The following is a 72,089-nucleotide window of genomic DNA, read 5'->3' as shown; positions in this document are numbered from 1 at the left end:
TAGAGTCCCAATTTATAGTCGCCCAAAAGTTTTTCTCAATCCATTTAATTTAATTTCATCTCAATCCGAAAGTCCCTTGACTGTTGAGCATTCCGCATCAACGCGGAGGCCTATTAGGATAGGGTCCCAAGCTCGATGTGCTTATCATCATACATGTGTTAATCTTCTTAATCCTATCTATCCGTACATGGCCCTTCAACATACTGTGTTGACGCGGAACAAGTTAAGGCATGATCCCAATTAACATGAGCTAATGCTTTCACAGTCAATCATTAATTAAATGAACAAAACGACATGAACATCTTTATTTACTCGTTTATCTACCAGATCGTAAACCTTTCTTCACACTTCGACTCGTTGACCTCTGCAGTTTTGAAAACGAAAAGATGCAAGTTTCTCAAGCATGCCCCCCTTACCTTGCTTAACAACGCGCTCCAATCCCTTGCTACCCTAAAATGGGACTTTGTCCTAAACTATCCCGCGCCAACGCGGGAGCAATTAGAGCAGTGTCCAAGTGGTTTTTGTTACATTTGTAAATAGCAAGAGCGACGTCCATCTGATGGGTGGACCTTGCTTTGGAGACATGCTTTGGAAAATTCTATGCTTTGTGCATAGTTGAACAACGAGAAGCAACGATGGCTAGGGTTGAAAAACATTAAAAACGCAGCTCTTTTGAGACTATATGAAAATAAGATAGATGTAGCTTGAGACATCGAAGAGGTTTTAATGATAAAAACTTGAGCGAACACATATAAGGAGGAAAATGGAGCATAAAGGTGTAGTTCATTAACGTTATGGAGGAGTATGAAACGTCGAGAATAAGTTGAGAGAGGTGTAGTAGATTGAAGTTCTGCAAAAAAAAAAAAAACACTTAACATCTTGAAAAAAATTCCCTAGGTTTTGGCATTTTTAGACTTAGAATCTAAAAGCATGTGGCACGGGTTAAAAAAACCGTTGGTTTGTCTTTTCCAAGAGATTGTGGTCTGCAAAAGGTGGTCTTGTTTTGCTCTAGGACAACAGTTGTTCAACATGTGCTAGCGGTCGCCATATCACTATAATGGTTATGATAAGCCTGAATTTTGACGATTTATAGCAGATAAGGAAAATGCAAATTGGATTGCAATTCATATTGTCTACTTTGGTGGAGCCAAGAAAAAGATGTTGAACGAAGAGATATCATGTGTTTTTTAAGCACACTAAAAATTGTATACCCTCCTCTTTTGAAGAGAAGCATAAATATTGTGTTGAAAATGGTTACATGCACCATCAGAACATGCAGTACAAGTGTGCAAGGACGAACTCAAACAGTTCTAGAGAATGGGATATGCTATTTTGGATAAGATTCCAGCATCGAAAGCTTGGTTGTCATGGTGAGATGTTAGAGTGCCACACTGAGGAGATAGATTTGTTGCTCAAGATGAGTCAGGTGCTTTTGTCCCAAGAACAAATTTTTTTAAGGCTAAACATGCAAGTATGCATGCTTCTGTTGGTTATAAAAAAAATCATTGGTCTTTATGGAGTCACTTGTGTAGATATGTCACTAGCAGTTCTTCGAAGTGTTTGTTACAACACCTACTTGAAGGGCAAGCAATCATCCATAGGACCAATGTGGTAGACTTGAGAACTAGATTTATGAGCAATCAGTCAGTGTTTGCAACAAGTAGAATACTGGTTGATGCAGCTCAATCAACAGTTCTAGAAATGCAAATACCAAGTCCGAAAATGAATAGAGATAAAATATGAGATTTAAGAGTGTGCAAAAATCGTTGTCAGTCTTTCTTGACCTTGATGAAACTCTTGAAGAAGACTTCCATAGATCAAAGTTTGTTACTACCACTACACCAGTTTACACCATACCACAAGCAAGCAAAATGCTTCCACCGCTCCTAGTCTCTGATTGGAGAAGAAGGTGCCTTAGACAGTTTGGGAAAATAGGCGCAGAGAGCCTGGCAGAAAAATGACGTGTTTTGGTGTTCTTCTCGGAGAGAAAGTACGTTGTGGTAGGTCCATAAACAAAAATTTAGATAATGTGAACAATGGTGAATATTCATGTCCCTTGCTTTTGGGGGGGGAGAAAATATTGTGATGTCGGTGTCAAACCAAGAGGAATTGTGGAGGGGTTCATATGGTTTTGGAACGAGAGTAACACTCATGCATGGAATATTGATGAGATGATTATTGGACCTCTTCGGCCAGCCCCGAGGATGTGGGTCGTGGAAGAAGGAACCTATCTGCTTTCATGGGAGGTTGAGATGCTGCAAAAAAATGGATTTGTGCTACAAGGCAGCAATGCATCAACACAACACAACCTCTGCCCAGTGGGCAATGCGAAACCCAGCCTATTTCTTTTCATGCTAGATTCAAAGATGGAAAGCATCTCAGATGGAGGTCAAAATTAACCAAAGACTTTAGTGAGAGGATAGCATTGGGTTGCAGCATGCAAGCACTACTAGTGAGAGAGGGTAATATATATTGGTACCTAATGTGTGTCATGTTTTTCATGACCTAGCACTCTTGGCTTGCTTCAACAGGGGGTTACTTATGCTATGACCATTGCAAACTTCCCTGGATATACTTGTGAGGATTTCCAGAAAAGAGACAGCAAGTGCCTCACGTACATGCATCGTAAACACATCTACTTTGTGTATTTTTGAGTCCTTGCGTTGGATTCTATAGCTCACGAGTTTGTGCTTCAGGCAACACTGACAAATGTAGAGTTGTTTCGGGATTGTTTGGGATGCCAGAGTTTCAACATAACATTGACCTTTGGAGCTAAAGTTTATGGTCCTCTATGGATTGGCCAATTTTTTGGATTCACTGCAATTGCAATTGCCATTGCAAGATGGGTGCCTATTAATTATACTTGCATTGTTTTGATAGCTTATGTTACTTAGTCAATTAGGAATTTATATTGTCATAATGATCACCTTCTATTGATTGACCATTTTTTTGGATGCTTGCACTTGACACTATGACAGGGATTAATACAAAAAGCTTTTTATGCTACAATTCTCTTTATTTTTTGCTCGGAGAAATGCCACGCTCGGTTTTTCCCGCTCGGTGTATGGATTTCCTCGATTTCTGATTAGGGCTCATTTCGGCCTCCATTTCCACTACAGGTAGTACTGCACAAACTTTTTTGTCATTTTGTGTAGAATTTTTGTCAATGTCGTTTTCTACATAACATGTCCCTTACAGTCTTCTACGGTTTGTGCTATATAGCACGTGTTGTTCCTGCTTTGTTTCTCCTCTTTTTGGGCAGTTTTCACATCAGGTGCAGACATTCGCCATGGCCAACAACAACACAGATGTGTTCAAGATGTTTGCTGCTGAGGATAGTGGATGGGGGCAATTACCCTATGTGGGCTTACATGATGCAACATGTTCTTGTGTCAAAGGGTGTCTGGAATATTGTGTAAGGCATTGATGTACGTCCTGGTTCTGAGGATGTAGGCGATCTTGAGGATGTTGCAAGTCTTGTTGCAAGGATTTCTGCTATTAGAGTTGTTTTGCCTACGGCAGAACAAGCTTGTTGTTGGGATGTAAAAGATACGCAGGCTCATGCATTGAATGCATTGTTTGTGAAGTGCACTATTACTCCTCACATTCGTTCAATGAAATCTGTAAAATAGGCTTGAGATAATCTAGCTGGTCTTTATGCAAGTCGCAATGAGGCAAAAATTGCATTGTTGTGTAAAGAGCTGGAGTCGAAGATTATGCATGAGAAAGATGATATAGACACTTTCCTTACCGGTGTCAAGGATATCAATGAGCAACTTATTTCTATAGGTGAAGTCATTTCAGACAGTTCCCTTGTGCAGACTGTTCTTGATGCCTTGCCAGGTTCTTACCAGACCTTTGCTAGTACTTGGAGACTCATGACCCAAGGAAATCCTGAAGTCGTCAAGTTTGATGCATTATGCACATTGCTGTTTTGCAAGAGTCGCTTTCCAAAAAAAACAGGACTAGACATCGTGCAATTGAACATGCCTTTATTGTTGCTCAAAGAAAAGGTGGTAAGAATAATGCAGCCACTTCTCATGGTTCTTCTGCGAGTGGAAAATTGTTACCATATACATGTGGTAGTGATGTGTGTGAACACACTAGGACCGCCGGGGAATTTTTTCCCTCTTTAGGAGGTTTTTTCCCCCGTGCATTGTATATACGCCCATCACGCTAGGGTTATCTATCTTTCCATTGCACACTAAGTAACACACTCCTTATTGTGTGCCTTGAGCTTCCTTCGTCTTCTCCAAGTTGTGTGCGTTTCTCTGCAACCCTAATTCCAAAAATTGGTATCAGAGCAAAAATTGGTCGCCAGCTGCTCTAGCACACGTCTGCTCACTTTCTCCGATTTCAGTGAGCTTTGGCGAGCGATTGTTTCCACTACAGGCAATACTGCACAGGCTATTTCGTCATTTTGTGCAGAATTTTTGTCAGTGCCGTTTTCTGCATAGCAGGTGCCTTATAGTCTTCTACGGTTTGTGCTATATAGCACAGGTTGTTCCCGCTCCGTTTCTCCTATTTTTGGGCAGTTTTCACATCAGGTGCAGCATTTCCCATGGCTGACAACAACAACACAGATGTGTTCAAGATGTTTGCTGTTGAGGATAGGTTGGATGGGGACAACTACCCTATGTGGGCTTATATGATGCAACATGTTATTGTGTCAAAGGGTGTCTGGAACATTGTGCAGGGCATTGATGTACATCCTGGTTCTGAGGATGTACGCGATGTTGAGGATGTTGCAGGTCTTGCTGCAAGGATTGCAGCTGTTAGAGTTGTTTTGCCTACGGCAGAACAAGCTCGTTGGGATGTTAAGGATGCGCAGGCTCATGCATTGATTGCGTTGTCTGTGAAGCGCACCATTGTTCCTCACATCCGTTCAGCAAAATCTGCAAAACAGGCTTGGGATATTTTAGCAGGTCTTTATGCAAGCCACAATGAGGCTAAAATTGCTTTGCTGCGTAAAGAGCTGGAGTCGAAGATTATGCATGAGGAAGATGATATGGACACTTTCCTTGCTAGTGTCAAGGATATCAATGAGCAGCTTATTTCTACACGTGAAGTCATTTTAGACAGTTCCCTTGTGCAGACTGTTCTTGATGCCTTACCAGATTCCTACCAGACTTTTGCTAGTACTTGGAGACTTATGACCCAAGGAAATCCTGAAGTTGTCAAGTTTGATGCATTATGCACATTGATGTTGCAATAGTCACTTTCTAGAAAAAACAGGACTAGGCAGCGTGCAGTTGAACAGGCTTTTATTGCTTCTCAAAGAAAGGGTGGTAACAGTAATGCAGCCACTTCTTATGGTTCTGCTGCGAGTGGCAAAAATTCTGTTCCTAATGCTTCTGCTGGCAGTACTTCGTCTGGCAATTCTGGTGATAAGGGCAAAAAGAAGATGCGTTGCCATTATTGTAAAGCCAATGATCACTTGATCAAGTCGTGTCCTAAGTTGAAGGCCAAAGAGGCTAAGAAGAAAGAGGGTGGTTCCACTGCAAATGCTGGTTCCACTACAAATGCAACCATTGTTGAGTCTTCTCTGAAAGGAGACTGTGTTGCTGATGTTGATGCAGAATGGGCATTTAGCGCAGAGTGCACTTACAATCCTGCTGTCCATGAAGCATGCTTGTCAGTTGCTCAAGATTCACGTGTGTGGTATTTCGACAGTGGTGCTATAAAGCACATTACCTCACATCGTGAATTGTTTACCTCTCTCGAGTCAGTCCCTCATGGGAATTCAGTCACTTGTGCCAACAACGCCTCTTATCCAGTTCAGCGAGTTGGAAAGATTGTGCTCACTGCTGCTAATGGCAGTTCCTTCACACTTGTTGATGCACTTTATGTACCTGGGATCAAGAATAATCTCTTGTCTGTATCCGCACTTGCTAGACTTGGACTTGTAGTCAAATTTGTGGATGATAGATGTTTAGTTCACGATCTCAGTTTTGGTGATGAAATTGTTGCATCTGGCCTTTTGTGCCGTGGGCTGTATAAGCTCACTTTGTATGACAAGTGTGGACAAAATTTTGCAAATGTTGTTGCAGATTCAAGGGCTATTTCAGATGAAAAACTTTGGCATGCACGTTTTGGTCATCTGAATTTTGCTAGTTTGCTAGCAGCGTTTGCAGAAATCTGATATGGTTGCTTCTTTGCCACCTCTTGAAGCACCTGTCCAACATGTTTGTGAAGGCTGTATTTTGGGTAAGATGCAGCGTTCTAAGTTTCCAAAGGATGGTTCAGTTCGGGCCACATGCAGGTTGCAGCTTGTGCATAGTGATGTTTGTGGGCCCATGCAAACTCCTTCCTTGGGCTGGTTGTTTTGACACGCGAGTGTCCACAAGTGGTTTTTGTTTCATGCTTGGCAGTTCATGTATATCATGGCTGAGCAAGAAGCAACCTACTGTGGCCACTTCGAGTTGTGAGGCTGAGTACAGGGCAGTCTTCACAGCTACGGTTGAGTGTGTATGGCTCAGACGCCTTATGGCTGACTTGGGTGTTGGATAGGACACTGCCAACACTATCTACACTGACAGTCAGAGCGCATTGGCAGTTGCGAGGAACCCAGTTTTTCATGCTCGCACAAAGCACATTGAGGTGCATTACCACTATGTCAGGGAGAGGCTCTCAGCAGGAGAGATCAGCTTGGCTTATGTGCCAACACAGGACAACCTTGCAGATCTTTTCACAAAGGCATTGTCTCGTGAGAAGCTTGAAGCTTTTGGCAAAGCTTTGGGCTTACTCCCCTTTGTGGACTGATCCTGTCCTCAGGGCATGGCACTTCCCTTTACTCATGTGCCAGCTCTCGTTCACCGCATCACTCCAGGGGGGATTTGTTACCATATACATGTGGTAGTGATGTGTGTGAACACACTAGGACCGCCGGGGCATTTTTTCCTCTTTAGGAGGTTTTTCCCCCCGTGCATTGTATATACGCCCATTACTCTAGGGTTATCTATCTTTCCATTTCACACTAAGTAACACACTCTCTATTGTGTGCCTTGAGCTTCCTTCGTCTTCTCCAAGTTGTGTGCGTTTCTCTGCAACCCTAATTCCAACAAAAATCACATGTTCCTAATGCTTCTACTAACAACAATTTGTCTGGAAGTTCCGGTGATAAGGGCAAAAAGAAGATGTGTTGCCATTATTGTAAAGCTAACAATCACTTGATCAAGCAGTCCTAAGTTGAAGGCCAAAGAGGCTAAGAAGAAAGAGGCTGGTTCCACTACAAATGCAGCTATTTTTGAGTCTTCTGTGAAAGGAGACCGTGATGCTGATGTTGATGCAGAATGGACTTTTAGTGCTGAGTGCACTTATAATCCTGTTGTCCATGATGCATGCATGTCAGTTGCTGCAGATTTACATATGTGGTATTTTGACAGTGATGCTACAAAATATATTACCTCACATCGTGATTTGTTCACCCCTCTTGAGTCTGTCTCTCATGGGAATTAAGTAACTTGTTCCAACAATGCCTCTTATCCAGTTCAGGGAGTTGGAAAGATTGTGCTTACTGTTGCAAATGGAAGTTCTTTCACACTTGTTGATGCACTTTATGTACCTGGGATCAAGAAGAATCTTTTGTCTATATCTGCACTTGCTAGACTTGGTCTTGTAGTCAAATTTGTGAATGACAGATGTACAGTACATGAATTTAGTTTTGGTGATGAAATTGTTGCATTTTTCTTTTTATGTCGTGGGTTGTATAATCTCACTTTGTATGACAAGTGTGGGCATAATTTTGCAAATGCAATTGTGGATTCAAAGGTTATTTCAGATGCAAAACTTTGGCATGCATGTTTTGGTCATCTGAATTTTGCGAGTTTGCAGATATGATAAGGTTGCTTCTTTGCCGCCTCTTGAAGCACCTGTCAAACATGTCTGTGATGGCTGTATTTTGGGTAAGATTCAGTGTTCTAAGTTTCCAAAGGATGGTTCAGTTAGGGCCACATGTAGGTTGCAACTTGTGCATAGTGATGTTTGCAGAAATATGATAAGGTTTCTTCTTTGCCACCTCTTGAAGCACCTGTCAAACATGTCTATGATGGTTGTATTTTGGGTAAGATGCAGCGTTCTAAGTTTCCAAAGGACGGTTCAGTTAGGGCCACATGCACGTTGCAACTTGTGCATAGTGATGTTTGTGGGTCCATGCAAACTCCGTCCTTGGGCAATTATCTTTACTTCGTGAATTTCATTGATGATTACTATAGGCATGCATAGGTGTATCCACTTAAAACGAAGTTCGAAGTTTTAATGTGCTTCAAATTTTTTTTGGCTATGGCTGAAAATGTATCGAAATGTACTATGAGCACCCTCCGTTCGATCGAGGGGGGGAGTATATGTCTCATGAATTTAATGCATTTATGGCTAGTCGTGGGATAAAAAACCAATGTACAGTGCCTTATACGCCTCAGCAAAATGGTGTTGCTTAGAGGAAAAATAGGTCACTTACGGAAATGGAATGATGTATAGTAAAAGTCAAGCTTTGCCGCATTCGTTTTGGCTTGAGGCCATCATGTGTGTCACTTATGTACTTAATAAGTGTCCTACGAAAGCTTTGCAGTCTATGACCCCAAATGAAGCATGGCATGATAGAAAGCCTTCTATTGAGTACATGCATGTTTTTGGTTTTTTGGCATATGGTTTGGTGCCACAAACACAGTGCAGAAAATTGGATGATAAGGCTGTCAAATGTATTTTTGTTGGTTATATTGCTGAAAACAAAGGTTATAGGTTGTATCATCCACAAACAAAGCGTATTCTGGTTTCACGAGATATTGTGTTTGTGGAAGATTCTATTCAACCCTTTCTGTTGTGTACTAGAGACAGTAATGTAAGCTCACATGACATTTATAACACTTTGTTGCCTCTTTTCAGTGGTGGAAGTTCGAATGTAAATTCCAATGAGGAAAATGTACATCCTATGGGGGTTTCTAAAAATGTTACATGTCAGCTTATTAATGATGCAGATGTACATGATGTACTTGATGAGGAAATGGCTAAAAATGAGCAGGCTAGAGGTATGCCAAAATGGATGTTGCATACATTGCGTGACAATAAATTGGATGCACCTTTGTCTAGTCGCACTTGTTCAGGCTCTCACCATGCATCTTATGCATCACATAGTTATGCTTTGGCTGTGTCTAGCTTACATGATGTTGAGGAACCTCTGTCTTTTGATGAAGCACATAATTCAAAAAATTGGATGGCTGCCATGCAATTAGAATATGATGTACTTGTAGAAAATGACACATGGACTTTATGTAATTTTCCTCCTGCTAAAAAGGCCATTGGTACAAAGTGGGTTGACAAGTTGAAACGCAATCTGGATGGTGAAATTGATTACTATAAGGCTCGACTTGTTGCAAAGGGTTATGCACAACAAAAAGGTATAGATTGTGAAGAGACTTTTGCTCCCGCTTGTCGTAAGAATATTGTGCGTTTTCTATGTGCATTGGTAGCTCATTTTGGTTGGGATGTACATCAATCATACATTGGTACTGATTTCTTGAATGGTGACATATTTGAGGAAGTTTATGTAATGCAGCCTCGCGGTTTTGTCAAGAAAGGACAAGAGGATAAAGTGCACAAATGTAACAAAGATTTGTATGGGTTGAAGCAATCTCCTTGTGCTGGGTATGAGAAGGCTGACACTCATTTGGTCAAACGAAGATTTTGTAACAGTCCAACAGAAAGCACATTGTATGTAAAGCGTGAGAGTGATGTACTTCTCTTTGTGGTTCTCTATGTGGATGATTTGCTGATCACTGGACCAAATGAGAGACATATTGTTGAATTTAAGGCTGATTTGAATGCTACTTTCAAGATGAAATATTTGGGGTTGCTGCATCATTACTTGGGTATACAGTTTAAGCAGTGTGATGGTGGTATTGCCTTGTGTCAGAAAAGTTACATAAAGACATTGCTATGTAAGATTGGACTTGAGGATTGCAAACCTATTGCCACTCCCATGGAAACAGGTCTGAAATTTAGTCTTCACGATGCTGGTGATCCTACAGATGTCACTCTTTACCAAACTGTTGTTGGATGTCTCATTTATGTATAATACCATATTAGAGAGTTTGAAACTTTAGAGCCAATTTTTAAATCACCAATGTTTTGAAGATTTGTGCATATAGACAAATCTCAAACTGTTTTTTAAGACCAAATCCTTCCACAAGATAGGACTTGAAAAGATCTTTCAAGCCATGCTCTCAAAACTCTGGCTAAGATTTGACCATGTGGTCAAATCTTAAGCTTTTTTTAAAAGCGGGAATTGGGACATTCCCAAATTTACTAATATGGTATTGTATGCAACACAAGGCCAGATATTCAGTTTGCAGTCTCACAAGTTAGCAGATTCATGCATAGCCCAGGGTCTAAGCATTGATAGTCTGTCAGACTATCAAGAGGATTTTTTGCTACTTGAGTGGCACTTTTTCATCTTGGCTTGTTTTATCCCAAGGGGGGATCATTGCCACCAGATTTGCTTACTTTTTCAGACTCAGGTTGGGCTGGTTGTTTTGACACACAAGTGTCCACAAGTGGTTTTTGTTTCATGCTTGGTAGCTCATGCATATCATGGTTGAACAAGAAGCAACCTACTATGGAGACTTCCAGTTGTGAGGCTAAGTACATGCCACTCTTCATAGGTACGATTGAGTGTGTATGGCTCAGATGCCTTATAGATGATTTGGGTGTTAAAACAGGACACTGCCAACACTATCTTCACTGACAGTCAGAGCCATTGGCAGTTGCAAGGAACCTAGCTTTTCATGCTCGCACAAACCACATTGAGGTGCATTACCACTATGTCAGGGAGAGGCTCTCAGCATGAGAGATCAGCTTGGCTTATGTGCCAAGATAGGACAACCTTGTAGATCTTTTCACAAAGGCATTGTCTTGTGAGAAGTTCAAAGCTTTCCGCAAAGCTTTGGGCTTACTCCCCTTTGTGGACTGATGATGTCCTCAGGGCATGGCACTTCCCTTTACTCTATGTGCTAGCTCACGTTCACCGCATCACTCTTGGGGGGATTGTTACCATATACATGTGGTACTGATGTGTGTGAACACACTTAGGACCGTCGGGGCATTTTTCCCTCACTAGAAGGTTTTTTTCCCCCGTGCATTGTATATACGCCCATCACTCTAGGGCCAACTTATCTTTCCATTGCACACTAAGTAATACACTCTCTATTGTGTGCCTTGAGCTTCCTTTGTCTTCTCTAAGCTGTGTGTATTTTCTTGCAACCCTAATTCCAACAATACGCACGTGTGTGTGTGTGTGTGTGTGTGAAAGAGAGAGAGAGAGAGAGAGAGAGAGAGAGAGAGAGAGAGAGAGAGAGAGAGAGAGAGAGAGAGAGAGAGAGAGAGAGAGAATGTACCACTTGGATATTGGTGTAGTAGACACTAGGTCTAGGTATTATAGTTGAGCCACTACGGGAATTTTGATGTCTCGAATTCACCCTATAAGAAATGGTAGAGAGAGAAAATACTTTTCATTTTTTAAAATATAAACAAGAAATTTTAAAACCCAAAATTGGGGGGGGGGGGGGGGGGGGGGAACTTTATATTTTGAATAGGTGAATGGGATGTCACTTTTTGGGGCCCCATATGTAGTGTCGTTTTCAAATATCTTGGGAATGTGTACATTTCTAAAAAATTCTCCCTCCTAATGCACCATTTTTCTCTTTTGCTTGAAATTTTAAATTTTTCTCTACTCATTTTGTCCTTTCTCTACACCTTTCTTTGCATCTTTCTTTGCACCATATTCAGCTTATCATCTTCCCTATATCATCTCCATCAATCCTGCTAAGAGAGGTATCTATATTCATCTCCATGCTAAGTTGGAAGATGAATATTTCCCTCTCTAAAAAAATAATAGACTTTGTGAAACTCCTCCTTCTGTCATAGAAGCATTGAGATTAGAACAAAAGCACATTGGCCTATGCACAGATGGTAGATTGTACCCCATAGACCTTATCACCAAATGTAACCCACCATTTTTCAACTATTCTTCATTTATGAGATTTGGAGGAGATGGTATGAGAGGGCTATTAGGCTATACACAAAACCTTGCAAACAAACAGGGGCATTCTTAAGCTGGAAAACCATTTGCTAGTACAGTTGAAGGATTCTCTAAATCATCAGCTTCAAGAAAGCAAGGAGAAAGTAAAGAACCTCCAACATTGTTGTAACCGAATATGGCTATAACATTGATTGTAGTAGAATTAAAGCAACATTAATGAGCATTTCCTTAAGAGAATTCTTAAAGAGCATAAGGAGAGTACTTGATTAAAGGTAGCAAAATGAACATTATACTTGAACAATATTTGACAGTGTCCAAACGCCCTTTGACACAAGGACATGTTGCATCATGTAAGCCCACATAGGGTAATTGTCCCCATCCAACCTATCCTCGGCATCAAACATCTTGAACACATCTGTGTTGTTGTCACCCATGGTTAATGTTGCACCTTATGTGAAAACTGCTTGAAAAGAGGAGAAACACAGTGGGATCAACACGTTGTCGTGCAACTCCGCTTCCATGATGGGAAAAAGATAAGAAGGATGCACATTGTCCTTGATTGAAGTCTCCATGATTGTTGACCAGTGGTCAGGGCTTGATAACAGGCTAATTTTATGCTAAATGTATGCCAAATGCGGCTTTAAAGGGCCAAAACCTATGTTTTTATGCTAAAAATGGAATATCTGAAGTGATAAAAAATGGGATTTTATGAATTAGAATTGCAATGCTCAAGGTGCTTTACAAGCCTCTCTTTACGGCTCGTCAATTGGAGCTACGGTTAAGAAGTTATGGCAGCTTGAAGCTGGGATTGATTGCAGATCTGTACCAGATTGCGGGGGCTGCTGATGAAGGATCAGAGTTGGTATGAATGCATGGGTCTGAAGTGCTCACTTTGTGGAGAGCATCAGTCTTTTTAGCTCGACAATTGGAGCTCTGGCTGCCAAGATAATAGCAATTTGAGTTTCACTGGGGGCCAGTTCTGTACTACTTTGGTCACCTCGGTCAATATTCCAATTGGGAGTTTTGGGCCTCAACCAAGGAATGCGGGAAAAGGATGTTGTTCTTGCGGTGTCTTAACCCATAAGTATGTCAAATGTAGTGCCCGTACGGAAGCACATGAAGTTTTTGATGAGCTTTGAGTTCGACGATGTCGTCTCTTGGAGCGCAGTGTAAGATTATGCCCATTATGACTATGGCTCAAGCAGATACAAATTGAAGGCCTTTCTCAAAAAGCAATCACCTCTACTTGCATCTTGTCGGCTTGTGGCGGTATCCAAAACAATGACATGGGCAACAAAACTCATGATGATATTGTCAGTTGAGGCGGCTACTGTGAAAGGATGTCGTGCAAAGCAATGCCTTGGCCACCCAAGGCAAATGGCCGCCCAAAGGCAACCAAGGCAAATGGCCACCCATAGAGTCAAAAAGAGGGGGAAAGTGTGAAAAATGGAGAAGAAAAGAAAGGGCATGATGGGCAGATGGTGAGTAGAGGCGCATGGAGAGGAAGAGAGGCTCGCACCCAGCTGTGGGGTGCTCTGACGAGTGCGGGTAAGAAGCGAGAAACGTTCAGCTCTCCGTGGCGATCCTGTTCGGCACCAGCAGCACTGAATTTCATGCACCTCCATCGTGACCCTGTCATGTCATCAGGCGGCTTGTCACGCTGGCATGACAAGCAATAGAAGGGTTTTTTTTAATGCCTAAAAATAGAAGAGCAAGGGAGAGAGCTTTTGAGGCATAAAACGAGCAGGAGAGGAACAGAGGGGGAGAGTTGTTGCATGAACAAAGGGGAGAAGGGGGAAGACATGGATTACTCTCTCGTTCTCGTCTCTCTCTCTCTCTCTCTCTCTCTCTCTCTCTCTCTCTCTCTCTCTCTCTCTCTCTCTCCCCAGGCTCGGAGTTCGAAGCTCTTGATCTCTTCTCTCTCTCTCTCTCTCTCTCTCTCTCTCTCTCTCTCTCTCTCTCTCTCTCTCTCTCCCCAGGCTCGGAGTTCGAAGCTCTTGATCTCTGCTCTCTCTCTCTCTCTCTCTCTCTCTCTCTCTCTCTCTCTCTCTCTCAGTGCAGCCGTTTTTTGACCTAGTAGACAGCAGTCCACTCTTTTGATCATAACTTCTTCATCCGAACTCCGAATTGGGTGATCTATAGCCTCAATCGAAGAGCACGAAGTCCTCTATGCATTGATGTAAAGACAGAAATTTTCAGAGTTATGGAAGGCATTTCTGTAGCAGCATTTCCGAAGTGAACAGGTTCAACAAAATTGATTCTCATCTCTTATTTTACATACAATGTCTTCCGGCACTCGCAAGGGTTCTTCTTCTTCAACAAGATCCACAACCATTGTGGAAAGTGATCCAAAATCTCCTAAGTGTGGAGATAGCAACACAACCACCCAACCAACGACATCGGAAACCATGATCATGGCGTACTTGGTATCATTGCAAGAGACCGTAAACAAACAAGGCGAAGACTTACGAGCACTTGCAATGGAGAATGGCACACTAAGGGTACTTGTGGTTGAGAATGAAAATCTCAAGAGGACACTTGAGATGCAAACAACACGTTTGATGCAACTTGAAGAGGAAGTCAAGGAATGTAAACGCTCTCTTGTGGACTTGAATGCTTTGAAGGAGCGGATGAGCAAAGTAGAGCATGACCATGTATTGAAAGAGGAGAAATTTGACACTATGAGCCGGGATGTATGCGACATGAAAAATGTATGTACAAACAAGTCTTGGGCTAATGTATGTGGTAGCAATGTGGTTTCTAATTCCCCACTCATTCAAGCTATGGTTCAAACAAAGAATGTTGAGAATGTGGATGTGGAGGAGTTGAAGGAACGGGAGCGACGTTCCAAGAACATTGTTATTCGTGGAATTCCCGAAGAGAAGTTAGAGACACCTCCTTCTCTTGCCATTGTTATTGAAGATTTCTTCAAAACCCACTTTGGCATGTCCGGAGTTATGGTCTATGGAGCACATAGAGTGGGGAAGCAAGGAGCTCCTCGCTCGGGAGAACGGCCAATTGTATGCACCATGCCGGATGAGACCAAGCGAAAGATTATCCTTGATAATAGTTGGATCTATTTGAGGGATACAAAATGTTTTGTATGTGAAGATCGCACTATTAAGCAACAAAATATGCGTCGCAAGGCATATGAGGAAAAGAATAATAAAAACAAGGAGATCTCTCATGAAGAAAATGTGCCCAAGGAGGAGGCAAGTCTCTCAAGCAAATAGGGATGCGTGACCTATGAGACCGAGTTACGATTGAAAATATGCTTTTGGAATTGTAATGGATACCCATGGAATGCGGGGGTTGGCATTGATGAACTAACAAGCAAAGCCGATGTTGTACTTCTTGTTGAAACTTGGGAGCATGATACACAAAGGATTGACGGCTTGGAGGATTACAATGTACATTCATTGATGTGGTCAAAGAATCTCAAGCAACGAAGAGGACAAGGAGGGTTAGCATGTATGGTTAAGAAAGGATTGGAAGATTTTGTATCAATTGTGAAAGATGACAAGTACAAACGTTATGTATGGCTGAAAATTATGACACCAAAAAGAGCACCCATTTTTGTAGCCGGTTGCTACATTCCTCATCATGATTCTCCCTTTTATGCTTGCATGGATAGAGATCAACCATTTTCTGATTTGGAAGAGGACATTGCTTATTTCAAAGGTGAAGGTGATGTTATTGTATTTGGGGATATGAATGCTCGCACAAAAACATTGCAACATGATACTCAACAATTTGATATGCCATACATTTCAAGGGAGTTGGAGGAAGTTCACTTGTATGATCGTACTTCAATGGATGAGAAAGAGCCGGATCACTATGGAAAGTTACTTTTACACATGTGTAATAGCACGGGTATGCTCATTGCCAATGGTGTATCTTTGTGGAGTGGAACCAATGGATTTACATGTAGAAGACATAATGGGGATAGTGTGATTGACTATATGCTACTCTCTGAAGCCATCATGTATCGCATAAAGAGTTTTATGTTTGGTCAATGGACCTCGGAATCCGACCATCGCACCTTATGTATTGACCTTTCATGTGGAGAAGCAACTAAGCATGATAATCTCAGCCAAAGGAAAGAGAAGTTATCACTATGTATGGATTTCAAACGGGCACCAATGTACATTGAAATGGTTGAGCAAAAATTATGGATGACAAAGCTTCAATGTGATGCACCATTGGAAACTAAATGGGAAGCTTTCAAAAAAGCTATTTGTTCTTGTGCGGAAGAATGCTTTGCCATAAAGCATCTCCATGGTATCAACAAAGATAGATCACGCAAAAGGTGGTTTGATAAAGAATGTCAAGATGCTCGAAAGTCCTTGATAAAGCTTGATGCAACTATGGACAAAGACAACTATCAAAGTCATTTGCATACATACAAGGCATTGATTAGAAAATACTGAAAAAATGCCATTTTATGGTTCACTCCCATGTATGCCGTCTTTTTTTACTATTGAGGATGTATGCGGTGGGCTTGAAAAGTTGGCCACTCGCAAAGCGGGAGATCTTTCAGGTATCAAGCCGGAGATGATCAAATGGACGGGAGATTTTACCCATGAGTGGATGTGTGATATGTTCCACCTTGCACTTCAACATGGTATGCCTTATGATTGGAGTACTAATTGGGTTAAGCCTTTGCATAAAGGAGGGGATGTAAATAATGTAAGCAACTACCGGACTATAATGATTGGGTCTCTTATGGCAAAGTTGTTTGGGTGCATAATGGAAATGAAATTGAGTGATTGGGCTGAAGAGAATGACAAGCGTGCAAAGGGACAAGCGGGTTTTCGTCAATGCCATAGCACCATTGATCATCTTGTGACTCTTCGTGTTCTCATGGAGGAAAGTCGGTTGAAAGGCAAGCGATTGTATTGTTGTTTTGTGGACTTTAAGAAAGCCTTTGATATGATTCCACGTAACAATTTGTGGAGAAGGATGGAAGAACTCCAAGTGCCAAGTGAGTTTATGCTTGCGGTTTCTCGAATCTATGAGAAGGTGATTTGTCAATTGCGCATGGGAAGAGAAATTTCAAAAATTTTTGTAAGCACTATTGGGGTTAAACAAGGATGTCCATTGTCACCAACTCTCTTTGGTCTATGCATCGATCAATTGGAACAAATGGTACTTGACTTTATGCAAGAAGAAGGCATTGAAGAGGTCACTATCTGCAATGCGGTAATCATGCTTTTGTTGTATGCGGATGATGTAGTGATTCTAGCACACACTTTAGAAGATGCACAAAAGCTTATGGTTGTCCTTGAGAACTTTTGCTCGCATAGTGGGCTGATTGTAAATGAATCCAAAACAAAGGTTATGCTTGTGAAAACCAACCATAAGGAGAAGCCATGCATTGTGTACAACAACGAGACACTTGAAGTTGTTGAGAGCTTTAAGTACCTTGGCCTTGAGGTTCCATCCAATCACAAGTGGCATGAATGTGCTATGCATCGTTTGGAAGCGGGAAAGAGAGCATATTATGCATTTGAGAACATGTGTAATGCGGGAAACATCAAGTGTTGGGTTCTCAAGAAGTATCTTTTTGATGCATTGGTGACACCGGTTCTTCTTTATGGAGTTGAAGTGTGGGGCGGGAGCATCTCAAAGTCTACTTGGAAAGAGTTTGAGAATGTCCAAAAGCATTTTCTTACAAACTTTCTCCAAGTTAAGACACAAACACCATATATGCTCCTACTTCTTGAGTCGGGTTCGCTTCCAATTGAGGTTATGGGCATGGAAAGGGTTGTGGAGTACATGATAAAGATGCGTCAAAACCCCTCACATCGACTTCCTACAATTGCATGGGAAGCAAGCAAAAAAGTTCAAAAGACGCATAAAAGCAAGATCTTGAGCACGGGATGGATGCAAGACATAAAGAAGTGGTTTGGGAGATGGGATGCATTACACTTGCTACATGATGCTTCAATTGACTCTCAAGTGAATGAAGCTTTTCTACAACGCCAATGTATTACGGCTTGGGAGAAATCCGGTGGGTCACGCTTCATACATTACACCACCTATATTGCTCCCAACTACAAAACCATGTTCTTCGCTGAGAGAGGAAACCGTACTCACACTTACATGCTTGAGCCTATTCCCTTGTCCGCGATACGCACTATCGCAACAATTCGGCTTAGCTCCCATTTCCTTCGATGCGAGATAGGGCGTTGGGGCAATGGAGAAGAGTCAAATCGATTGTGCACATTATGCTCACTACAAGTTCGAGAGTCTGAGTACCACACACTACTAGAGTGCTCAGCTTTTGATCACATCCGAACTTGCTTCTCTCACATTTTCAGCCATAACTTAGACCTACACACTTTCCTCTCCCAGCCAAAGTGTGGGCTCTCCATTGCGACTCTCATCACTACAATTTTGGAGCATCGAGAGTCACTCATCAGCCATACACATACTACATCACATGTAACTTTGGTCCCATAGGTCATATTTGACCTCCAAGGACGATAATAAAATCTATCTATCTCTCTCTCTCTCTCTCTCTCTCTCTCTCTCTCTCTCTCTCTCTCTCTCTCTCTATGAGCAAGAAGGAGTCTCGAGGGCATGAAGCCAAGGAATGTGAAGGGCAAGTAGATGAAGGCAAGAAGGAAGGAGTGAAGGGAAGGACCGAGCGAGCAGAAATCGGCTAATCACTCTCTTGTTCTCTCTCTCTCTCAACCTCGACCTCAGTGAGCAAGGAGGAGGCTCAAGGGCATGAAGAAAGGAAGCAAGTAAGGAGGAACTTTGCAGATAAAGGAAGCTTGGGTGAAGCTTCACCGTTTTTTTAATCTTCAAAATCATTCAAAACATTTCAATTATCAATACACAGTATCGACAAACGCACAAACTAAGGGCATGCTAAATTAATTTGGTCTAGCTTTTGTAAAAGGAGCTTAAAGTCCTTAACCTCAATTAATTGAGTTTACGGTGCAAAGCGAACCCCGAACCCCCGACGGCCTCTAAAACACCGGGGACCGAATGGCGCGCCTCGAGCCTGTCATGGTAAAGCAAACAGGGGGCACCACCTAGCTTCAGCGGCTAGGACGCAAACAACACACCACCATAACAAAGTTTTCATCCAAGAGAGATGGATGCTTGGGAGTAATGATGAAGAGGAAAGGGAATGAGATCAAGTGAGAGAGAGAGAGAGAGAGAGAGAGAGAGAGAGAGTGAGGGAGGGGGTATAGCGGCTTAGTACTTAGGCACCACAAAAGGATGGCGAATCCGCACACCCTTCACACATACACAAGCTCACTCCAAAACACAAGACTAGGTGGCGATTCCGCACACCTCACATGGGCAAAACACTGCAAGAAAACATACTCACAAAACCTCAAGCTTTATTTAGAGAATTAGGCGATGAAATGGGGAGCATAGGGTAGGGGAATGAGAAGGGAGAGAGTGGTAGAGCACATGGCGGATAGGTGGGAGTTGATGGCGAAGACTCGCACGAGGATTAACAGCAGTCTCATGAGAGAGAGACTAAGAGAGAGAGATGGGTTGATGAAAAAAAGTGATAGGTGACATGGAGAATAAAGTAATTACAAGAGGGGAGAGAGGGGAGTGTGTTCAGAGGTGAATCTGTGTGCAGATGTGTGTGAACACAAGAAAAATCAGGTAACCACCGGGTGGGGATGGGTCTGTGGGCACCTTTTTCAGTGAAACTGAGTGTGTGTGAGTGTGGGGGAGGTTATTTAGCTACAAGACAAGAGACATGGCGCCCTTTAGAGAGAGAGGGGGGTATTTGGGTCATGGGATATGATAGGAGAGAGAAAGAGGAGGTGGGGTATACTATTTTGGAAGATAGGGTAAGTTGCATGTGAGTTAGGGTGCATTATTGGTGAGTTATAATGCATTATTGGTGAGAGGTGGGGTAGCTTGAGGGGAGAGAGAAAGGAGAAAGGACAAGGGGAAGAGAGAGGGGGTTGACCTTTTGAGTGGAGGAGAGGAAAAGGGACACCCGGCGGGGCAACAGTGAAGAAAAAGGAGGCAAGGTGGGGATGGGCTACCCCACAGGCATGAGGTGGCCTATTTTACCTTTCTTATATATTTACATAATCATACTTTATTTTTTTCTTACTTTTTTCCAATGCCTTTTATCACTCCCTCCATAAGAGGGGGTTTTCATGGGTGGAGACGAGAGAAGAGGGGTATGGGAGCTTGGCTTGTGAAAAGCCCCCATCATTAGCCCTCCCCTTTTGGCTAGAGGCATTCATGTCTCTAGCTCATCTGTTTGATCATTATCGTCGGAGGTGGTGGCTGATGGTGTGTCCTCATCTGGAATGTCAATTGGTGGAGCCTGGTAAAATCGAAGAAAATAAGGTTTAAGTCGCCAACCATTTACCCTGGTTTTATGAAGTTTTCCATCAGCCTCCATAAGCTGGTAGCTTCCATTGGCATACTTTTTCCTGATGATGAAAGGGCCTTCCCATCGGAGCAGGAGTTTCTTATCCTTGCGCGTGTCGAAGCGATTGTCGTAGCGGAGCACCAACATTCCTTTCTTCAATTCTTTTTCCGGAGATGCTCGTTAAAGCTAAGCCGTTTATGCTCTGCTTGTGCTGCATAATAATTTATTGCTTCTTCTCTGTCCAGCTGCAGTCTTTCCAAGTTGATGATGTGATCTCTCAAATGCATGTTGGGTTGTTGAAGTTGGCTTGCCATTACTCTGAGACTTTGTAGTTGCACTTCAATGGGCAAGATTGCTTCCTTACCAAATACTAGATGATACGGTGTGAATCCCAAGGATGTACGAAATGAAGTTCTGTAGGCCCATAAAGCTGGTAGTAGATACTTATCCCAGTCTCCAGGATGATTGTTTACCTGCTTGGTAATAATTTTAGAAACCATTCCATTTACCTTTTCAACTAGGCCATTACATTGAGGGTAATATGGTGAAGAGTGCCTCCTTGTAATGCCCAGTTTCTGCATTAATTCTCCTACCAAGTCTGCTCTGAAACCTGGCCCTCTATCAGAGATGATCTCTAAAGGTGTGCCAAACCTACAGCATATGTGCTCGTAGATAAATTTAGCTACCTCTACCGCTGTGATTCTAGTGGTGGCTGTAGCCTCTGCCCATCTAGTCATGTAGTCGACCCCCATGATAATGTAGAATTTTCCTGAGTTGGCCCTAGGTAATGGCCCAATGGCACCCCATTTTTCAAATGGGCCATATGAGAGAATAGGTGTCTGTGGTTCAGGCATAAGTGACCTAGTGCCGGCCTTTTGACACAACTTACATGTTTTGCACCAGTGGTGTACATCACGGTTGAGGCTAGGCCATATGAAGCCTGCCTGCAAGATTTTCCTACTTGTTATGTCTAGGGCAAAGTGACCACCACAAACCCCATCGTGACAACTAGCAATTACTCCCGTGATTTCCTGAGAGAGAGGGACCTTCCTGAGTATTTGGTCCTTATCCTTACAGTACAAACCATCATTGATGAGTCGATACCTTGTGGCCTTCCGCGTCAGCCATTGCTTCTGTCCCTTTGTTAAATCTGATGGGCATTCTCCTGTTTCCAAAAAATGCATGATGTCAGGCAAGGCATCACTGCCTTGAAATAGAGGGAGCTTTAGCTTTATTGCTCCAACCACCACTTCCTGTAGTCTTTCACTTGCTAGGGCATCTGCTTCTTGGTTTTGAGCCCTTGGGATATGGTGTATTTGAACTTCTTCAAACTTACCCAACAAGGTTTTTACACCACTTAAGTGAGTCCTTAAACTAGGATTCTTGCATGTCCATGCTCCATTTACTTGCCTTAGCAGAAGTAGAGCATCCCCAAATACATTAAGGCGTTGTACACCTTGCGAGACGCACCATTGTAGACCCTTGGTTAGTGCTGCATACTCAGCTTCATTGTTAGAATGTGAATCTAACCACCAGTGAGTCCTTAAACTAGGATTCTTGCATGTCCATGCTCCATTTACTTGCCTTAGCAGAAGTAGAGCATCCCCAAATACATTAAGGTGTTGTACACCTTGCGAGACGCACCATTGTAGACCCTTGGTTAGTGCTGCATACTCAGCTTCATTGTTAGAATGTGAATCTAACAATTGGCCCAACGAAAATACCTTTGTCCCTTTGTCATCAAAGACCACTATGCCTGCAGCTGCTTTGTCGGACGCTCGCTTGTAGGCTCCATCAAAGTAGAGAGAGTATGCTTCTTCTACCATCGGTGGTACTGGAGGTAATCGGACTTCTCCTTCCTTAGATTGCTTCTCCTTCCTTTCAAAGACTTGGTAGGTCATGAGTCCCCCCAAACTTGCCCTTGTCGTGCTTTCTACCTGTACCGTGTAGTCAAACTCTTGCAGACGAACTAGCCATTTAGTAATTCTAGCAGACACATCCATGTGTTGTACAACATAGGGAAATATTTCATCCGTGGTTAGAATCACAAATTGCTTAGGCAGCAAATATGACCTAAACTTTGTAGTTGCAAATCTAAGAGCTAGGACTAAGTGTTCCACATGGGTGAAACCTTTCTCTCCTACTGTCATCACTCGACTAGAGAAGTAGATTGGCCTCATGAAAGATGTCGTCCTATCCTTTTGGAGTAGCACAGCCCCCAATGAGTCATCACCAACACTTGAGGTGACATAGAATTTTTCATCCCACTTAGGTGGTGAGATAGTTGGCAGAGTGGCTAAGACCTCCTTTACCTTGTTGTAGTGATGTTCGCTTTCCTCGTCCCAAGTGAAAGTTGATCTTTGAGTGAGTTGTTGCAGTGGTAGAACAAGTTGTGATAGTAGATGTATGAATCTACTTAAGTACCTCACCTTCTGTAGAAAAGAGACCAGTTGACGTGCGGTCGTTGGTGAAGGTAGGGCTATGAGTGCGGACACCTTACTTGGGTCGGCGTTGATACCTTTTGCTGAAATTTCATGGCCTAGTAGAATGACTTTACTCTCCCCAATGTGGCATTTATCCACATTTAATTGCCCACCTAGGCTCTGCAACCTGGCCAAACCTTCAGTTACCTTTTCTAAATGTGAAATACGGGAGCTATATATACAAAAAATCATCAATGAACACTCTTATGGATGTTCCAAAGAACGGTTGAAAAACATATGTGACATATCTTTGGAATGTGGTAGGTGCATTTGTGAGACCAAATGGCATAACCCTGTATGCAAAACAACCCCATGGCGTGATAAAAGTGGTTTTTAGCTGATCTTCCAAGGCTATGCATATTTGAAAGTATCCTGAATAACCATCACAGACGGTATAGCATTCAAAACCCGCTACTTCATTCAGAATTTCATCCAAGAAAGGGAGAGGAAAGTGGTCTCTCTTTGTAGCTGCATTTAGTGGTTTGTAGTCAACACAGACCCTCCACTTACCATTCTTTTTAGGTGTCACCACTACGGGTGACACCCATTTTGAGTTTTCTACAGGATAGATGAATCCTGCCTTCAGCAGTTTCCTTACCTCGGCCAAGAGTGCCTTTTCTTGTATGACCCCCAGTCGTCGTAGCTTTTGCACAACTGGTTTTACCCCTTCCTTCAGCTTAATATGATGTTCCACCACTGTAATGCCTGTGATTCTTTCATAGTTGTCAATGAACAGGTTAGGAAATCCCATCAACATTTGCAAAAAACTATCTTTCTCCTCAAGTGTTAATTCCGTAGACAACATACCCTTCAACCTACTTCCTCCTAGGCCAGGTGATTTGCTCTCCTCTTCATTGGGTTTCCCTTTTGGTGATGGATCACCAGTTGTGCTTACCCTTTGTGGATCCTTCATAATGATACCCATCACATCAATGGAACTGTCACTTTCGTCGGTGGATGTGGTCTCCTCCTCAGAACTGGAAGATTCGCTAGTGGTTTCATCTGCCGATGTTTCCAGATTCATTTGCTTCTGCTTGCCAATCCTCATGTCGTAGTAGATTGTCTCCCCTTTCTTACCGGTCATGCGTAGAAGGCCAGTACCCCAGTCCTGTTTTGCCTTCATGGCCATCAACCATGGCCTTCCCAAAATTAGTGGATAGCCCTCCCCCTTAGTAGGCATTACAAAAACATCTACCTCTACCTCAGTGTTGAAAGCTTTGATTTTCACGACACTTACCACACCCACACACTTTACTTTTGCGTTGTTTGCCATCTTTGCCTTGCATGGAGAAGGCCTATCAACCTCGAGCCCTAATCGAAGCATCATAGCTTCGCTCATTACACAGATTTGTGCACCTCCATCAATGTAGGTGTTTCCAACCCTCTTTCCTTTTATGTTTACGTCGACAATTGGAAGGATGTCATCCATGTTGCATCCCAAAATTGCTCCGGCTACCTTTGTTTTGGAGCGTCTTGTACTTACCATTTTAGACCATTGTCACCTTACTTTTGGTGCAAGATGTAGCAGTTGTGGCCATGTAATCTTCGGTCCTTGCTCTTCCACATCCAATGTTAGATCATAAGGCTTAGAACTTTCCCCTAGTTGGAAGTCGGTGATGCCCAATTTCCGTCGTGGCCTGGATGGCCTCTTGCTAGTTTCTCCTCTCATGCTTCTCTCATCATCTGATTGTGTAGCTTTCTCCCTCCTAGCTCTTTTCACAGTCATGGCTTCAAGTGGTTCTAAAAAGGTTACCTTCTCCTTACCCTTGTCCCTCTCCTTTGCTCTGGGTGGATCCACTACTACGGCTTTTCCTTTCTCTTCTAGCCTTATGATGTTTACAGGGCGATCAGGTGGTGGGGCTGGTGGAAGAGGTGGGATGGATGCTTGTAGTGGTGTCTGGGGTGGACGTAGAATTTGTGTTGGTGGGGGTGGTGCTCGTGGTGGAGGTGTTCTTTCTCTAGGGGGTGACAATTGGTTCCTCCTACCTCCTCTATTATAGTTTTGTCGTGGTTTGGGACAGTAGTACATACCGTGACCGTCTTCTCCGCAGTTGTAGCAATGATACTCCCTGTTTTGTCGTCGTGCTCTTCTAGGGTCTTGATCTCTTTCTTGACTCCTCCCTTGCTGTATTAAGTGGACAGACAAATTCTGCAGTTGGTCAGTAATATGGGCCAACATATCTTGTTGGTCATCTCTTACCCCAAGAGCCGGTGGTGGTGGTATGGTGGTTGTCGTAGTTGCTGGTCGACGCGATGTTCCTGCTTCTGTTGACTCCGTTTCTTTGGCTTTCATTCGCAGCTTCTTGTCCTTAAGGCGAGCAATCTCAACGGCTAACTCGTACGTAGCCGGGAATCTACCTTTCACCTTCTCCTTGAGAAGCGACCATAAGCCATGCGTGAACCGATCTTTTTTTAGGAAATCGGGTGCAGCTTCCCCCCTTGCCAGTGACTCAACCCACCGTTCCCACAAATCCACAAATTTGGACTCATAGGTGGCATATTCTAAAAGACCCTCCCGCTTCAAGTCTCTCAACTTGTCCCATAACTTTTCTGAAGTGGTACCTCCCCCAAAGCGCCTCTTAAAAGCGGTTTTTAAGGGTTCCCAGTCATCCTTGGTTGCTTGTGGAAGTGCATTGTACCATGATCTAGCTTCTAGCTTCATGAGATGCTTAAAGATTCTAACCCGGGATTCATCCGTATCTTTGTTGCTCACTACACATGCTACTTCAAAGTCATCTAGGAAGTCTGTTACCAAATCCTCCCCCTTCTTTCCTTTAAATGTTGGAAATGCTACACTTGCCATGATTACTGAGAGAGAGCTAGAAAGACACACTGCTTAACTTGCAAAAGTTTTTTTCTTCTTTACAAGGAGGCGTGTATACCCTCTTATACTAGGACATAGATTAAAACTTCAAACGGTACATTGCCTTGTACCAAAGGTAAGACAAATGGTTGATCTGATGCCAGAACCTCCAAAAACCGCTCCCCACTCGGCATGGTGTCAATGACGTGCTGGTAGTGAGCCTTCAAATCCAGTATTACTTTGATTGAGCGTACACGTGTTGGTATGTGTGATCTGTCTTGAGGTAGGTTGTACTGATTCATGTGAAGCTTAGAGGTGCTTAGTCATTGTCCAAGCTTGTGGGAGAGGGTGGTGTTCTTTCCTGAAATAAACTCAGTAGATCCCTAGTTTCTCTAGTGAGAGTGTGAGCCAATGATTCCGTTATCTGTGTTGCAGCATCAGGTGCGACTTGAAAACTGACTGTGATAATTACCTCGGTGACTTGAGTTACCCGATTCTCAAAGTAGAATAGTGTTGATTCTCTATTGTGTAGAGCTCCTTCCATTTTGTTGTTGTGGGTTGGTTGTAGGTTGCGGACATGGTTTCGACCTTCTCCTTCTTCTTCTTGGCACTTGGCCTATGTATATCCACTGGGTTTGGCGTGTTGGTTGACTCTCCCACTGCAAATCGATTACCGTTACGCCTGGCACTCGAGCTTCGATGGAGATGCGGAGTTCGTCTAGTTGTGCTTGGAGCTCTTCTTCTTCTGTCGTCCAATTAGCAAATCCTGCTAGCCATTCATCCATTCACAATAGTTTAGGGGTTTCAGTCTTGTAAACTGAAGGGTTTCATGAAAAGATCCTCCGTGGGGGTACCAAATGACGGGTGCAAAGCGAACCCCGAACCCCCGACGGCCTCTAAAACACCGGGGACCGAATGGCGCGTCTCGAGCCTGTCATGGTAAAGCAAACAGGGGGCACCACCTAGCTTCAGCGGCTAGGACGCAAACAACACACCACCATAACAAAGTTTTCATCCAAGAGAGATGGATGCTTGGGAGTAATGATGAAGAGGAAAGGGAATGAGATCAAGTGAGAGAGAGAGAGAGAGAGAGAGAGAGAGAGAGTGTCATAATAATCAATATCTAATTCTCCTAAATGATTTTCTCATATTAAACTGATCATTTAATGTGGGGAAGTGCCAAGGGAGAAAAAGCTAGAATATTGGTTAAGCTAACAGACCGGCCACAGTTAGGGATCCAAAGGAGGGAAAATAGGGATCCAAAGGGGGGGCCATCTGCAAAAGAGCCATGTGAAACAATGGGCCAAAAAGACCCTAAGGTTCAGCCCATTAAGACTTCCAAAATGCTAAGGTTCCAAAATTCAAAGGTTGTGTCCAAAGGTCAACCCTAGGAAAAATTGGATGCTTTGTGTGTGCCCTAAAAGTCTTTCCACATCCCTACATGGGAGGGGGTGAGCCCCAAAGCTAGGGGATGAGAGAGAAAGCCACACACACACACACAGGCTCCCTTTACACAAAGGGAATGAGGGACACATGTCAGCTCCCTAGGCCAGATGCCCACAAGGTGTGCCCAATTCCTATTGGAAGACCCTTGAGTGGACCAATGAGAATTAAGCTAGAGTAAATCTAGTTTAATTAATTTAAAAACATTTAATAAAAGAAACCAATGAGAATTAAGTCTCCTAGAAGACTATTGGGCAGTCTCCCAAGGGGTCCAATGAGCATTCAGGAGCCCCATGGCTTGCCTGATTCCTATTGGCCAGGAGGCAAAGGGGTCCAATGAGAGTTTAGTTTAATTATTTAATTACCTAAAGCTCTCACAAGAGGGGAAAGGGGGACACATGTCAAAAGGCTATCACTTATGCTGCTTAATTCCTATTGGCTTGACCTGGGGAGGTCCAATGAGGCAAAAGCCAGACCTAATTAGCAGCTAGGGCTCGCCCAAGAGAGAGGGGGGGCTGATTTTTGCTTGGCATTGACACACACACACTCACACTTGACCATGTGTGAAGGAAGAATACTCTATCTCCTCCCAAGCTTTAATGGAGAGCTCATCACCTACTCCAAGCTTGTGAGATAGAAGCCTACATCAACACTCTCTTGGCATATGGATGCAAATCCAACCAAGAGCCAAGCTTCAATGCATGCTCATCTTCTCTACCAAGCTAATTACTAAGCTAAGCTATGCTAATATGAGTGATTATGTGAGGAGATGTACATCTTTCTCGTAAGATACTTCTTTTTCTTCTCAATCTACTCTCATACCCTGCTAGCTCTCACCATCTTCGAAGGTGTGTGAGGTCTTGGGTCTGAGAACGGGGATAATTCAAGTTGTGTTTGATTAAGTGTTTTGCTTGGTGTATGAAGCTTCCATCTTCATTGCACTAGCTAGTCTTGAAGGAACACAAAGAATTGTATTGTACAATGTCTCTCTTGATGGGAGAAACCATAATACAAAGCCTTTTGGAGGGGGGACCGGCTCCATGCAAATCCGGTCCTCAACTGTTGTCAATAGCTTAATTGCTCTCTCTTTTGAAAGTATTGTCGATGCTATCTAACTAGGTGTTATGCTTTTTGTTGCTCTCTCCACCCAAGCACTCTTGTAATTCTCATTAGGAATCTATTCTAATGAAATGCCCACTATATTCATGCTAATTTCCGCTACACATAAGATTTTAGGCCATTAAATGTTACAGAGAGAGAGAGAGAGAGAGAGAGTGAGGGAGGGGGTATAGCGGCTTAGTACTTAGGCACCACAAAAGGATGGCGAATCCTCACACCCTTCACACATACACAAGCTCACTCCAAAACACAAGACTAGGTGACGATTCCGTACACCTCACATGGGCAAAACACTGCAAGAAAACATACTCACAAAACCTCAAGCTTTATTTAGAGAATTAGGCGATGAAATGGGGAGCATAGGGAAGGGGAATGAGAAGGGAGAGAGTGGTAGAGCACATGGCGGATAGGTGGGAGTTGATGGCGAAGACTCGCACGAGGATTATGGCCATCATCCTTCATTTAGTTGCCCTTCATCTTCCATAGCCAAGGGTGTAGATGTCATGCTCAAGACAAGCATGGTGATTGCGGTGATGGTGATGGTGATGGTGTGGGTGTGTGTGTGTGCACTAGGCACACACAGTGCATAGTGTGTTCTTTGGTGATGTTGTGTGTGTTTGTGTGATGGTGACCCCTCTTTATATAGGGGAGGAGGGGGGGAGGAATTCTAGAATTTAGAAATGAAGAAATCATTATCTACATAGGCCATGTGACTGTGGGCCCCACTTGTCTGGCTGTGTGTATATGTGCCAGAACAACAGTCTCATGAGAGAGAGACTAAGAAAGAGAGATGGGTTAATGAAAAAAAGTGAGAGGTGACATGGAGAATAAAGTAATTACAAGAGGGGAGAGAGGGGAGTGTGTTCAGAGGTGAATCTGTGTGTGAACACAAGAAAAATCAGGTAACCACCGGGTGGGGATGGGTCTGTGGGCACCTTTTTCAGTGAAACTGAGTGTGTGTGAGTGTGGGGGAGGTTATTTAGCTACAAGACAAGAGACATGGCACCCTTTAGAGAGAGAGGGGGGTATTTGGGTCATGGGATATGATAGGAGAGAGAAAGAGGGGGTGGGGTATACTATTTTGGAAGATAGGGTAAGTTGCATGTGAGTTAGGGTGCATTATTGGTGAGTTATAATGCATTATTGGTGAGAGGTGGGGTAGCTTGAGGGGAGAGAGAAAGGAGAAAGGACAAGGGGAAGAGAGAGGGGGTTGACCTTTTGAGTGGAGGAGAGGAAAAGGGACACCCGGCGGGGCAACAGTGAAGAAAAAGGAGGCAAGGTGGGGATGGGCTACCCCACAGGCATGAGGTGGCCTATTTTACCTTTCTTATATATTTACATAATCATACTTTATTTTTTTCTTACTTTTTTCCAATGCCTTTTATCACTCCCTCCATAAGAGGGGGTTTTCATGGGGTGGGGACGAGAGAAGAGGGGTATGGGAGCTTGGCTTGTGAAAATCCCCCATCAGCACTTCTGCATGATGTGCACTGTATATTTAACATTTTTACTTTGTGCCTTGAAGGAGTACGAGCGGAAGTGCGAGAAGAAGAGCACGACGATATGGTGAACTCGCTCTACTGTAATGTGTAGAGCATAGTGAGTTCTTATTAGGTTTTTTACAAAAGAATATGTGTACATACCTGGCCGCCCGCCCACTTACCTGGGCGACCACATTGGCTTTATACCCCAACAACCTCCCACTTAAAGTCCAATGTGGTACTTTAAGTGTGAGAGAAGCTACTATACAAGCTAATATACAAGAGATGTAGAGAAGTGATGTACTACCCTACACCTAACTGCTTGCGAAAATGCGCAAAGCTCTCTGAGGGAAGTCCTTTTGTAAGTAGATCAGCAGGATTTTCTGTGGTGTGAACTTTGACAAGCTGAAGTTGCTTATCCTCGAGCATTTCCCTGATGAAATGATACTTCACATCCACGTGCTTTGTCTTTGAGTGATAAACTGGATTACGAGCCAATTGTATAGCACTTTGACTATCACAATATAACACAGGCATCTCTTCTTTGATTCCCAAATCTGTTACTAGTCGATTGAGCCAAATTGATTCTTTGCATGCCTCTGATGCTGCAACATATTCAGCCTCTGTAGTAGACTGAATAACACAATCTTGTAATCTAGAACGCCATGATATTGCTCCACCAGCCAATGTAAAGACATACCCTGACGTAGACCTTCGGTTGTCTAAGTCACCTACATAATCTGAGTCTGTAAAACCCTTTACACTTAGCTCCTGACTCCCATAGCATATACGCATACTCTTTGTAGCTTTCAGGTATCTCAATATTCCTTTCACTGCCTCCCAATGTTTCTTGCCTGGGTTTGACATGTATCGACTTACTACTCCCACTGCAAATGCAATGTCTGGGCGAGTAGCAATCATTGCATACATCAAACTACCCACTGCAGACACATATGGAATCTTATCCATTTCAGCCTGTTCTTCCTCAGACACAGGACAATCTTGTTTGCTAAGTTTCACATATGGTGGCAATGGAACACTCAGTGCCTTTCCCTTCTCCATATTGAAACGATGCAAAACCTTGTCAATATACTCTGTTTGAGATAACCAAATCAACTTCTTTGATCTGTCTCTCTCAATGCGCATACCAAGTATATGACTTGCCTCACCCATGTCTTTCATGTCAAACGATTTTGCCATCTTTGACTTCAAAGCTGAAATTTCTTCCAAGTGCTTGCCAGCAATCAACATGTCATCCACATACAAAATAAGGATCAGCCAACTACCATCCTTAGCCTTCTTTGTATATAGACAATGATCAAATTCACTACGTTTGTAGCCTTGAGAAAGCATAAACTTGTGGAATTTATGGTACCATGCCCTCGGTGATTGTTTTAAGCCATAAAGACTCTTTAACAACTGGCATACCCAATCTTCCTTGCCTTTCTCAACAAACCCTTCTGGCTGCTGCATGTAAATTTCCACATCTAAATCACCATGCAAGAACGCTGTCTTGACATCCATTTGGTGCAACACCAAATCTAATATGGAAACCAATGCAAGAAAGCATCTCAATGTAGTCATCTTGACCACCGGAGAGAAGACTTCATCAAAGTCAATGCCTTGTTCTTGCTTAAAGCCCTTGGCAACAAGCCTTGCTTTGTACTTTGGCTGACTATCATGAGCGGTGATCTTATACCTGTAAACCCATTTACAGGGTAGAGCCTTTTTGCCCCGTGGTAATTTAACTAGCTTCCATGTCTGGTTTTTATGCAGAGCTGTCATCTCTGACTGCATGGCCATTTGCCAATATCCGGAGTCCTTCATTTGCATTGCTTCCTTGTAACATGAAGGCTCATTGCAATCAGTCAACATGACATAGTTCATAGATGGAACAAACCTATCAGGAGGTCACGTGACACGTCCAGATCTACGCACAATAGGTGGCTCAGGCTCAGCGACAACCTGTGGTTCCACTCTATCCTGTCCTTGCTCCTCTTGAGCCCTGACATTTTGTCTTGCACGTGCAGGTCCATCTTCTTGGAAGACAACTCTTCTAATCTCCTCAACCCTCTCTGGTTTAGAATGATATTTGGATTCATTAAAGTGAACATCATTGCTGCGGACAACCTTTCTGGATTCGGGATCCCAAAGTCTGTACCCCATCTCACCAGAATTACCATAGCCTAGAAAGATGCACTTTCTACTCTTTGGCTCAAGTTTGTTCCTAAATTCTTTTGGAACGTGAGTATATGCCTCACAGCCAAAGACTCTGAGATGTTTGTATGAGGGCATTTTGCCTAACCATACCATCTCTGGCACTGAATCCTTCTGCAAAACCTTGCTAGGAGATCTATTTACAAGATGAACAGCTGTTGATACAGCTTCAGCCCAAAACCCATTTGGCAGCTGTGCATTAGACAACATACTTCTGACCTTCTCTTGTATGGTCCTATTCATCCTCTCAGCAACACCATTTTGAGGAGGATATTAAGGAGCAGTAAGTTCACGTTTTATACCTTTTGACTCACAAAAGTCCTGAAAGGCCTTTGAAACATACTCTCCACCATTGTCAGTGCGTAAGCATTTAAGCTTCTTGCCACTCTGATTCTCCACAAGTGTCACAAACGTTTTGAAAACACTAAACGCTTCATCCTTGTGCTTGAGAAAGTAAACCCATACTTTCCTCGGGTAATCATCTATAAATGTCATAAAGTAAGAAGCTCCCCCTAGAGATAGGTTAGGCATAGGTCCACACAAATCACTATGAACAAGTGCCAACTGTGTATCTCTTCTACTGCTTCTATGCTTATGTGGCTGTTGTGTTTGCTTACCATACAGACAATGTTCACAGAATTCAAAATCATTAAATGAAAAGCCAGGCAAATAACCAGAACGAGACAAGATTTCCATTCCCTTCTTGGACATATGTCCTAACCAGCTATGCCACAAAGAAACGTTCGGCTGCTCGGTTACATTGATTACATTTTTAGAGACATTTGATACATAAATCATGTAAAGTCCTCCAAACTTTACTCCATGTGCTACTGTCATAGAAACCTTGGATATCTTCCACATGTTCTGTCCAAAAGTGGTGACGTAGCCAGCATCATCAAGTAAACCTGTGCTGATCAAGCTCTTTGTAATTGCGGGAACATGTCTCACATTCTTCAGCGTGAAAGAAGAGCCATTCTGAAACTTCAATTGAACATCTCCAACACCTAAGATCTCACATGTCTGCCCATTGCCTAGCCGAACATGATCTTTGGTGGTCACATAAGAGGTAAACCACTCCTTGTTTGGAGACACATGAAGTGATGCCCCTGAGTCTATAATCCAGTCACTCAGTGCATTTCCATCAGATGCTGTAAGAAGAGCTGAGTCCATTGTATTCTTCAAGAAGTAGATGTCTCCTGCCACTAGACTGTCATCCTCTGCAACAGTGTTTGTCACATTTATTTCTTGAATCTTCACTGAGGACTTGTTCTTCTCACTATGGTCTTCAGCTTTCTCTTTGTCTTTTTCTGCTTTCCATTCTCTGCAGTCTCTTTTCATGTGACCCTTCTTGCCACAATTGTAGCATTCTATGTCACTCTTGCCTTTAGCACTGCGGGACTTGCTACGAGACTGATTCCTCTTTCCACCTTTGTACTTTTCTTTGGTCCTTCCCCTGACAACTAAGGCTGTTCCTTTGCCTTTGTCCATTGTCTTTCTATTGGTTTCTTCAGTAAGCAGATTTCCTTCTACACCTGCTATGTTCAAACCATATGGAGGTGCAGAATTACTCAAAGCTGTGCGAAAAGTGTCCCAGCTTTCCGGCAATGTGATCAACAGGAACATAGCTCTAACAGGTTCATCAAACTTGACACCTTGAGCTGACAACTAACTATAGATTGTTTTGAATTCATTCAGATGATTGGACATAGGTGTTCCTTCTTTCATCTTCAAGTCAACAAGCTTCTTAAGTCAGTAAACCTGTGAAGCTTCACTCTGCTTCTCATAAAGATCACTCAGCTTTAACCATGCTTGATAAGCCGACATCTCGTCTGCTACATTGAAGTAAACGCTTTCTGCCAAAGTCAGCATAATGGTAGAAAGTGCCAATTCATCCATTTCGCTCCATTCATCTTCGTCTATATCTTCTGGTTTTATCCCCTTGAGCTTTATAGGTTTTATCTGCTTCTTTTGTACCAACACGTGCCAAATCTGCTTCTTCCACAATGGGAAATTGGTTCCATCCAGCTTCTTGATATTGTAAAGAGCAGTGTCCTGTGATCCAGCCATAGCTACGCTTCACAGTAGTTTAATTTTCTGGGAAAAATTCGGCAGAGTTTCCCCTGTAAACTGACCTCTGAACCAATATCAACCTGTCAAATGAACCAAGAAAGCTTCAGATTTTGCAGAAATTTTGGCAGAGTCTCCATTGTAAAATGGCTCTGGTGTACTAAAAACAGACCAAAAAACAGCTCAAAAAACACTGTCTCTCTGACACTGTAAGCTGCGGGTAAACCTATCATGCACCTGTACTGTCTCTCACTGTCCTGTAAGCATAGACTGCGACAATGGTTCAACGGCAGTAAAGCAAAGATGCAATCCCAACTGTCTAACTCACAGTCAATACATCCTAGCTGCCTATCTAAGGGTGCTCGAGGGATCGCTCCAAGACCTGTATCACCGAAAGGATCTCAACATTCGAGAATCCCCCAGCTCAATAAAACCTCACTCGACCCTCAACAAAGGCTGCAGTAAATCTGACAGTACATAGACTTCCCACAAAGTCATACATCCACAAATTTCCCACTGTATGCTGTAACCGCTGCGGCGGTTGTTTGCTGCGTGACTCACAGCCAGCAAACCCTCAACATACATACATCATCTCTGACAATACATCCCATGTGGAAGTACCTGCAATGTCACGATGAAATTTGGAATATCAAGCAGCAAACACAAGCTACCTGATGAACTAGTGGATGTCGCCTACAGTCTGTGTGTAGATGCGCACGTGTCGTATGTGACACGCCTCCAAGAACTATGAGCCGGCCTTCGATGTGTAGACATCCACAAATCAACACTCTGGGAGTGTCGATATCCTCAGCACCTGCAGTCGTAGGCCGAAAACCCCAAATTTGTAGAGTCGGATCTGCACTCGTCGAGACCACTTAGTCGAAAATGGCTTGCGCAGACCTTTGTCGAAGCCGAACGGTGGCCGAACTGACCTCAGAATGAAATTCTGACAACACCAAGCCCTTCTTCTCACCATGGTCTTCAGCTTTCTCTTTGCCTTTTTCTGCTTTCCATTCTCTGCAGTCTCTTTTCATGTGACCCTTCTTGCCACAATGGTAGCATTCTATGTCACTCTTGCCTTTAGCACTGCGGGACTTGCTACGAAACTGATTCCTCTTTCCACCTTTGTACTTTTCTTTGGTCCTTCCCCTGACAACTAAGGCTGTTCCTTTGCCTTTGTCCATTGTCTTTCTATTGGTTTCTTCAGTAAGAAGACTTCCTTCTACACCTGCTATGTTCAAACCATCTGGAGGTGCAGAATTACTCAAAGCTGTGCGAAAAGTGTCCCAACTTTCCGGCAATGTGATCAACAGGAACATAGCTCTAACAGGTTCATCAAACTTGACACCTTGAGCTGACAACTGACTATAGATTGTGTTGAATTCATTCAGATGATTGGACATAGGTGTGCCTTCTTTCATCTTCAAGTCAACAAGCTTCTTAAGCCAGTATACCTGTGAAGCTGCACTCTGCTTCTCATAAAGATCACTCAGCTTTAACCATGCTTGATAAGCCGACATCTCGTCTGCTACATTGAAGTAAACGCTTTCTGCCAAAGTTAGCATAATGGTAGAAAGTGCCAATTCATCCATTTCGCTCCATTCATCTTCGTCCATATCTTCTGGTTTTATCCCCTTGAGCTTTATAGGTTTTATCTGCTTCTTTTGTACCAACACATGCCAAATCTGCTTCTTCCACAATGGGAAATTGGTTCCATCCAGCTTCTTGATATTGTAAAGAGCAGTGCCCTGTGATCCAGCCATAACTACGCTTCACAGTAGTTTACTTTCTTGGGAAAAATTCGGCAGAGTTTCCCCTATAAACTGACCTCTGAACCAATATCAACCTGTCAAATGAACCAAGAAAGCTTCAGATTCTGTAGAAATTTCGGCAGAGTCTCCTTTGTAAAATGGCTCTAGTGTACTCAAAAACAGACCAAAAACAGCTCAAAAAACCACTGTCTCTCTAACACTGTAAGCTGTGGGTAAACCTGTCCTGCACCAATACTGTCTCTCACTGTCCTGTCACTGTCCTGTAAGCATAGACTGCGACAATGCCTCAACGGCAGTAAAGCAAAGATGCAATCCTAACTGTCTAACTCACAGTCAATAAATCATAGCTGCCTATCTAAGGGTGCTCGAGGGATCGCTCCAAGACCTGTATCACCGAAAGGATCTCAACATTCGAGAATCCCCAAGCTCAATAAAACCTCACTCGACCCTCAACAAAGGCTGCAGTAAATCTGACAGTACATAGACTTCCCACAAAGTCATACATCCACAAATTTCCCACTATATGCTGTAACAGCTGCGACGATTGTTTGCTGCATGACTCACAGCCAGCAAACCCTCAACAGACATACATCATCTCTGACAATACATCCCATGTGGAAGTACCTGCAATGTTAGGATGAAATTTGGAATATCAAGCAGCAAACACAAGCTACCTGATGAACTAGTGGATGTCGCCTACAGTCTGTGTGTAGATGTGCCCGTGTCGTATGTGACACGCCTCCAAGAACTGTGAGCCGTCCTTCGATGTGTAGACAGCCACAAATCAACACTCTGGGAGTGTCGATATCCTCAACACCTGCAGTCGTAGGCTGAAAACCCCAAATTTGCAGAGTCGGATGTGCACCCGTCGAGACCACGTAGTCGAAAATGGCCTGCGCAAAACTTTGTCAAAGCCGAACGGTGACCGAGATGACCTCAGAATGAAATTCTGAGCACACCGAGCTATAATCTCTATCACTTGATGCACTTAACTTTGTGTCCTCTCGTAAACTTAAAAGCATTTTCAAAACGTATATGCTTCTCAATATCATGTTTGTTTAATCATTCATTGCTACAACATTGTATAGCAAGGCCCACCAAGCAAGACTAGTTAAAGAGAGAGGTACATAAATGTCAGCACCCTTTCACAAAAGCCTAAAAAGTTTATTATCATTAACTTGCCATGTGACACTAATATGCAAGTTTTATCCAATGGTTTAAAAATGCACCCAAAATCCAACCCTTTACTAAAGACTACTTATATAGTCCAAAAAGAGTCAAGGTGCATCGCAAACCTCATGGAAAGCATGACTGTCTCCCCATTCCTCTCAATAGCCTTATGTAGGCCACAATGAACTTCCTCTCACCTTGTTATGGGAGGCCATTCTTGAGTGGGCCAAAAGTAGTTTGAAAAGAAAGTAGTTTGAAAAGAGGCAAGGTGCATTGCAAACCTCATGGCAAGCACGAAGGTCTAGCCATTCCTCTCCATAGTCTTATGTAGACCATTATTGAACTTTGTTATGGGTGGCCCTTCTTGAGTGGGGCCAGAAATAGTTTAAAAAGAGGCAAGGTGCATTGCATACCTCATGGCAAGCACGCCATTCCTTACCTTGCCTTGCCTGCGACAATCTAAATTACAGAACGACAACACAGCACAGACCTTTGGCTGCCACACTCCACGTGTCTTCTCGACAAGGATGTCTACAGATGTTGTGGCCATAGCAGGGAAAAACGCACTGCTTGCTGAACAGAGCAAGGGCCCCCAAGCAGAAATGCCGACAATGTCCAATTTGATGCAGACTGAAGAGTTCAAGGACGCCTACTCAGAGATGTCCACCTTGCCAATTGCTGCCGCGCTGGCCGCCTCTGCGACTAGCGATTCATCGGAGCTTTCTAGCTCTTTAACTTGCAGGCTTCTCGACAGGTCCACCAAGAAGAGCGTTTGCCTGTTTCACTGTAGTGAAACTGAGGATCTTGCTCGCCGCATTGCTGCTGAGTCAGACACCATAGAGCTCAAAGCCATCAATTGGGGGTATGCAAACAGCACTCTTCCTCTTTCGATTGCTTTTGGCTATGTTCTCGTGTTGTGCTCCATATAAGAAGTCCCCTTGTTTGTGTACTCTTGCCGGGACATTTTTGACACCTTAAGAACCTCATGGCACTCTCACCTGCGTTGTGCAATAGACTGCAGTAGCCCTGGATTATTATTTGGCCCTTGACTGCTAGCTGATAAGCATACATGCTAATTTTCCCTATTTAATGCTTCTGCTAGTGCTAGGCTTTATTATGGCTGAGTCTGCCCTGCATCTCTAGAGTTATGACAGAAACTTGGTGTATAGATCTTTGTATTGATGTATGCTCGTGTGTGTATCTGTGATGTGGGTGTGTAGGAGCCTACGTTAGTACCTAGTTCTACACCCACTATTGGACACTCACGACGTTAGTGGGGATGTTGTAGTATCATGATTATATTGGGTTGTGGATGATTACCGTGAGTCTAAACCTTACACCTTCCTTTAAAGGTGAATTTGGGCTTATCCTTGATTCACATAGGTATATTTTTTAGTTGTATAGTGGACATGCATTTTACATTTCTGAAGTTTTCATCCGAGTTAAGATCAGTTGATTTTGAGTTAAGATCAGTTGATTTTGTGCTAATTCTTCCGTGGTGTGCATGCCCTGTCAACTACCTGATTTTTGTACTAATTTTTCCTATTTAAGGACATGCATACTTTACACTTGTGAAGTTTTGGTCCTTTGTTACGACCAATTGATATTATGCCGATTCTTCCATCTTCTGTGGTGCGTATGCCCCATCTACTACCTTATTTTTTATGCTAAGTTTACCTTTTTAAAGCGTGTGCTAGTGTTAGGCTTCATTATGGCTGAGTCTGCCCTGCATCTCTAGAGTTAAACTCGGTACAGGGATCTTTGTATTGATGTAGGTTGTGTGTGTGTGTGTGGGAGCCTATATTTTTATTTAGTTTTACACCCACTTTTGTATTATCTTGTGGATGACTACCGTGAGTCTATACCTTGCAACTTTCTTTAAAGGTGAATTTGGCCTTATCTTGGATTCATCTAGGTATATGCAGGTTACATCAGCATATGAAAAAGGATACTATGGTAGAGCACTTTCAATTGATGGTTGCATGATTGAGTGGACCAAGGTTTACCATCCCTGCATGAATTTACCATGCCAATGGTAGCAAATAGATGTCAATTCTACATTGGAGATGCAAAAATGGAAGGTGTAGAGGCACACTTAACTGAGTCCAAAAGATCTTGTTAACAACATTTCACCACTTTAATAGAGTTTTAGAAAGATGTCTGATGTCAAAATATGCTTCACGATTGTAAGCCTGCTTCCAAAGTGGAGAACAAAATGAAGTGGCATGGGAGCACTACAAAACCATCACAAAAATTAAACGCAACATAGCGATTACTATTTATCAAGGAAGTTTAGAAGAGATAGACTTCAACTTGTAAATACTGAACCTATATTAGGTAAGAATCCTTACTGATTTATAACATCCCCATGAATTAACACTTGCAATTAGGACTCATACGATGCACATCTAATGGGGATAACAGGGCTAAAAAATTGATGGTTGGTTAGATCAAACCATTCATGTGGGGATTGGCCACCAACTAAGAGTGAAGGTTTTTGTCGGTACCCTAGTTTTCCAATTTGTATGTTTTTTCGAGGTACAATTGATTGTCATTGTTGGTGGAGACTGTTCGTTATTTTTGGTTGGAGCTGATTCACACTCTCAAGGGTCAGTTCGAGAGACTTCAGGCAGCTCCGACCACATGCGAGAGCGCACAAAGGCTTTTATGCGACTCTATGGCCTTTCTTCACCATGGTCCAGGGTGCGCCCAGATGGCATTTCCGGCCACCTGCGTGGCTTTTTCATCCTCCCATTTTGTGATTTAGCCTCATAGTACTTATTTTGTTCGCTCACTGGGAGAGTCTTCCCATGCTTTTGATGTGGCCCTCTTTTGTAGAGGTGGTTTGTAGCCCTATGGGCAGGTTTTATTAACTAATAGAAGGATCTTTTTCTCCGGAAAAAAAGAACTTTTCATCTTTTCATGCTTTCGTGACAGTACCACATTTGGCAATACATATCAACCAAGCACTGCCAAGCATGACATCCTTCACCAACAACGCCGGCCCAGGTATCTTCTCCTTAATTCTCTCATCCATGTCAACAGCTTGCATAAGGCCACTGGCCTTCAAGGTGCAAGCATAGGTGAATGTATTTGGAGAAAAGCCTTCCATTTGCATCCGCTTCCAGAGCTAAGATGCTCGACACACTAGACATGGAGTGGCAGAGTTCCATCGCAAGAGAGCACTGTGATTAAACGTTGGTGTCCCTTTCGGTATTTCTCTCATGAGGACGTGGCAATTATTAACCATGTCACAAAGATGTGGCAACTGCTAACCTTGGTTGTTGGTTTCTTTCCAATGGGGTTTATTTTATTTGTTTTGAGACCCTCTTTTTGAAGTAGCAAACGGTCGGACATTGTATGGCCAATGTGAACGGTAGTTTCACCCGCAGACGGGAAGTGGTCGGCACTGGAATTCGTATGGTAAGAGGATGTCTAGGCTCATAGCAAGATCATATAGGTCCCCTCGTCGCACTTAGCAAGTTGGTGGATACTAGGAAGTGAACTCAATTAAGGCGTAAAGTCAAGGTGGGACTACCAACAAAAAGTATTCGACATTTGGGCCACATTGCACTTTTGGATGTGGTCCCAATGAGGATAGATGGTCATAAGACCAGTGGGAGCCCAACGGAAGCATCTCCTAAAATTTAGGGAGCTGCTATTTTGGGCCGTGAAATGTGTTCGCGTCATTACCTCCGGTATGACTAGGGGAACATTTTACAACTCTGCCGCGAAGTCAACTGGGCAACCGATCAGGATATTTTTAAGCGGCGAACCCGAAACGGGAAAATGCTTGTAAATGCGCCAAGTGTCACATTTTCATGGACTTTCCTCTTTTTGCAGAAGAATTGGCACTGAATTTAGAGAAGGGAGAGGCTTCATTTGCAATTTGTCACAGGTTAAGAGCTATGGAGGACTTCCTTTCCCTCTCATGTACAGTGTGGTGCTAGGAGTGATGCCCTGCACACTACACACTGCTCTCTCTCTCCCCTACGTGAAGTTATGTGATGCCCCACAAGAGGGCTACTCATTGGACTGATGTACAATTGTGTGGGTTCATGCTTTTGTGCTGAGGCAAGAGCCTCCTTGAGCAGGAATAGGGGTAGCTAGTTGCTGCTCCAAAGCAGGCACTGGTGAGGGTCATAACCTCACCATACAGGTGCAATATCAGCGCTGTGTATGCGCTGTAATTTTATTGTTTTTCAGCCATACGGACGCCAGGACCATTGGGAATCGTGCCCCGTTGGCAGAGGACAGTTAGGGGACTGTTTGGGGCTGAAAACAGGGCAAAAACCAGTAAATACAACATGCTGAATTTACTGTTTTTGGGCAGGAATCAGAGGGTATACGCCAATAGAAGCGAGTTCCAGCAGGGGAATTGGTTTCGCGCAAGTTTTGGGGTTGTTATGCTGCCGAAATTTGGCCAAAACAGGCGGTATCTAGTGGGATACAGTCAAAGGATTCCTAGGACTCTTCTTTGTACTTTACCCTCCTAAGGAATAAAGAAATACCGAAAGGGGCGCCAATTTTGGGGCCTACAGGTTGTCGGTGTCTGCTCGGAGCATTCTAGCTTCCGAGCTGTGTGTATTCAAGTGTTAATTCCCATCGCAGGTTCTCTTTGCAAAGTGCTCTGTGTGTGTGTGTCTAAAGTAAAGAATTTCGGGTGAAAGCCAACGCCTACCGCCCTACGGGCCGGTTTCATGGTTCCGTTGCCGGGACATCAATCACTTTTTCCTTAAAGAGTGAGCCTGGATTGTTTTGGGATAAAGACACAGAGTGCTGGAACGCGGGGATTACACTATGGCCGACAAGGGGAAGGGAATTATGGAAGAGGGTTCCTCTTCAAAGGACAGGCAGGAGATTCCTATGGTTTTTGAGATTGGCGAGAGCTCACGGCCAGGTCAGTCTGTACCTCCTGTCAACGTGAATGTCCCTCCAGTAGTACAGGGCTTTATGACTGGGCAACTTTAGGGATGATGCGTTCAAGACTTAGTTAGTTACCGCGGTGAATGTCTTTTCGCAGCTGGTGCAAAATCCGAGGTTTATGGAATTCTTGCAAGCGCCACCAGTGCAACAACAAAATAGGCAACCTACGCCGCGTACGGAGCTTGTTGATGCTTAAGCCCAGGTACTTCATGTGGCGCAGGAGGAAAGGGAACACTCGCATGTTGCGGAGTCGGGGGCTCCAAAGCAGGTTCCTCCCGTGCTTGAACAGGTGGCTAGAACGCCTATTCCACAGGTTATGCCAGTTCAGCCCGCCACCTTTCAGAGCCAGCATGCTGTCTTGAATGGACAGGGAGCTGGATACCAGGCTATGCATTCAGTTTTTCCACCACCCACGGTACATCCTGGGTATTTCGGGGGTGGATCAGTGTTCCAAAGTATGGCTGGTTATGCGCCTGGAAGTCAGTCGTACATGCCAGGAACAGTGTTCGGGGGTATGCAAGGCATCATGCCAAACCCCATGTATGGTGGTATTGGCATGCAGCAAGGTTTCCACTGCAACCAGGGCCAGTTTGGGGTGCCACAGGGTCATTTTGGCATGGCTGGTTTTTCTGGACAGCAGCCAGATATCGCACCTCTGACGCAAAATGTGAATGGCCAACACGTGCCGATCATGCCTACTACGGTGCCCATGTTGCAGACCATTCCCTATGACAACTTGGGGGCACTAGAGAAGCCGAAGGCTTACAAAGAAGGTGCTGCAGCGGTAAAGTTCAGTACCTTCAGTGGTTTCGAGATAAGACAAAGGCCCTCACTTTCCTCCAGCAGTTTGATACAGCTTATGCGGGAGGGAATTTTATAGAGGCCTCGAAGGTCAGGAAAGCTGCCACTTTCTTAAAGGACAATGCGCTTACATGGTGGACGACATTGTTAATGCAAGGACAGGCACCCGCTACTTGGGTTTACTTCAAGCAAATGTTTGCATCTGCTTGGCTGTCAAATGAATTTGAAGCCGACGTCATGACAGATTGGCACCAGCTTACTTCAGCTTCGTGCAAGAGCTTGCTGGAGTACAATAGGAGGTTTTGTAAAGCGTTACTCTCAGTGACCTCCTACAGATTTGTGCCATTGACAGAGCAGATAGAGAAGTATTGTTGTGGGCTGCCTAAAGGGCTTCGCGATTACTGTACAAAGAACGGAGTGGCTACCCTTACTCAGCTTATGGAAGTTGCGAACACTGGTCTTGCCTTGTTGAAAGGAGAGGACAGTGGATTTCCGAGCAGTGACAAAGGAGGGCAGCAAAAGAAAAATTCAGCAAAGAAGCCCTTTGTGAAAACGGCTCCTGATGCGTCACAGGGGTCAGAAAAGGCCACCAAAGACAAGGATTCAGCCGGGACTTCTGGAGCGCAGGCAAAGAAACAGAAAAGGAATCCTTTTGTGCGCAAGTCGCTCGAGGAAAAGAAGGTCCTAATGGCTGAGAACAAATGCTTTATATGCGAGCAGCCTGATCACTTTTCTATCAATTGTCCACAAAGGAAAAGGCGAGCTGACTCAGAGGATAAAGAAGACCAGAAAGGCAAGAAGTCAAAACCCACGGCAGGTTTAGTGCCAGACATGGTGGGTGACAGACCCAGCACAGATGCCAGTGAGTTATGCAGGGCATGGGGTAAAGTTAGGGATCAGACGGCACTCATCTTCTTTGATCCAGGTGCCAAAGCCAACTTTATCTCACCAGAGTTAGCTATGAAGTTGGGCATCAGAGCTGAAGAGATGGGGTACACAGCAGAGGCAGGGTTGGCATGTCCTGGCCACTCAGAGTGTGTTACTCCCATCATTGGAAAGCTGCGTCTGCATATTCAGTCGTATGTAGACACTGAAGAGTTTTACATCATGCCGCTGGAAGGTTGTGACGCCTTGTTGGAGATCCCGTGGATGTTCCGAGTTCATGGAGTCTTGGATGCCTACAACAAAAAGATCACTGTACAGCATAGGGGCAAAACTCACATCTTGGATGTAAAGCTTAAAGGAGAGTCAGTCCTTATTGTATCTGCTTCTGCTATCACTTCTGTAATAAAGAATCATCTTTCTGTGTACTTGATTTTTGCACGTGATGTCTCAGATAGTGATCAGTCAAATTTATCTGTGTTAGATAAAGAAAGGTCAGCATTTTTGCAAAAGTTTAGTAACTGTTTTTCTGATTCATTACCGTCGCAATTGCCGCCAGAGAGACCTGAGGACCATCGGATAGATTTGGTGCCAAGGTGTAGCCCACCAAATAGACCTCCTTACAGGGTTAGTGCGGTGCAGCAGAAAGAGATTATGGGCCAGGTTGAGGAGTTATTAGAGAAGGGGCTGGCTGATTCAGCCTAGTTCTTCACCCTTTTGCTCCCCAGTGCTCCTAGTGCAGAAGAAGGATAGCTCATGGCGTATGTGTATTGATTACCGTGCGTTGAATAAGAATACCATCAAGAATAGGTTCCCTATTCCTAGAATTGATGATATTCTCGATCGTTTAGAGGGTGCTGCAATTTTCAGCAGGATAGACCTTAAGAGTGGGTACCATCAGATTCGTATAAGGCCAGAGGATGTGCACAAGACTGACATTTGGTCTTTATGAGTTTCTAGTGATGCCGTTTGGGCTAACAAATGCTCCTGCCACATTCAACAGAATGATGGACCGGATTTTACGCTCGCATCAACAGTTTGTTGGAATGTTCTTCGATGACATGATAGTGTATTCGAAGAATGAAGAGGAGCATAGGCGTCACTTGACCATTGTGTTCGAAGAGCTGCGCAGTCCAGGTTACTTGTCAATCCTAAGAAAAGTGAATTCTTCCTCGAAGAGATCCACTTTCTGGGCCACATAGTCTCAAAGGATGGTATTAGAATGGATCCCGCAAAGGTCGAAGCTATCAAGACATGGCCAGACTTGAAGACTGTGCACGATGTCAGAAGCTTCTTGGGACTGTGTTCCTACTATAAAAGGTTTATCAGAAATTTTGCAGAGATAGCATCGCCTCTTCACGCTTTGCAAAAGAAAGAGGTCACTTTCAGATGGACCCAAAAAGAGATTTCAGCTTTTAGCCTCTTAAAGGAAAAGTTGACTTCATATCCAATTATTGTTTTGCCAGATCTCAAGAAGTCATTTGTGGTCCAGTGTGACGAGTGTGGCAGTAGCATCGGAGCAGTGCTAATGCAAGACGGACGGGTAGTAGCTTATGAAAGCCGAATTTTGCAAGGGCCAGAGAGGACCATGCAAGTCTATGAGAAAGAGCTCTTGGCCGTGATTCATGTGCTTTCTAGCTGGAAGCACTACCTCTTAGGTGCTGATTTTGTTGTCCAAACAGATCACCAGACCTTGCGATACTTCTTGACACAGTCAAAGTTATCCGAAAAGCATATGCGATGGGCAAACATTCTTTCCATGTTCCACTTCCAGATTATGCATGTGGAAGGCAAGAAGAATGTTGTGAAAGAGGCTAATTCTACTGTCTTAGATCTGCTGAAATGCTATGTGTCAGATAATAAGGGCAAGTGGGAACAGTATTTGCCTATGCTTGAGTATGCGTACAATAATACGGTGCATTCGTCTACTGGCAAAGCACCTTTTGAGATTGTTGAAGGCGGCAAAAAGGTTCCTCCCATTTTGCATACAAAGGACAAGATCTTTGAGGCAGATCGATATGTTGAGAACATGGATGAGATGTATAAGAAGATTAAAGTTGCCTTGGAGAAGACTCAGGCAAAGCAAAAAAAGGTTGTTGATCGTCACCGTCGTGAATTGCTACTATCACCTGGTGATTGGGTTCTGTTAAGGTTCGAAAAGGCAAGGTTAAAGAAGATGAAGGGCAAGGAACGACTGTTTCCTAAGCTCAACATGCGTTACTATGGGCCTTTTCAAGTGCTTGACAAGATCAGCGATGTGGCTTACAGGCTGAAATTGCGGGATGCATGGAAGATTCATAATGCGTTTCACGTGAGTCTTCTAAGACCCTTCGTGGGTGATGTGCCAGAAGATATGCCAGTTGAGGATCAGCCAGAAGTTGAGGAACTTGATGAGATCCTGGTACCTGAGCAAGTTTTGGCACATAAGGACAAAAAAGTTAAAGGACAAGTTGCAAGACGCTATTTGGTGAAGTTCAAGAACTATCCGCCTATGGATGCAAAGTGGATGGAAGAGCATGAACTGTTAGAGTCACCAAATGTATTGCAGCTTTACCTTGAAGCCTTTGGGTTACAGCCTACTTATGCCCCAACCCAACGTGTGCAAAGGAGGGGTAATGATAGAGCTAGAGCCTAGTACATCAAATGTACATATGAATTCAGTGCCATAGATGGAAATGGCAAAAGTATGAAGGTCTCATTAAGTCATTTGTATCTATGTATGTTACGACCTTTCTTGCGGATACATGCGATGATAAAAGAGTGTTAATAGCACAAGATCATCAATGGCATGTATTTATGGTATGCAATCGAGAACGTTTGCGATTTCAAGAGGGGGGTATGTCACGAGGACGTGGCAGTTATTAACCATGTCACAAAGATGTGGCACCTGCTAACCTTGGTTGTTGGTTTCTTTCCAATGGGGTTTATTTTATTTGTTTTGAGACCCTCTTTTTGAAGTAGCAAACGGTCGGACATTGTATGGCCAATGTGAACGGTAGTTTCACCCGCAGACGGGAAGTGGTCGGCACTGGAATTCGTATGGTAAGAGGATGTCTAGGCTCAGAGCAAGATCATATAGGTCCCCTCGTCGCACTTAGCAAGTTGGTGGATACTAGGAAGTGAACTCAATTAAGGCGTAAAGTCAAGGTGGGACTACCAACAAAAAGTATCCGACATTTGGGCCACATTGCACTTTTGGATGCGGTCCCAATGAGGATAGATGGTCAGAAGACCAGTGGGAGCCCAACGGAAGCATCTCCTAAAATTTAGGGAACTGCTATTTTGGGCCGTGAAATGTGTTCGCGTCATTACCTCCGGTATGACTAGGGGAACATTTTACAACTCTGCCGCGAAGTCAACTGGGCAACCGGTCATGATATTTTTAAGCGGCGAACCCAAAACGGGAAAATGCTTGTAAATGCGCCAAGTGTCACATTTTCATGGACTTTCCTCTTGCAGAAGAATTGGCGCTGAATTTAGAGAAGGGAGAGGCTTCATTTGCAATTTGTCACAGGTTAAGAGCTATGGAGTGCTTCCTTTCCCTCTCATGTACAGTGTGGTGCTAGGAGTGATGCCCTGCACACTACACACTGCTCTCTCTCTCTCTCTCTCTCCTCTACGTGCAGTTATGTGATGCCCCACGAGGGCTACTCATTTGACTGATGTACAGTTGTGTGGGTTCATGCTTTTGTGCTGAGGCAAGAGCCTCCTTGAGCGGGAACAGGGGTAGCTAGCTGCTGCTCCAAAGCAGGCACTGGTGAGGGTCATAACCTCACCGTACAGGTGCAAAATCAGCGCTGTGTATGTGCTGTAATTTTACTGTTTTTCAGCCATACGGATGCCAGGACCATTGGGAATCGTGCCCCACTGGCAGAGGACAGTTAGGGGACTGTTTGGGGCTGAAAACAGGGCAAAAACCAGTAAATACAGCGTGCTGAATTTACTGTTTTTGGGCAGGAATCAGAGGGTATACGCCAGTAGAAGCGAGTTCCAGTAGGGGAATTGGTTTCGCGCAAGTTTTGGGGCTGTTATGTTGCCGAAATTTGGCCAAAACAGGCGGTATCTAGTGGGATACAGTCAAAGGATTCCTAGGACTCTTCTTTGTACTTTACCCTCCTAAGGAATAAAGAAATACCGAAAGGGGCGCCAATTTTGGGGCCTACAGGTTGTCGGTGTCTGCTCGGAGCATTCTAGCTTCCGAGCTGTGTGTATTCAAGTGTTAATTCCCGTCGCAGGTTCTCTTTGCAAAGTGCTGTGTGTGTGTGTGTCTAAAGTAAAGAATTTCGGGTGAAAGCCAACGCCTACCGCCCTACGGGCCGGTTTCAATTTCTTTATATTGCTTTAACTTAGTACAATTCCCATGTCTGCATCTCCCGCGGGTAGACTGCCACAGTGAGAGCCCATGGGTCATATTTAAAGGCCCTTGGCCTTTAAGAGGAGTTTACATTAAAAGCTTCAAGTTCTAAAAGCATCTGGTCCCAAAAGCTATCATCAGCGCAAAATCTGAAAAACCGTATTAATGCTATGTCAGCAGCCTGTAGCGCAATTCGCGGACAGTCGTACAGGTGCCACGTCATCAACCCAGCAACGCATTTTGCGCAGCATTCGTGCAACGATTGCCACGTCATTAATTTAGCACGCCGGATCTTTGTGAGGGTGTCTTGATTTATTTATTGTCTTTAGGTTCCCTAGGCCCCATTGGACGGGGTCCCATAAGTTGGCTGGAACTTCTTCTGTAGCTTCTACGGTTTAGGCCCCTCAACCAGGATTTGCAAGTCGGTTGAGGTCTTCGGTGGCTTGACACGTCAGCAATGTGTGATAAACATTTTGAGTACGATAGAGATTTTAGTTTCATTATTGATCATCAAGCCCTCAAGTGGCTCCGGTCCTTGCCTAGTGCATTTAGGATCAACCGTTGAGCTAGATGATCCGAGAATTTAGAGCAATTTGGTGGTTTGATTGATTATGTTCCTAGTAAAGCTAACCCAATTGCAGATAGGTTCAGTTGCAAGGGACCATTCGTTGCTCGAGTTAAGGTTCATAGTACCCATTTAGGAAGTATCTCGTGATAGCGAAAGTCATTCTGCACTTTTTGAGTCTCATTTGTGATGGTCTATTGTATTTTCGTCACCGTCTTTGTGTGTTACCTTCTCGTAGGAAAGCCATATTGCACGATGCACACGATTCACTCATGACTGAGCACAGAAGGACGAAGATCACTTTACAAAAGGTAGAAAGTTTGCGTTTAAGGAGTACATAGTGTTGCATCGTTGTTGATTGTGTTAATAAGTTTTGCATGCTCATTCCTTGGTAGGACATAGTCACAACACAAGCATTAGCACGATTGTCCATAAGCATTGGGATTCCCTTTGTGGTTTGTCAAAGTCGATTGTTCTAGTCAAGTTTAGATCACATTTTTCGTAAGCACTCGTTGAAAAGTTTCGCACTCCGTCACATTTTTTATCTTCATTCCATCCATAGTTTTTTAGGAAGCATAATCTATTTCCAGTCATGAAATAGGTAAAAGATGTGTCTATAAATTTGCTTTTGCCTAACTCACGGTCAATGCATAGCGTTTTCCATGTTTATTGGTTAGCATCGTTCTAGGAGATCCCCCAAAGGAGACTCTTGAAGAACACGAACCGGAGATCGTAGACAAAGTTGAAGACCTGGAGTCGGAGCAGATTATCTGCATGGCTTTCGGCACGGTTCAAAGAAGCAAGCACAACAATTCTTTTTGAAGTTCAAGTATCACTGTCATGTGCACGACTCTGTGTGCCATGTGGACATGCTTCATCGACTTCCAGAGCCAATTTTGCACCTATCTCTAGATAGGAGCGTCTAGAATCCTAGGAGGATTAGTAATGACAATTTTGTGAGCCTGTTCGCAGGACTGCATGTTTGGACGAGTCCATTAGATTAGGTTTGAACCCTCTTACATAAATGGTTTGTACAAGCGTTTTGACAAATGTTGTTACACTACGGCGGGCATTTGCATGACGTGCATGTAGTTTTAGGTTAGAGGAATCCAACGTGCCATTCCCCGTGGTCAATTGGATTCCTGGGTGGCAGATGTGCGACAGTTTCACCCAAAAACTTAGCCGAACTCAGGTTTTTCAACAAATCACTAAAATGATTTACTTTTATAACGTTGTCGTCAACTTTTGCCCTACCTAAGCCTTAAAAATTTCATAACCAGTATCCTAGCCTATAAAGGGAGTAAAGGAGCCATTGATTTGGATCAAATGAGCAAGTGCTAGCAGAGAGCAGCCTTGGCGAGGGGAAGGGCTGGAAATTAAAAATGCTGGACTGAATTCGCCATGATGGAAAACACTCGGCTGATCTATGTCTCCGGAGCAAAAACATTGGCTGATGCAAAACGTTGGTCACGGCCCGGATCTGCTATTACTAGCCTCTCCATTGCAGCTCGGTACTTTGTTAGCCCATTGAGCCTCTTCTGGGCCATTCCCTCACCACATTGAGTGCTCCCATTGTTGTCTATCATTGGCTTCATCATCATCTGGGTTTTTAGCCTTGCTTTACAAGACAAATTGGCTGCGTTTTTTTGTAGCGAGATCTGTGTTTTTGCAGCCAGCTTTCAGCCCTTGATTCCTCTCGAGAGGTTAGTTGACTTGGTGTGTGCGCTTGATCACCTCGACATAAAGAAATCCTCGCATGGATATTTGCAGTCATAAATTCTTCGGCATGACAAATCGCATCATTGAAGACATGCATTGGAAACATGAAGATGTTGATTGCGAGTATCAAGATTTGTTAGCGGCCTATGACGACAAAGGAAGGCACCATCCAGATCAGCCTATTAGCTTTGGAGTCTTGGCATTGTTTGAACAACCATTTCTCCCATCTGCTTGGAGAAGTCCATTCCAGAAGAGGCATTGCACCGTCATTGATCTGTACACATCTTTGGCAACACATAGGGTCCACACCATTTGCATCTTAGCAATTGATAGCTATCAATCCGAAGCCAAAGGGTTCCGGTTTCGAGGCAACCACCATGGGAGTTCGCAGGCATCCTGAGCCTACATTTGTAGCCATATCCGTTGCAAAGACGAGGATTTATCAAGAGCTACCATCATACAACAATCTGGAGCCTCTTATCTTTGAGGGTGTCACGTGCACATGGCCCTGTGTGCCACGTGAACATGCTTCATCGACTTTTAGAGCTAGTTTTCCCCTTCCTAGATAGGAGTGTCTAGAATCCTAAGAGGATTAGTACTGGCAATTTTGTGAGCCTGTTTGTAGGACCTGCATGTCCGGATGAGCTTTTCTTGGAGCCCAATCACGATGATCAGAGTGCTAATGGCACTATGGCCTCTAATTTATGGGCACTTGGCACCTAAAAGTAACTCACTTATCGGCTATTTTTACAACAATGTTCAGAAGCACATAAAAATCATGTGCTATCAATTAATGGCACCCAGAAAGCACTTCAAGCGTAAAAAGTGACATGCCAGCTGTAAGGTGCAGTGGGAGTGAATGTTGAACTTTGGTCAAGATGAGTGCTCCGAACTGTGCTCAAGGTTCCTTTTACTTATGGAAGGAGAGCCTTTCGTTCTTTAATGAGAGAGTGCAATGGACACAAACAAAGTGAATGGACACTGTGCGTGAAGATGCATGAGACTGAGAGATAGAGAGAGAAGAGAATACGACACCAGAGACGTTTAAAACCCTCCTCCAAGGGCCCCACTCTCGATGGCAAGAGTGGTCTACTATTGATTGCACAATCTGGTACAATGGCTGATGCAAATTTAAATGTCACGTGACACATCCAACCCTATGTGTCCGTGGACAAGCTACAACATAACAAGGGTTCCGTCAGTCCAGTCAGTTTAGATTAGAAGTGATCTGGCACTTTTATGAGTCTGTTCGCAGGCCGTGCATGCCTAATCACTTAGTGTAGATGCATATCCTCTGGTTGCACACAGCATGATCATAAGCATTCCCATCAGAATCCATCAGAATCCTTTAGGGGAATTTTCCAGTGCATTTATCATATTTTCCATATTTTTGACATTTTTCACTTATTATTTTTAAGTGACTTTTGTTGGAAAGTAGGTAGGGCAAATTGAGTAAGTTTGTATATAAGCAAACCTAGACTAGCACTAAATGGCAGAAGAGGCAACATGAGCCAAGCTCAGCAGGCAACTTCTCAGCAAGACCCCTTGGTGGACTTTCCCTCCAAGCAGCAGACCCCCCATGCTAGCGTTTTCTTCAGCAAGCCTGACCTAGCGTTTTGCATCAGCAAGGATCGCCAGCAGAAGCAAGCAGCATCCCCTAGGGTTTTCACTCAGCATCATGGCCAGAACCCCGAGCAGATAGCGTTTTTGCAGAGCCTTGACCTAGCGTTTTTGGAAACACCTCAGCCTAGCGTTTTTGCATGTCCCAGCGATTGGAGATTTGCAGAATTTATGACCTCAGCCTGCAGCGTTTTTCAGCAATGAAGTACTTACAGATTCATCCCTGAAGGGTAGCAGATTCAGCCCAGTAAGGACCTCAGATTTCAGCCCTAAACCTGCAGATTTTCAGCGACAAAGACCCACAGAAACAGCCCCCCAAATCAGCGTTTTTGGATTGTAGCAGATTTCAGCCCATAGCGTTTTTGGACAGCAGATACACAGTTGCAGATTTCAGCCCATAGCGTTTTTGGACAGCAGATACACAGTTGCAGATTTCAGCCCTCAGGTCGGTCTCGTCATCTCCGTCGTCATCGCTGACATAGCCTAGACTTGCATCAGTCACATGCATTCAGTTTGTACCAGTTTGTGAAATCATAAGTAGACCACTCTCACCGACGAGAGTGGGGCCTTCGGAGGAGGGTTTTACAACGGCTCTAGTGTCGTATCTCTCTTCTCTCTCTATCTCTCAGTCTCATTCACTCGCACGCACAGTGTCCATTCACTTTGTTTGTGATCATAGCACTCTCTCATTAAGAGCGGAAGGCTCTACCTGCCATAAGAACAAAAGGAACCTTGAGCACAGTTCGGAGCACTCATCTTGAGCAAAGCGCAAACATTCATTCCGTTGCACCTTACATTGGTATCAGAGCTTTGACAGTGTTCTGTATCAGTCAAGGAAAGAACCACAAGAATCACAAGAATTTTTTTTGCTTGTTGCGGTCGCACGAACCCAAGCTTGCTTCGGCGTGTCGATTCCTAATCTTGTTTTTGAAGAGTGACAGGAATCCCAGGAAAGAAGGGCTTGTCCAGCCTCCCCTTGTGCCTCTTTTCACTCATTGAGAGCGGACCGTGCACTTAGCGGCCGGCCACTCGACGTGAGGTGGGAAAAAGCAACCTTGGTGTGAGCGCAAGGCCGCCAAGGGGTGTGTCCGCGGAAAGGAGTAGAACTCGGGTGAAGAGAAGATCCTTCTCTAACACAGATTGCAAGCTAAAGAAGAACCTCAAGAACCTCAAGAACTCAAGAACCCAAGAACCAAGACCCCCAAGAACCCAAGTTCCTCGTGAACTTAAGAACCCAAGACCACAAGAACCCACAAGAACCCAAGACTTCAGTGGATGGTCATCACTCGAAGCGGAATGGATACTTCGCTTGGAGGTGATGAGCATGAGAGAGGCGAAGAAGAATTTTCCCCACTAAGAGGTTTTTCGGACCCTCCCCCTTCCCCATCTATGACAAGGATTGCACTAACTCCTATGGAGGCTTTCAACAAGAGGATGATGGACAAGAAGTTAGAAAGCGAAGGAATAATCGCAGCCATAGAGCGTAAGTACCAAGAAAGAATGGTAGTCATAGCCCGTGCGAGCGAGCAAGCCCGCTTGGAAGCCAAAGTAAGAAAAGCAAAAAGAGAAGCAGAAAGAAAGGCCGATTTGGAGCGTGAGCGTGAGCAAGCGCGCTTGGCGGCCGAACAGAGCGCTCGACACATGAAAGAGATGTTGTGACTCTTTTCTCAAGTGCAGGCGCACTTTGCACAGAATCAGGAAAAGGAGACTCTCAGTCTCTTCTTCTCCAAAGCATGACACACAAGATTTGCATGATGATCAAGATGTGATTTCTCACAAGCATGATGAATTGCATGAAGATGATGTGATTGGTCACAAGGATGATGTATTAGTTTATACTTTCTCTAGTGAAGCTAACCTCATTGCAGATTCGATCAATCATGAAGGATCGATCTTGGCTCTCGAGCCTAGGTCCAAAGAACCCCCTCAGGAAGAACCGATCTTGGCTCTCGAGCCTAGGTCCAAAGCACCCTCACAGGAAGTATTATGTGTTCGAATGATTCGTCAACACGCATTGTTCGAGTGTTTCATTTGTGATCGTTTCCTGTATTTTAGTCAACGTCTTTATGTGATCCCTTTTCCTAGGCATGACATATTGTACGTTGAGCACGTTTCACTCATGGATGAGCACGAATGTATGCGGATTTTTCATGAAAAGCTGAACAGTATGCATTCAAGGAAGTCACATTCCATGTCTCTTCCTTGGCATGACACATTTGTAGAAAGAGCACATGAAAGTCTGAGCACCAAGCATGGGCATTCCGTTGTGAATTGCCACAGTTGATTGCTTTAAATCAGATCTCATTGTTTGCGTGTGTGGTGAACGGTTTGGCACTCCATCTCTTTGTTCATCTACATTGCATGCACAGTCTTTTAGGGAGACGAGATTTTTTCCATTCATTTACTTGGAATAGGTATGTTCATGGTTTTGTGTTGGAAATGGTTTTAGGAATTTTCAACCATGGAGATTCTTGAAGAAGAAAGAAGCATGACTATCGATGAAGTTGAAGTATCGAAGGAGCCACAGAAGACTTTGTGTCGCTTTCGGCGCGGCCCAACGAAGCAAGCGTTGCAGACCTTTATGAAGTTCAAGTACTGCACGACCCACACATCAGAGTGGGCCGGCGAAGAGTCCCTTCCAGGATTCCGGATGCTATTGGCGATCTCCCTCGACGCCATACAGTTTGGTACCAGTACCTCACTTTGGAAAGGAGGGGATGTCACGTGACACATTCAACCCTATGTGTCCGTGGACAAGCTACATCATAACAAGGGTTCCGTCAGTCCAGTCAGTTTAGATTAGAAGTGATCTGACACTTTTGTGAGTCTGTTCGCAGACCGTGCATGCCCAATCACTTAGTGTAGATGCATATCCTCTGGTTGCACACAGCATGATCATAAGCATTCCCATAAGAATCCATCAGAATCCTTCAAGGGAATTTTCCAGTGCATTTAGCCTATTTTCCCTATTTTTGATATTTTTCACTTATTATTTTTAAGTGACTTTTGTTGGAAAGTAGGTAGGGCAAATTGAGTAAGTTTGTATATAAGCAAACCTAGACTAGCACTAATGGCAGAAGAGGCAACATGAGCCAAGCTCAGCAGGCAACTTCTCAGCAAGACCCCTTGGTGGACTTTCCCTCCAAGCAGCAGATCCCCCCATGCTAGCGTTTTCTTCAACAAGCCTGACCTAGCGTTTTGCATCAGCAAGGATCGCCAGCAGAAGCAAGCAGCATCCCCTAGCGTTTTCACTCAGCATCATCGCCAGAACCCCGAGCAGATAGCGTTTTTGCAGAGCCTTGACCTAGCGTTTTTGGAAACACCTCAGCCTAGCGTTTTTGCATGTCCCAGCGATTGGAGATTTGCAGCATTTATGACCTCAGCCTGCAACGTTTTTCAGTAATGAAGTACTTGCAGATTCAGCACTGAAGGGTAGCAGATTCAGCCCGGTAAGGACCCGAGTTTTCAGCCCTAAACCTGCAGATTTTCAGCGACAAAGACCCACAGAAACAGCCCCCCAAATCAGCGTTTTTGGATTGTAGCAGATTTCAGCCCATAGCGTTTTTGGACAGCAGATACACAGTTGCAGATTTCAGCCCTCAGGTCGGTCTCGTCATCTCTGTCGTCATCGCCGACATAGCCTAGACTTGCATCAGTCACATGCATTCAGTTTGTACCAGTTTGTGCAATCATAAGTAGACCACTCTCGCCGACGAGAGTGAGGCCTTCGGAGGAGGGTTTTACGTCTCTGGTGTCGTATCTCTCTTCTCTCTCTATCTCTCAGTCTCATTCACTCGCACGCACAGTGTCCATTCGCTTTGTTTGTGATCATAGCACTCTCTCATTAAGAACAGAAGGCTCTACCTTCAATAAGAACAAAAGGAACCTTGAGCACAGTTTGGACCACTCATCTTGAGCAAAGTGCAAACATTCATTCCGCTGCACCTTACACTAAATGCTTGCTATGTTGATGTCGACGGTGTGGACGACGAGGACGAGACCAGGGCTGAAAACTGAGTGTTGGAACTTGTTCTTGTCGTATTGTTCTTTCTTGCTTGGAGTCACTGGATCTGCTACGGGAATAGACGGTACGTCGAGGCTAATGGGCTGAATACTGAAAACGCTGGCTGATTTCAGATGATGCAAAACGCTAGAGCTTTCTGAGGTTCTTCTTTGCGATTGGAACGATGCGGCAGAGATCTGCAGTAAAAGGACCAAATCGCCTTCTTCTTAGGGCTGAATCGGCAAGCTTCTGAGCGTCAATGGCTGATGTAAAACGCTGAGAAGGCTGGCTGAAAAACGCTAGGATGTTGGTGCTGAAATCGCCATGGTGTTGGCTGAAATGCTGGTGCATAAAACGCTGGTATGGCTGAGTGTGGTACTGCTGCAAATTGATGACTTCTTAGGGCTGAAAACGCCAGGTACAGCAGGCTGAAAACGCTGGCTGTTAGGCTCCAAAAACGCCATGTTGAAGGGGGGGGGGGGTCGTCTTGCTGAGAAGGGTCTCCAGAGGCCTGCTGCACTGAGTGCCTGATGCTCTCCTTCTTCTTCTGCCAGATAGTGCTAGCCCTAGGTTGCTTATATATTATCTTAGCAAAATTGCCCTACCTAGTTTCCAACAAAAGTCACTTAATAAATAAGTGAAAAATGTCAAAAATAGGGAAAATAGGTTTAATGCACTGAAAAATTCCCTTGATGGATTCTAATGGGAATGCTGATGATCATGCTGTGTGCAACCAGAGGATATGCATCTAATCTAAGTGTCTGGACATGCACGGTCTGCGAACAGACTCACAAAAGTGCCAGATCACTTCCTATTCTAGACTGGCTTGACTGAACTGAACCCTTGTCATGCTGTAGCTTGTCCACGGACACATAGGGTTGCATGTGTCACGTGACACCAGCAGTTCTGCGTGCTTGCCACATCAGCATGCCAGGTCCACATGTGCACCATAGTCACAGGGGACGTCCATTTTTGGGCTTCCCGTCCCCACTTGCCGTCCCGCCCTTTTTTTTAACACTAAAAATCCATTTGAACCCCATCCCCCGTCCCCACTCCTCGGGCGCGTCCCTTGTGACTATGACGTGCACATAAGCCTGGTCCATACGGTCTCGCAAATCGTCCTGCAATTCGCGTGTGAATTCCAGGATGCTTTGCTTGGGTTTTGGCGGTGCGGTTATGCTCCTCTTCGCTATCCCTCTCCGGTCGGGTATGGGAGCTTCGTCACCTTTTGTGACAACCGCTACAAAGGATGCATGGTATGTGCTTGTCCTTCGTCTATCTTCATGGCTCACTTCAGTTCTCTTGGGGCTTTCGGCGCTAGGGAGGGGGCTTGCATGAGTGATTTGACTGACTCTAGGCAGGATGTGGGGGGCGGTGTATTTTCTTATAGCCGTGTACTTCCTCTTGGTGACTGGTTCACATGAGCATGACTAGAGGTCCGTGTAAACAGAATACAGCTCCTTTTTCCTCCAAAAACAGAAGGAAGTTCAAAGAGACTAAGCAAGTTCTAATCGTCAGGTAAAGTAAGGACATTGGATTAGGCTCCAACTGGTAAGGCAGAGAGATTGAACTAGGCTAGAACTTGTAAGAGAAGAGCGTATGAGGTAAAGGCATTTTGAGAAGCTATTATATGGATGACAAAAGGGGTTTGATTGGAAATCCTCTAGATAGCTTTTGCTTTGTTTTTTAAGTTGCTTAACTGCTACATCAAGGAAACAAATCATTGTTCTCTTTCGTTTATAGCTATCAAATTGTGAGATTTGAATAGGAACAAGACTGTCTTAAATTGAGAAATGGGTTGAAAGAGGTGGGTGTAAAGGTTTGTGCAGATTGCAGTTCATTTGTTATTCATATATAGCTAGGCTAGTGATTATCAGGCAGTCCTTGAGACAGGTGCTCCAGATGGTGACGTAGAATTTAATTTAACATTTATCTCATTTCTCAAATCCTTAGGGAAACCAACTTTTTGTCTTGTAATGAACTAGGTTAAATTGATAATTTGTAGGGGTACACTGGTTTATTGTGCTGGAGCTCAAACAATTTCCTCTCATATAATCGATGTGTTTCTTGGCAGAACATTTGCTGATGGTTTTCCCAACTTGTTCATTCACAATGCCCATGGGATAAGGAGTCAACATGTGGCATTCCTGGCATCCTTCAGCTCTCCCTCAGTGATTTTTGAACAGCTTTCAATTATCTATGCACTACCTAGAATGTTTGTGTCATCTTTCACTTTGGTCCTGCCTTTCTTTCCAACTGGTACGTTTGAACGCATGGAGGATGAAGGAGACATCGCCACAGCTTTCACTTTAGCCCGAATTCTCTCTAATATCCCAATATCAAGGGGAGGACCAACAAGCCTCGTCATCTTCGACATTCATGCTTTACAAGTAATATTCTTTGCTGGTAGACTTATTTAATCAAGACATCGAAGGCCTTCAAGTGATTTCAGGTAGCAGCTATGTAGTCTTGGCAACAATGTTGAAACAACTATGTTGGAGTCATTTTAGCTTGTTTTGCTATACAAGTCAAGGGGGTTCTTTCATCGTAGATATGGTTTTTTAGTGCAGGTTTTAGGCTTGATGAAAAACCTTTTGCTGTTCACTGATATGGTTTGGAATATCAATGTCTGTATGAGGTCTTCTTAAAGTGGCCATAAAGGGAGGTCTTTGGATTGTCCTCTCAAAGAATCTTCAACAGGCTTTATCTGAGGCTTATTTGGAAAGTTGCATTTTGCATTGTTCTGGAATATAGACGTTGTGGTGGTTCTTATTTATTCAAATGCAGAATCTTTTGTAATACAATAATTGTTGGTTTTGTTACAGGAGAGGTTCTACTTTGGTGACAACGTTTTACCATGTTTCGAAAGTGGGATTCCGCTTCTCAAGCATCGATTGCATCAACTTCCTGACTCGACAGATGTAAATTTTTGTTTTATTTTTGGGGAAAAAGAGGCTTCCAAGTGCATGGCAACTATGATGGAGAGATGACAGTCACAGCTTAGATACTTTGATGTGTGTGAGTTATTGTCTTGAGTCAGCAGGACAATTTGTACCTTCAATGCCATGTTTCTAGAGTGTGAGCCTTAGTAAGGGTATTTCTATATTATTTGTATCTTCCGGAGCAAAGATTTTTGTGATCCTTGGACTGGCTGGCAGGCCAGATGCTGATTTGTTGGGTGGAAGACTGGCTGCCAGGCTGGCGGTCGAAAGGATGGCTGATGGGTGTGAGGCTGGTGTGTTGGGCATCAGTGGCTTGCAAGAAATGTTGTGTGAGCAAGTTGGCAACAAATGGGGGATAAGGGGTGCTAAGTTATAAGACGCCTCAAATTGTCTACCAGGACCTTCAAATTTTTGTGTTTGGATGGCCTTAGTGGGAAATTCGCCGGCTAAGTGCTTGTGGTTGGCAACAATGCTGGGGTGGTGATCTCTCAGGAATTCCGTGCCACACACACACACCACACACAACCCCCCCCCAACCCCAAAAAAAAAGAAAAAACATGATCTTTCAAGTGTCTGATGTTCTTTTCTTGTTCTAATAGTAAGTGCTTTTTGATCAATATACTACAACCATTTATACAATCTTGATTGGTCACATTGCCAGATGTGTGCAGATTGCCATTGCATTTCCAGATGAGGGAGCTTCGAAACGGTTCCATAGTCACTTGCAGCATTTTCCTACGGTATGCAATGTTGAACTTTCTATCTTCTTTGAAGCAGATTGCAGCTCATTTCACTTCATGAATTTAGCTAATTGTTTCCACATGGTAATGAAATGGGATTTCTTGTGTTGCTTGGCTTTATTTTACCTCTGGACTATCTGGATTCTGCCAGATATTCTGTGTCGTATTCTCACTTGAAATTGCGGATATGTACCTGACGTAAGCGTACACTTTTACAGATAATCTGTACCAAAGTGCGAGAAGGTGACAAGCGTATTGTGCGACTTAAGGAGGGAGAGGCTGCTGGGCGGCATGTGGTCATTGTGGATGATCTAGTCCAGTCAGGGGGCACTCTTATTGAGTGTCAGGTATGAGCACGATTCCATTCAGGACTAATGCAATGGAGTGCTGCTATATGTTCTTGTTTAAATGGTTTTTTGCCGTTTCATTTAGGACCCAATCAATGGAGTGTTATTAGAAATTTATATGTTATCGTTTAGAAAAGCTTCAAACATAAATTTTGTAAAAGTAATGAAATGCTGAAAAATAGTTATTCTACCCCGAGGGCACAGGCCCCAGGGCGACTTTTATAAGAACTCAAACATGAGCAGCCAATAAGTATAACCAAGGGAAAAGGAAGGGAAGAGGCAATCCAAGTTGACGGTGCGGAAGGGTAATGCCGAGAACTAACTGAGCAATGATTTAGTGAATAACGATGGGGGCTTGGGGTCTCCTTATATACTAGATGAGGGCCTGAAGTACCCCCCTAAGCAAATTGCCCTACCCATGACCTTGACAAATAAGTAAAATAAATACCTAAAGCCAAAATCACATTGGGCTATTCATTTGAGATGCTATAACTTCAAGAAATCTGAGGTGCAGAGTAAGAGGTTGCCTTAGTCTGCAAGACTTATGTTCCTGATTAGAGATGGATTTGCTATGCCTGTTTCTGTACTTGGCTTGTTCAGTTAAGGGTTCATTCCTTTATGTGGGTGCAAATGACTGTTTTGAGTTTTGCCAACTTTAGAAGCCTGAAGGCTATTGTCCTTCGCCTCAAAATATTTTGAAATGATTATATATTTTTGATGGCACAGAAAGTCTTACTTGCACATGGAGCGGCTAAAGTAAGTGCTTATGCAACTCATGGTGTTTTTCCAAAGCGGTCTTGGGAGAAGTTTCTATGCAAAGGTAATTTGTCCATTTTCAAAAATTGCTTTTGCTCGAAGTACCTAGCTCATGTTAAGAGTGAAGTTTCTTGCTATGTTTTGTCAGGTGATGGACAACAGAATTTTACTTACTTCTGGATCACTGATTCTTGTCCATTGACTGTAAAAGAAGTTCTTGGTAGGCCACCCTTTGAAGTACTTAGTCTTGCTGGCTCTATTGCTGCGGCCTTGCACATTTGAGCTCTAGTGGGAAATGTTTGGATTTAGCAAGCGTGGGTATGCGCTTTCTAAAAAGTTTTAACCCAGGATGCAGGTTCCTTTTCAGTTTGTGGTAGTCCAAAAGCAATGAATCTCTGCGTCTGCTTAAGGGCCCATGTATTCCATGACCATGGTAGGGCTTTGAGATTCATGAAAGGGATTGAAGTCAACAGCATGTCAATTTTATGGTTTTGGCTAGTGAGGCATAAAACTCGTGTGTAAAGTGAGTGATATGTATATAATGGTGAACCAGTTCTAAACATTTTGTCAGATCTTTGAGAGAAAAAGCTACCTAGGATTGAAATGAATCCTTGTGATAAGATATTGGATAGTTGTGCTCTTGAAGCCATCGTGTTTGGATTTTATATCCATCTTTGGCAGAAGCGCTTCCAACCTAGAAAAGTTTGATTCCGAAGTGTCTTATCTGTACAGCAAGGGGGCATTTATGAGTGGGCACAAGAATCTCAAAGACTTTATTACTTGATGACACCCATGTGTTGAAATAAAGGAGTCCATTAGAAGTGAAGGTTGTGACCAATTCAAATATATTCAACAAGAGTACATTAGATACAGCTCCAAGTAGAAACGGCACTTCATTAATATTCCCTGTATATTAATGAACTCGTTAAATCTTTATGGTAAACTAGATCATTTTAATGCGCTCTTGTCTTTGATTTGGTTCATATATCTTTGATGGCACTGTATGTCTACATCATTTTCTGCTATTTAAATCTTGGGTAGTCTCCACTCGTATGGGAACCGTTGCTAGCATCTCTTTTTGGTTCTTAAATTCTTGAATTGTTCCCCTTCCTAGTTTCTTTGTTGACAGGGGGTTAAGTTTCGTCTTCTGTTCCATTGAATATTCTCTTATGGGACTTGGCTTGTTACTTGTGTGCCATAGTGCAAAAGTGACACCACACAAGTGGTCGCTTGCCCTTCATTTGGACTTTGGTAGGGTCACGTTTTATCAATTCATTTATCTGGATCTCATTCTCCTACTTTACCTCCCATCCATTTGGTAGTCCCCACTTTGATCTTCATTTGTAGGTTTCAACCCCACCCTAGAATGGTTTGCATTCTTGTGGTGGTCCCTCTTGGCTCGAGTATATTGTTCATAAGTATTTGTGCTACCATTGTTCCTCACATCTCTTATCCTTTTTTTTTTTTGTAAATATAATTTGGGTTTTTTGTTTTTTTGGTGGGGGGGGGGGGGGGGGGGGGGGGGGGGGGGGGGGGGGGGGAGGGTTGTTCATGCTTTAATGCTTTTTGGTTGGAGTGCTACCCGTTGTCGTGGAGGCTGATAGCATGATAGTGTGTGTGTGTAGCTCTGCACTTGCTGCACCACAACATGGTAATCTGAGCACTAGCGATACAAATGTAGAGTGGTATGGAGTGTTTGGGAAAGTTAACTGCTTTGTTGCAGCCCCACAAAAGCCACAACTTAGGATGAAGTTCTAGAAATTTTCGTAGTTAGGGGGCAAGGTCATAACTTAGCTCTTGCACCCCCACAAAAGCCACAATAGGATGGCATGAAATGTCTTAGTTAGGGGCAAGGTCATAACTTAGCTCTTGCACCCTCACAAAAGCCACAATAGGATGGCATGGTATTACATAAATTAGGAGTGTAGTTTATAGAGCATTAGCGAGATGGTCTGTTCTAGCTGCCTTGGGCTCCTTTTGTACACAGCTGTAGTGCCAAGACCAATTGAAAGTGTCTTGGTTTTCAAAAGGTTGGTCCTCAGTACCCTCCATTGGGTGAGGCTTTCAAGATAAAGATGACGCATACGACGCACGAAATGTTTGGGTTGCAAGATTGATGATGTTGAGAGGTGATTGCTTTATTGCATGAGATAGAGCCATGTACACTCATGATGGAATTCATTGAAGGTAACTCTCTAGAAATCATGCTCTGAAGGTCTTATAGACAACCCTTATCAGCAATGCTACTATACACATCAAGGTCTTTTTTTTTGCCATGATTTGAAGAGGTATCTTTAGCTCCATGCGCTAGAGATGACTTAATTTTAGTGATGCCACAATTATTTTAAGGCAAGGCTTGAGACGAGAAGCCATTTGTGCAAGCAACCTTCATGGAACCTAGGTATGGTTGTTAGAAAAGCTCAGATGGCTTGGATACGGGCACACATCTTCATCCATCAAAACAACTTACATAAGATCATTTATCATGGTTTGAACAATTACATCATTTCCAATCAAAACACGCATCCCCTCGATATTCGAACTAAGGTTCCTTTGGCCTAACAACGACCTGCATTAGACTCGTCACGCTTTGGCTTGTCGGATGCACACGAAGGAGACTAGCAATTTATGTTTCATCATGGTGGTAAATATAGGAATGTACAACTTGCTCTCGCGCTTTGAGCGTACGCAATTGTTGGCCGTTGCATCAAGGGTCACAAGGGGAGAATGGTAGTAGATGACGGTGCATCTCACAATTACATCAACTACCAGTTGGTAAACATCTCAATAGTTGGTGAAACATCTCAATCTGCCCACAAACCCCTAGTACCCATCGCTACAAAGTAGCTATGATAAACGGTCATGATGGTGAGGTGTGGGATACATAGGTCAAGGAGATTCCACTTGAGTTCTAGGAGTATTGAGACAGCCTTGGATTTTTAAGTTATGAATATGACTAGGGCAGTTATGGTTTTAAGTTAGGAGTGGTTGCATGGGTTGGGGTTCTAATTACGTTAAAGCTATGAGTATAATAGTCTAATGTTTGAATCCAATAATATACATATGTTACTATTGAGGGGAAAGGATGTGCCTCCATCACTACTTATTGTTAGAATTTTTGCATCTCAAGTGAACTGCCCAATGTGATCCCATTATTTAGTTTGGCTTTTAGGTATTTATTTTACTTATTTGTCAAAGTCTGAGTAGGGTAATTTACCGAGCTCCCTACATAAGTAGCCCTCAGCCCCCATTTTATTATCATCAACTCATTGCCAAGGGTTGGTTGGTGTGCAATCTCTCTCTCTCTCTCTCTCTCTCTCTCTCTCGTTTGAAATGTTGCAGGGTAAGAGACCTTCTACTAGCGTATTTGGTGGCGTGGAGGAAGAACATTTTGAAATGCTACATGTTAACGATACCTTTAATATAAGAGTTTTGATATGCCGTAGGGGCACATGGCCGTGACAGTTTTAAGAGCCAATCTTGTGCTAAATTGTGAAGGCTGTTCCCGCATCATCTCGCCATCAAAGGAGAACCATGACCAAAACCAACAAGTGGCTAAATTTGGTGGATAGCAGATCAATCATCTAGTTTGCGGCCTATGCTTTGACACACCTCTCCAAAAAATTGGAAAATTGTTTAGCTCGAGATTGTGAAGCCAACAACAAATGGACGAGTTTGCTAGAGGATAGAGACAAAGGCAAGCTTGACAAGGATGGTAGTAACAATACTCAGTTAGCTGCCTCGATACCCATGAGGTACGACCACAATTGTTATGAATGTGACTCACCGCTTTGTTTGGCTCGGGAGTATGAAGCCAAAGGCAAAAGCAGGAACTTACAGATAGACGAAGTAAAAGGCAAGTTGGACAAATATTATGATAATAAGGATTTTACAGAGGAAATTGTCATGGCACACGTGGTGGCTGCTATGGCCTCGACGTCAAATTTCTAGTCAAATGACAGTTATCACCACTAGCTTCAGCCAGAGAGAGGCTTGTGATGGCAGGGAGGGGAAAATAGTGCTCCGTATAATTAATTTGGACCCTTGTGTTGGAGTTCAAGTTATTGGTGTTTGGACCCGTAGGTCAGAGTTCAATGCACATGCATCTGGCAGGGAACCAATCAGTGTTGTTGGTCGGATTATGGATAGAATGTGTTTCAAAGTTCATTATCTGGAAAGTATTTTCGAACATGATGTGTTCACAGTTCACGAATGGAGATTCTTGGACATAGTGTGGTCTACAATCCAATTTTCTAAAAGGAAACCGATGCTCAAGATGGCATTTTTCTAAGGAGAAAAGTTGATGGAAGCAAAGTTGAGGCATATCGAGTGGAGTGTACTTCTACTGGGGTGTCCATGGTAGCTCCTTCATCGACTTGGTCTCACAATTGATGTCCACTATGAAATGCAGAGAGGGTGTTAGAGTTTTGGTATCTCAAGTGAACTATCCAATGTGATCCCATTATTTAGTTTGGATTTAGACTGTGATGCTGATGTTGATGTAGAATGGGCTTTTAGTGCAGAGTGCACTTATGATCCTGCTGTCCATGCTGCATGCATGTCGGTTGCTGTAGATTCACATGTGTGGTATTTTGATAGTGGTGCTACAATACACATTACCTCACATCGTGATTTGTTCACCTCTCTTGAGTCTATCCTTATGGGAATTTAGTAACTTGTGCCAACAATTCCTCTTATCCGGTTCAGAGACTTGCAAAGATTGTGCTTACTGCTACAAATGGCAGTTCTTTCACACATGCTGATGCACTTTATGTACCTGGGATCAAGAAGAATCTTTTGTCTATATTTGCACTTGCTAGACTTGGACTTGTAGTCAAATTTGTGGATGACAGATGTATAGTACATGATCTCAGTTTCAATGATTACAACCTCTATATGGAAACCCACTTTTGGTCCACACGAGCTTGTGCAAATGCATGGGTCTATCAAGGGTCACGAGGGGGGAATGGTAGTAGATGATGGTGCATCTCACAATTTCATCAACTAGCAGTTGGTGAAACATCTCAATTTGCCGCAAACCACTAGTACACATGCTACAAGGTAGCTATGATAGACGGTCATGATGGTGAGGTATCGGATACATAGGTCAAGGAGATTCCACTTGAGTTCCAGGAGAATGAGACAGCCATGGATTTTTAAGTTATGAATATGAATAGGGCAGATATGATTTTAAGTTAGGAGTGGTTGCATGGGTTGGGGTTCTAATTACGTTAAAGCTATGAGTATAATAGTCTAATGTTGGAATCCAGTAATATATATATGCTACTATTGCGGGGAAAGGATGTGCCTCCATCACTACTTATTGTTAGAATTTTTGCATCTCAACTGAATTGCCCAATGTGATCCCATTATTTAGTTTGGCTTTTAGGTATTTATTTTACTTATTTGTCAAAGTCTAAGTAGGGTAATTCACCGAGGTTCCTACATAAGCAGCCCTCAGTCCCCATTGTATTATCATCAGTTCATTGCGAAGGTTGGTTGGTTCGCTCTCGCTCTCTCTCTCTCTCTCTCTCTCTCTCTCTCTCTCTCTCTCTCTCTCTCTCTCTCTCTCTCTCTCTCTCTCTCTCTCTCTCTCTCTCTCTCTCTCTCTCTCTCTCGCGCGCGCGCGTGCCCGCTTTCTCTCCTTGGTCTATACGCTTTCGCATCGTCAAATTAGACATGGTATCAGAGCTGAGATATATGTGACCTCAGTGGAGGAAGGCGACATCGTTGAGGGGAGGACAATCACCCGTTGAAGGAGAAGGAGCTGCTGTCGACAACATTCCAAAACGCAAGAGAATTTGGTATTCTGTCTCCTATTTTTGTTTTGAAACGTAGTAGTTGGAGGCTCCACCGACAACAGAAGGCGGGCCAGTTTCACAACGTTTTGAAATGCTAGGAGTTTGTCTCCACTAGCAACGTTTTGAAACAATGAACGCTAGGCCTATTGTGGATGTGGTAGAACAGTGGCATTTTGAAACGCTATGGGAAGGCTATTGCAACAACACCAACTTGTAGCGGTTGTGGGCAGTTTCCACAACGTTTTTGAGAAGCATAGCTCGACACCCGAAGGGTTGGTTAGCTGTTTGGTGTCTACGTTTGAAACGTTGCAAGGCAAGAGTCCTTTTGCTAGCGTTTTTGGTGGCCTGGAGGAAGAACATTTTGAAATGCTACATGTTGACGATACCTTTAATATAAGAGTTTTAATATGCCGCAGGGGCACAAGGCCGTGGACAGTTTTAAAAGCCAATCTTGTGCTAAATTGTGAAGGCTGTTCCCGCATCGTCTCGCCATCAAAGGAGAACCATGACCAAAACCAACAAGTGGCTAAATTTGGTGGATAGCAGATCAGTCATCTAGTTTGCGGCCTATGCTTTGACACACCTCTCCAGGAAATCGGAAAATTCTTTGGCTCGAGATTGTGAAGCCAACAACAAATGGACGAGTTTGCTAGAGCATAGAGGCAAAGGCAAGCTTGACAAGGATGGTAGTACCAGCACTAAGTTAGCTGCCTTGGTACCCACCAGGTACGACCACAATTGTTATGAATGTGACTAGCCGCTTTGTTTGGCTTGGGAGTATGAAGCCAAAGGAAAAAGCAGGAACTCATAGATAGACCAAGTAAAAGGCAAGTTGGACAGGGATTACGACAATAAAGGTTTTACAGAGGGTACCCGGTTGCAATGTTTTTGGACGAGCATTAATATCCCCAAAGGCAATAACATCACCTTTGCTTCTAAAAGAAGCAATGCACTCCTCTAAATATAAAAATGTTTGATCTCTATCCATGCAAGTATAAAAAGGAGAATCATGATGAGGAATGTAGCAACCTGCTACAAAAATGGTTGCACTTTTAGGAGTCATAATTTTCAGCCATACATAACGTTTGTGTTTGTCATCTTTCACAATTGATACAAAATCTTTCAATCTTTTGTTAACCATACATGCTATCCCTCCTTGCTCTCTTTGTTGCTTGAGATTAGTTGACCACATCAATGAATGTACATTATAATCTTCCAACCCATTAATCCTTTGAGTGTCATGCTCCCAAGTTTCAATAAGAAGTACAACATCGGCTTTGCTTGTTGGATCATCTATGCCAACCCCCGCACCATGGGTATCTATTGCAATTCCAAAATCATACTTTCAATTGTAACTCCGCCTCATAGGTTGCGCATTCCTATTTGCTTGATAGACTGGACTCCTCCTTGGACACATGTTCTTTATGAGAGATCTGCTTGTTTTTCTTGTTTCTCTCCTCATATGCCTTGCAACACATATTTTTTTGCTTAAAAGTGCGACCTTCACATACAAAACATTTTGTATCCCTCAAATGGATCCAACTATTATCAAGGATAATATTTTGTTTGGTGTCATCCGGCATGGCGCATACAATTGGCCATTCTCCCGAGCAAGGAGCTCCTTGCTTACCCACTCTATGTGGTCCGTAAACCATAATTTCTAACATATCAAAGTGAGTTTTGAAGAAATATTTAATAACGATGTAAGGAGAAAGAGGTGTCTCTAACTTCTCTTTGGAAATTCCACTAATAACAATGTTCTTGGAACATTGCTCCCGTTCCTTCAACTCCTCTACATCCACATTCTCAACATTCTTTGTTTGAGTTATAGATTGCATGAGGGAGAATTAGAAACCACATTGTTACCACATACATCATCCCTATACTTGTTTGTGCATACAATTTTCATGTCACATATATCCCAATTCATGGTATCAAATTTCTCCTCTTTCAATATATGATCACGCTCTACTTTTCTCAAGCGCTCCTTCAAAACATTCAAATCTACATGAGAGCATTTATATTCTTTGAATTCCTATTTAAATTGCATTAAAAATGTTGTTTACATTTGAAGTGTCCTCTTGAGATTCTCATTCTCATTCTCAACCACAAGAACCCTTAACATGCCATTCTCCATTGCAAGTACCCATAAGTCTTCACCTTGTTTGTTTATGGTCTTTTTCGACGATACCAAAAGTATGTCATGATCATGGTTTTCGATGTCGTTGCTCGAGTGGTTGTGTTGCTATTCAACACTTAGGAGATTTTGGATCATTTTCTACAATGGTTGTGGACCTTGTTGAAGAAGAAGAACCCTTGCAAGTGTCAACAGACATTGTATGTAAAATAAGAGATGATAGTCATGTTTTCCAAAATTATTCACTTTAGAAATGTTGTTGTAGAAAATCCTTTCATAACTTTGATTTTTTAATATATTACATCAATGTGTAGAGGGCCTTGTGATTTTTTATTGAGTCTATAGATCACCCAAATCGAAGTTTGAATGAAGAAGTTATGATTGAAAGAATCAATTGTTGTATACTAGGTAAAAAACAACTGTACGAGAGAGAGAGAGAGAGAGAGAGAGAGAGAGAGAGAGAGAGAGAGAGAGAGAGGGAGGAAGGGATAGGGGTTATAGTCATAGGACAAGAGAGAGAAAGAAGGGATTGGGCGAATAGGAGGACCTTGAGGAAGGAAGGGTGGTTGCTGAAGGAGGATTTGGAGAAAGGGAGGAGTAGATGGAGAGAGGAGGTAAAGGAGAGGGAGGATGTTGGAGAAGGAGGCTCAGAAGGAGGAGCAAGGTAAGAGGAGGAAGCACATGGGCGGCGAGAGGAGGAAGGACAGGGCAGCCCTATTAAAGAAAAACTCTCTCCAAAGATTGCTCCGTTGAGCTTGCTCGAAGACCTAACTCAAGTAATTGTTACCATATACATGTGCTAGTGATGTGTGTGAACTCACTGGGACCGCTGGGGCATTTTTTCTTCTTTAGGAGTTCCCATCCCCCCCCCTGAGCATTGTATATGCGCCCATCACTCTAGGGCTATCTATCTTTCCATTGCACACTAAGTAACACACTCTCTATTGCGAGCCTTGAGCTTCATTCGTCTTCTCTAAGTTGTGTGCGATTGTTAGCTGAAGACTGGCGGCCACACTCAATTGAAGACTGACGAAATGACAAAAGAAGGAAATCCTATGTAGTCATTCTCTGATTAAGAAAACCTGTAATTTCACTTGTAAATACTGGGGCTTGCAGAAGTTTCCAATTTTGTATATTATTATTTGCCATTAGACTAAGTAGGATTTCACTTTGGAACATGAGGATTTGTATTTGGAAGGTATATATACCAAATTTTAACCTTAATGAAAAAAACTTCTATGAAGTGTCTGTGAGAAGCGTATTTTGTGTATGAGAGAGAGTGAGAGCTTATCTTGACGCTACGCGCACACTGGTGGTCGGAATCGAGTACGGAGAAGTGCTGCCCCCGGAGAGAGCTACGCGCCAATACCCACATTGTGCGTGTACGACCCGGCTTCACGAGATTGACTTGCGTGCTATTCTAGGGATTTGGTAAGCAAAACGGTGTCGCATTTCAGCATATCCACGCGTTCGTATTGAGTAGAGCTACACATTAGGCACCTTAGTTTTTAGAAACGTCGATGTGCAAAAACTTGTCAGACATCCTACGTGATTCTGCAACAGGTGTTTTTGGGTAGGGTTTTGGGTCACGACCTTAGGGAGAGTGGCCTATTGATGTTGATAGGATATCCATCAAGTTTCGTAGCGTTTCGAGAATGTCTAATGGGTATTTGGCTCATGGAAGCGTTGTAGGAAATCTCCTCCTGTGCACTATAATAGGCTGTAACTTAGACATTGAGTAAAGACCTCTGTAGAAAGTAGTCAATAGTCGGTCGAGTGTAGGTTGACACCCTATGCTTGCTTCCACGCGCCTGCGGGTCGAGCTTCGTCCTTAGCTGACAATTCTGGTTAGGTGAGTTCTCGCTGTGCTGACGTCTGTCGGGTATACCCGCCAACATTGGCACCGCTCTGCCGGGGACGAAAACCCTAGGTAGGTGACCGAGACTAGTCCTTGAGGATAGGGATTCTCTGGCTTGCCAGAATCTTATTTTACATTTAGATAGGATCAGAGGGTGGTGGACTCTCTAGGTCTTAGGAGGAGTCTAGGGAGCGTATGGCTGGCCTGGATCGTCCGTCTTAGGTAGTGTTAGATAGGAGTTAGGTTGTGGAGTGGAGAGTAGGAGTTGGAGTGGTAGATGTTGTGAGAAGATAGCTTGAGAGTCTGTGGGAGGCCAGGAAGCAATCGAGACACCAAAATCACCATCTCACATGATGAGTAGGAGTAGGGTAAGTAGGACATTATGATTTATGATCTGGAGCACTTCATGCATGTTATATTTCGTGTTAGGCTCATCGAAGAACTATAAAAGACGGTGAATTGTGTTTAGAAGCTGAAGTGAAGTCCAAAAGTTTCTCTGATTATTGCTGAGAGATCTATAGAGCATAGGGAAGCCCACATGCAGAGAAAATTAAATTCTAAGACAGTAGACATCCTACGCGTAGTATGTCTACAGGGTGATCTGGCAAGAATTTTGAGAATATGAGTTGACCAGAGTGTTTAGAAGGTAGGTTTTACCCTATTTTCACCTGGAAAGTGGAAGTTTGACCATATCTTGAGAGATTGTGGCCAAAAGACAGGAATTGCCAGACATCCTATCCAAATTGTGCCAAGACATAATTTTGAGACCAAGACCATAGGATGTCTTCATGTGCATGATCTACATGATTTATTGAGTGCATGTGAAAGGTTTCATCTCAATTGGGTGAGAAAATTGGGGTTTATGCAGACTATAGCATTTTTGACAGAAAAAAAGGCCAGAATAGCTAAGTTTGGGGTCTTTTGACATTCAAACACAAATCTAAACACACCAGGGAGATCAACACATCAAGGAAAAGCTGTGGGCCAAGTTGGGTTAAATTCTGATACAAAAGACATCCTATGCGTAGTATGTCTAATGCATGATTACAAGGCCTAAAATTATATTTGAGACATACCAGGCTCTGATATAGCCTTGGACAAACCTCCTAGTCAAGTTTGGTCCAATTTGGAGTTGATTTGACTGGTGAATTCATCAGGACGGACATTAGGCTTCTGGAACAGATTTTTGATCAGTTGACTAGCTTATAGGTGTCCAAACCAAAAAGTGAGAACAGCTGTGAACTCAACACATTAAGGGAAAGCTATATTGCAAATTTTATCTGAAACAGAGCAAAAAGACATCCTACACATAGGATGTCTACAGGGTCATTTTAGGACAATATTAAATTGTGGACATACAAGGAGGTTTTAATTGACTTAAGGGTTCCAGAACTTCTTTCAGAAGTGAAATTGGACTTTGTTTGACCTATTTACAGAGCAAAGACGAGAATTAAGACGTTACCTCTAGACTGACAAACATGTAGGTGGTGTACAGTTCAAGATTAGTGGACCTAATTAAGAACATCAGAAGTGTATAGAGTACAGTAGTGGTTGGGACTAACACTCCAGTTATACCAATCATTACTAAGACCACCTCTAGCGATTAAATTCTTTGATTCAATTGCCGAAATTAAACGCTTGTGTACAGGTATATTCGGCAGCAAAGTAAGAAGTTGTGCAGAAA

At 43.4% G+C, this 72,089-nt stretch overlaps 1 protein-coding gene across 1 annotated transcript; it reads left to right on the top strand.

The window, feature by feature from the left end:
* The first annotated feature begins 37,310 nt into the window (after positions 1-37,310).
* Positions 37,311-61,396, top strand: LOC147426894 (ribose-phosphate pyrophosphokinase 4-like). Its single transcript, XM_086498459.1, has 7 exons — positions 37,311-37,816; positions 57,899-58,214; positions 58,650-58,745; positions 59,438-59,506; positions 59,725-59,853; positions 60,580-60,673; positions 60,758-61,396. The coding sequence occupies exons 1-7, from the start codon at positions 37,371-37,373 to the stop codon at positions 60,889-60,891; spliced, it is 1,284 nt and encodes a 427-aa protein (XP_086354585.1). The 5' UTR covers positions 37,311-37,370; the 3' UTR covers positions 60,892-61,396.
* Positions 61,397-72,089: the final 10,693 nt, after the last annotated feature.

The sequence above is a fragment of the Adiantum capillus-veneris genome, chromosome 24 (genome assembly GCF_014529385.1).
Source record: "Adiantum capillus-veneris isolate H3 chromosome 24, ASM1452938v2, whole genome shotgun sequence".
NCBI classification, from domain to species: domain Eukaryota; kingdom Viridiplantae; phylum Streptophyta; class Polypodiopsida; order Polypodiales; family Pteridaceae; genus Adiantum; species Adiantum capillus-veneris.
Note: the sequence above shows the minus strand (reverse complement) of the source record. Positions and strands in the feature narration are given on the sequence as shown.

Excerpts from the sequence above, each read along its gene's own strand:
- LOC147426894 (XM_086498459.1), top strand. The coding sequence starts at position 37,371 with ATGGCAAGCACGCCATTCCTTACCTTGCCTTGCCTGCGACAATCTAAA. Across the intron at positions 59,507-59,724 it reads ACTTGCAGCATTTTCCTACG|ATAATCTGTACCAAAGTGCG; the intron begins GTATGCAATGTT and ends ACACTTTTACAG. Across the intron at positions 60,674-60,757 it reads GGAGAAGTTTCTATGCAAAG|GTGATGGACAACAGAATTTT; the intron begins GTAATTTGTCCA and ends ATGTTTTGTCAG.